The 72,089-nt window shown below is 39.5% G+C and overlaps 2 protein-coding genes across 8 annotated transcripts; one reads left to right on the top strand and one right to left on the bottom strand.

Annotated features, from left to right (window-relative positions):
- The first annotated feature begins 1,433 nt into the window (after window positions 1-1,433).
- LOC149298930 (putative E3 ubiquitin-protein ligase HERC4) lies at window positions 1,434-43,290 on the top strand. Of its 7 annotated transcripts, none has more exons than XM_089486700.1 (25): window positions 1,434-1,659; window positions 13,532-13,691; window positions 16,919-16,995; window positions 18,152-18,373; window positions 19,122-19,213; window positions 19,473-19,603; window positions 19,965-20,116; window positions 24,855-24,863; window positions 28,778-28,854; window positions 29,533-29,657; window positions 30,476-30,535; window positions 31,053-31,164; window positions 31,789-31,978; window positions 32,405-32,577; window positions 33,117-33,236; window positions 33,675-33,698; window positions 34,117-34,215; window positions 34,309-34,476; window positions 34,571-34,714; window positions 35,537-35,703; window positions 35,885-35,951; window positions 36,643-36,725; window positions 38,869-39,052; window positions 41,953-42,055; window positions 43,082-43,290. In XM_089486700.1, the coding sequence occupies exons 1-25, from the start codon at window positions 1,434-1,436 to the stop codon at window positions 43,288-43,290; spliced, it is 3,174 nt and encodes a 1,057-aa protein (XP_089342826.1). The 7 variants fall into 7 exon arrangements, with proteins under 7 accessions (XP_089342826.1, XP_089342825.1, XP_089342823.1 ...); XM_089486699.1 differs by lacking the exon at window positions 24,855-24,863 and adding an exon at window positions 21,773-21,783 and having other exon boundaries at window positions 19,965-20,114; XM_089486697.1 differs by lacking the exon at window positions 24,855-24,863 and having other exon boundaries at window positions 19,965-20,125.
- A 5,597-nt stretch (window positions 43,291-48,887) lies between these two features.
- LOC149298931 (dnaJ homolog subfamily C member 12-like) lies at window positions 48,888-56,054 on the bottom strand. The gene is made up of 5 exons (XM_089486782.1): window positions 55,980-56,054; window positions 53,291-53,369; window positions 52,913-53,052; window positions 51,388-51,577; window positions 48,888-48,982 (listed from the first exon to the last, which is right to left on the bottom strand). The coding sequence occupies exons 1-5, from the start codon at window positions 56,052-56,054 to the stop codon at window positions 48,888-48,890; spliced, it is 579 nt and encodes a 192-aa protein (XP_089342908.1).
- Window positions 56,055-72,089: the final 16,035 nt, after the last annotated feature.

Raw genomic sequence — 72,089 nt, forward strand, 5'->3', positions numbered from 1 at the left:
ATAGGACACGTGGTCATGCGTTCAGACTGGAAGAAAGGAGATTTAGTCTAAAGCAGAGGAAAGGGTTTTTTACAGTAAGGACAATAAGGATGTGGAATTCTCTGCCTGCAGAGGTAGTTTTATCTGAGTCTGTACAGACATTTAAACAGCAACTGGATGGATACTTTGAAAAACATAATATTCGGGGATATTATCTTTAATTATGGGGAAACAGCTTAATGATCCAAGGAGATCAATAATTTTGATTTTGGGGTCAAGAAGGAATTTTTTCCCTGGTTAGTGCAAAATTGGAAAGAGCCAAACTGGGGTTTTTTGCCTTCTTTTGGATCAACAGCAGCAAATTAACCGATATAGGAAAGGCTGAACTTGATGGACGCATGTCTTTTTTTCAGCCTATATATAACTATGTAACATGTAAACTATTTTTTCATATTTAATAAAAACTGATTGTGAAAAAATGCATTTTTTATTTTCCTTTATTTGCCAACCTGCCCCCACAGCTTGCAACTCTGCCTCCCAGATATGCCTTATACCCCCTATATGCCACTCTGCCTCCCTGATATGCCTTATTCCCGCCTATTTGCCAATCTGCCCCCCCCCCTGCCGATTTACCAATGCATCTCTAGACTTGTCCCCCATGCTCCAGATTCCCTGGTGTCAAGTAGGGGCAGCCGATGGACGTCCTCGCGATGCGCCTAGACAACCTCCGCTTCTACCCTGGACTTCTGCCAGGGCTTCCGTGACAGCACCGGAAGGTCACATCATGCCAGTGTTCCGTCATAAAAGCCCTGGCGGAAGTGTCGGGTAGCAGCCGCAGAGGTTGTCTACATGCATCGCACAGCCGTTCTTGCCAGAGAGAAGGATCCAGGTCTCATGCAGTGCCGTGGGGGATCCTCCTCTCTGGCAGCCAGTGAACGTCTGCGTGATGCATGTAGGCAACCTCTGCGGCTGCTGGCTGGTACTTCCACCAGAAGGTCATGTCACACTGGCGCTCCGTCATAAAAGCCCCTGCAGAAGTGGGGGTTGTCTGAGCGCATCTTGCACACATCCACCGGCGAGGGGAATCTGGATTTTAGTCTTGTAGTCAGATCTCTAGGTGAGGTCTGATTTATAAGACGACCTCGATTATAAGACTTGTCTTATAATCAAGCAAATCCGGTATTTTCTAAAAATACTTTTAGTATTGAATAAACCAACTCAACTTTTTGTTCCTTTCTTTTTTCCTTGTCTTTGCAAACACTCAAAAGGGCCTCAGTTGCTCTGTCGGAACTAGAATAATTAAAGCATATGGTCTTTCATGTTATTCTTGATCCAGTGTTTTGGAAATTAATCTCTGCTGACTTATCAATATGTTTTTGTTTTGTTTTTTAATTTTAGCAGCACAAGAAATTTGAAAGGCTGTCCTCAACCAGTGAACCTGGACACTGCAAATCATGTTGTGCTGGGGAAATGCCTCCTTTGGACAGCTGGGTTTAGGAGGAATCGATGAAGAAATTGTAGTAGAGCCCAGAAGGTGTGACTTTTTTCTAAATAAAAACGTCCGTGATGTGGGATGTGGAAGCAGACACACCGTTTTTGTTTTGGATGATGGAACAGTTTATACCTGTGGGTGTAATGATCTTGGCCAACTGGGACATGACAGAGGCAGAAAAAAGCCTGGTAAGTCAATTAATTTATATTTTTACTGAGCTCTAGATGAACCAATACTGAAGTTGTTGGATTTTAGGAAAGTGTTTGGATGCTTATCATGGTTTTGCTGATTCCATTCAGTCCATGTTCATATAGGGACCTGTTGACTAAGGGTTAAATTGGTTCAGGAATAGACCTGGGCACAAAATGCCAGAGTGTTGCTCAGTGTTGGGGCTTTTACTGGCATAGTTTGAAGGGTCATCTTGCCTTAACTCAGATGCCAGCCTCAATACCATTTAAACCATCAAGACTCTCTGCAGTATAGAAGCTAGTAAGCTGAGGAACACTCAGTAGATGGTAATTTCCAAAAGTGTTAGAAGAGCTACAATGTGGAGGAGGTGAACAGCTTAGCGTTCTGGCACATGTTGTGGAAGCCTGAGTTATTTCAAATTCCTAATTCCCAAAGCACTACTTCTTTGTGACTTAAATATAAAAAGGAAATAAACATAGTGTATAGGGAGGAAACCCTAGGAATCCTTTGAAACATGGACTTCAGTTAAAAACGAGTACACTGCCCGTTTGGTAACTTGGAAGTCTTTTGGAAAAAACATTTATGGATAGTGAATTGGAATCTTGAATATGATTAGTGCAGTGTTTATCAGTGCAAGTAGATAAATACCGTATTTGCTCGATTATAAGACGAGGTTTTTTTCAGAGCAAATGCTCTGAAAAATACCCCTCGTCTTCTAATCGGGGTCGTCTTCTAATCAGACCTCAAATAGAGTCTGATTAGGAGACTAAGATCCAGATCCCCCGCACCGCTGCAGGGGACCTGGATCCTCCTGTCTCACCCCCCCCCCCCCCCATCATACACACACTTACCGGTGCTTCCTGCTGTATTGCCGGGGCAGCGGGTTGACGTCTACGCGATGCGCGTAGACAACGTCCGCTGCAGCCGGAAGGAGGTGTGGCTAGCAGCGGGGGTTGTCTGCGTCCGTCGCGCAAACTAGTGATGGGAAGTTCGGATCATTAAAGTGAATCGGATCATTTCGATTCGTTCACTGAAATGATCCGATTCATGATCCGGATCTTCGGATCACTCAGTGTGCCTGCACGGAGTTACTGTTTTCCAGTAACTCCATGCAGGCACACTAACGATTGGCCCCGCCCCTTTCATTATGAATCCTCCCCCCTGCCTCCAGTGATGTCAATGAAGGCAGAGAGTCGTTCAAAGATTCGGATCTTACAGGGATCCGAATCTTACAGTGATCCGGATCACTGTAAGATCCGGATCATTGTAAGATCCGGATCTTTGAACGACTCTCTGCCTTCATTGGCATTCTAATCATTCAGAGAATGTCACCATACTGTTATAAATAATACATTAATAATCACTGCCCCCAGGATTTACATTCCCCTTTACCTGCAACTGCACCTTAAGCTAACTTTATTAAATTAATTAAATTAACCCTCACCATTAAATTAACCCTTAACACCCCATCAACCATGACTGCCCCTAAAATTAACCCTTAACACCCCATTAACCATAACTGCCCCCAAATTCACCCTAAACACCCCATTAAGCATAACTGCCCCCAAATTAACCCTAAACACCTCATTAAGCATAAATGCCCCTAAATTAACACTAAAGACCCCAATAAGCATAACTGCCCCCAAATTAACCCTAAACACCTCATTAAGCATAACTGCCCCTAAATTAACACTAAAGACCCCATTAAGCATAACTACCCCCAAATTAACCCTAAACACCTCATTAAGCATAACTGCCCCTAAATTAACACTAAAGACCCCATTAAGCATAACTGCCCCCAAATTAACCCTAAACACCTCATTAAGCATAACTGCCCCTAAATTAACACTAAAGACCCCATTAAGCATAACTGCCCCCAAATTAACCCTAAACACCTAATTAAGCATAACTGCCCCCAAATTAACACTAAAGACCCCATCAACCATACCAATTTATTAGGTAATTTATCTGGAGTACATGCAATTAATTTAGGGGCAGTCATGGTTAATGGAGTATTTAGGGTTAATTTCAGGGGCCGTTATGGTTAATGGGGTCTTTAGGGTTAATTTCAGGGGCCGTTATGGTTAATGGGATCTTTACGGTTAATTTCAGGGGCAGTTATGGTTGATGGGGTATAAGGGTTAATTTTATGCTGATGACTGAGGGTTAATTTAATTAATTTAATAAAGTTAACTGTAGGTGCAGTTATAGGTAAAGGGGGGCAAACTCAGGGGAATCTAAATCCTGGGGCCAGTGTGAACATTATTAATGTATTTATTTAGAAAAGTATGGTATCAGTAATATTCTCTGAATGATTTGAATCTCTGTAAGATTCGGATCCTTGTAAGATCCGGATCCCTGTAAGATTCGAATCATTCGACTCTTCGGATCATTCGACTCTTCGGATCATTCGACTCTTCGGATCATTCGACTCTTTGAACGACTCTCTGACTCTATGAGTCATCGTTCCTGTGTGAATTGATGAGCTGTAACCTGACCCCAGAGTCTGTGTCTGAGTGCTCTGCAGATGACTCACAGCTCTAGGATCAGGTTACAGCTGCATGATTCACAGACTGAACCGCTACAAATGAATCGTTCAGTCTAGTGAACCGATTCATCCGGATCACTAAAAAGAACCGGATCAAATGAACGATTCGTTCATGATCCGGACATCACTAGCGCAAACCTTCCCCGACTGTCAGAGATCAGAGTTCCCCGCACCGGTGCGGGGAACTCTGATCTCTGACAGCCGGGGAAAGTATACGCGACGGACGGATACAAACCCCCGCTGCCAACTCCACCTCCTTCCGGCTGCAGCAGAAGGCGACGTCAACCCGCTGCCCCGGCTGGAAGCACCGGTAAGAGAGGGCTGAGAGGGGAGGGGAGGGGAGAGTGTGTGTGTGTGTGTGTGTGTTAGTTAAATGGGGGTATAGGGTGTGTGTGTGTGTGTGTGTGTGTGTTAAATGGGGGCATAGGGCATTTCTGGAGTGGCGTTAAGGGGGCATTTAATAGAGCACTCTGCCTCCTGAAATGCCTTATACACCTATATGCCACTCTGCCCCATAATATGCATTTTAACCCCCTAAATGCCAGAGTGGCATATAGGGGTATAAGGCATTTCTGGAGGCAGAGTGCTCTATACAATGCCTTTTAACTCCCTTAATGCCACTCTGCCTCCTGAAATGCCTTATACCTCCCTATATGCCACTCTGCCCCATAATATGCATTTTAACCCCCTAAATGCCAGAATGGGATATAGGGGTATAAGGCATTTCTGGAGGCAGAGTGGCATATAGGGGTATAAGGCATTTCTGGAGGCAGAGTGGCACATAGGGGGTCAAAAGGCATACCATGGGGCACAGTGGCATATAGAGGGTGAAAAGGCATATCATGGGCCACAGTGCCATATTGGAGTGGCAAGCCTGGGGGCAGATGTGCGTAACTGGGGGACAGGTTGGAAAATACAAGAAATAAAAACAAAAAAAATATTTTTCTCAATCATAGCTTTTATTAAAAAAAATAGTTTACATGAATTAACATTTACTGGTAAAACTTTTTTCCTTTAGGGTCGTCTTATATTCAGGCTTTTTCTTTTTTTCCTAAGTTAATATTCAGATTTTGGGGGGTCGTCTTATAATCAGGGTCGTCTTATAATCGAGCAAATACGGTACATTTTCTAACTTCTCAAACTAGAAGGCTTATTAAACAGAGTTGGTGATGTCTGTGATCGTCAAATGTTACCTGATATGCTATCTGAGTTACATTTATATTTTGTGATTACACAATGTGGATTAGTCAAAATGTTTCTTTGTAGGGCTGCAACTAACGATTATTTTACTAATCGATTAGTTGGCCGATTATTTTTTCGATTAATCGGATAAAAAAATGCAATTTTTTTTAAATGTAAAATAATGTAATAAAATCTCTTTATCGCAATGGCCTCTCTCTATTCACCTTCTTATTTTACTGACATAATAATAAAAGCTACAAGAACCCAAACACAGTGTTTCTCAAGCTAGGTTTTAATACAAAGTTATTAGTAAATATTAATTCATATGTTAACTATTTTTCATATTTAATAAAAACTATGAGAAAAAAGCCTTGTTTATATTTTCTTTTATTTACCAAACTGCCCCCAATTATGCACATCTGACCCCCAGCTTGCCACTCTGCCCCCATATATGCCTTATACCTCCTTTATGCCAGAGATTCCACTGTGCCCCGATATGCCTTATACTCCTTATATGCCAGTGATATGCAACTGAACCCCCTGATATTCCTTTTACCCCCAGATATGTCTTATGCCCTCCTGATATGCCTAATATCTATATGCCTTATACCCCCTATATGCCACAGTGCCCCCTGATATGCCACTCCGCCCCCCATAAATGCCCGGCACCACCCTGAAATTCATTATACTCCCTGATTCACCACTCTGCCTCACCAGATATGCCACTCTGAAATTCATTATACCCCCCATACACCACTCTACCTCCCCCTATACACCACTCTAACTCCCCCAGATATGCCATTCTGCCTCCCTGAAATTCATTACACCCCCATACACCACTCTGCTACCCTGAAATTCATTATACCCCCCATACACCACTATAACTCACCCGTACACCACTCTGCCTACTCAATTTATATGTGCTAGAATTTCTCACAGTCACATCAGAATCAAGTTTTGTTTTTGTTTTGTATTTTTTAATTCTGATGTGACTGTGAGAAATTCTAGCCAAAAACAAAGTGAACACTGGCTTGTTACTGGTTGCTCTAAAAAAAAAAAAAAAAGATCCAAACCAGGCCGCCATACCAAACCACTCTGATCACTGGTGAAATGCCAGGTATAAAGTAGCTAACCTAGCATGTATATTTTACTTTTACATCTTCTGACCTGACAGTAATAACAATATTAGTTTTGGGAAATAATATCTCTCAAATTACCACGTAAACCTTTCTTATTCTTATGTAAAAAGGTCCTCATTTTAACTGTTCTAATAGGCTTGGCCTGCGTGTGGATGTTTGAGTAGTTGAGTCACACCACCTCTGTAAACACATATAGTTCATAGAAAGATCTCCCGTAAATTCATACTGCACCTGCTCTTCATCTTTACTCTTAATTACAGTATTTTATTTCATATTTAATAAACACACTATCTCCAGGTTTTATTTGATCATTTATTAAAAAAGTTAAAATATTATCAACTGATACTTATAATTCAGGAATACATTATCACACTAAATACATTTTAAACAGTGTATGTATATGTATATGTGTAATATATATGCAACAATCCCAGCACACACAATTTGTACTTGTCTTTATTGTTAACATATACCGTATTTGCTTGATTATAAGACAAGGTTTTTTCCAGAGCAAATACTCTGAAAAATACCCCTCGTCTTATAATCAGGGTCGTCTTATAATCAGACCTCAAATAGGTCTGATTATGAGACTAAGATCCAGATCCCCCGCAGCGATGCAGGGGACCTGGATCCTCCTGTGTTATGCCCCCCCCAACTTACCGGTGCTTCTGAGTCCCCGGTGCTTAGTCCGGGCTGCGTGTAGAGCTCTACGCTTCCCGGACTAAGCACTGGGGACTCAGAAGCACCAGTAAGTTGGAGGGGGGGGGCATAACACAGGAGGATGCAGGGGACCTGCATGGAGCTCTACATGCTGCCCGGACTAAGCACCGGGGGCTCAGATGCAGGGGACCTGGATCCTCCTGTATTATGCGCCCCCCCCCCCCCAACTCAGAAGCACCGGTAAGTTTGGAGGAGGGAGTGTAAGGCATTTCTGGAGGCAGAGTGCCCTGTGAAATGCCTTTTAACCCCTTTAATGCCACTCTGCCTCCTGAAATGCCTTTTACCTCCCTATATGCCGCTCTGCCCCATAATATGCCTTTTAACCCCCTAAATGCCAGAGTGGCATATACGGGTATAAGGCATTTATGGAGGCAGAGTGGCACATAGGGGGTCAAAAGGCATATCATGGGGCACAGTGGCATTTAGAGGGTTAAAAGGTATATCATGGGGCACAGTGGCATATATATAGGGTATAAGGCATTTCTGGGGCAGAGTGGCAAGCCTGGGGGCAGATGTGCATAACTGGGGGGGCAGGTTGAAAAAAAAAAAAAAGGAAATAAAAACAAAATATTTTTCTCAATCATAGCTTTTATTAACAAACAATTGTTCACATAGTTTACATGAATTAACATTTACTGGTAAAACTTTTTTCCTATAGGGTCGTCTTATATTCAGGCTTTTTCTTTTTTTTTCATAAGTTAATATTCAGATTTTGGGGGGTCGTCTTATAATCGAGCAAATACGGTAATATTAATCCCATACGTATGGTCCTACTAGTACTGCTACAAATGATCGTGTTAGGGCTAAAATTAATTCGGTAATGGTCAAAAGAACTTCGTTAAGCAGTTTGAGGCCAAGTTGTTCTTCTGAGTGCTGAAAATTTTCCCTTGCCGTTATGTTGAATATTTCTAAGGGCTTAGTACAATGCATGCTGAAGAGAATTTCTGAAACCAAATAATTTGCATCCAAAGCAGGGCCCGGCAGAGCCAAAGTTACCACAACATCAGTATAGCCTCTACATCCATAATTTAAGCCCAACTGAACCATAATTGTGCTAACCTAGTCAGCAAATGGCAATGGACGGATCTTCTAGGAGAATAGCAGTCTCTTCCTTGTCAACAAAAGAAATATAAATGTTTAGCAAAAACATTTACAGAAAATCCACAGTGGAAGACACAAAACACCTTTATTGTAATAACCACCAAGCAAACAAAGCCAAATTGTGATCCATGTGCGTATACCAAAAGATAAGCAGGGGTCAGGAACCAAGACAGGTACTCAGATGAAACAGTGTCAGGAATACGGAGATCAGCGATGTCAGGAACCAGGAGGGACGTCGGGGAAAGCCAGGTAATCAGGAACACAATAGACTACACTTGCAGCCAAAAAACAACATAATGACAAAAAGTCAACCCATGCTGCTTAAAAAACCTGAAGGGGTTGGCCGTGGGCTGGATAATGGGCTGGTCCAAAGGAGAGTGGCTGTGGTTAATCTGACAGTCTGTTAACGAGCCTTCTGCTGAGTAACTCTGCTAGCAGTCAGACCATAACAAAGAAATGTCCTTGTTTACTGAAAAAGCAAAATTTTCCTTTTTTGAGTTGGTGACTTGCACAAAATTAACTGTACTTTTTACCAAAGAGAAGTAGCACTCAGTTCTGCAGAGGCATGGCATCCCTTCTGACTCAAAGTTGTGGGAAAGAGGATTCATGTTCCAGCCAGACAAAAATCTTAAACACACATCAAAGATGTGCAAGGTGTAGCTGAAGTCCAAGGAATACTAATTTGCATGTCTTTCCCGCTGCAATTACTGGACCTTAGCCCAGTAGCGTACCTAGGGGGGGGCGGTCCGCACCGGGTACCGCTCATCAGGGGGGTGCCAACTTGCCGGCACCCCTCCAGAGACGGACAGTAATGTCCGCCGCTGGAGGAGCAGGCTCGCAAGGGAGCGGTATCGGAGGTCTTTAGCAGACCTCCGGCTCCCTTGAGTGATTTTAAGCCGGGTTCAGATCCCGGCGCACAACACTGAAGCCGCGCCTACTGCCGTCCGTGCCCTCTGACCCGGAAGAAGACAGAAGAACTGAAGAAGGGGAGAGAAGAGGAGGAAAAGAAGCTGTAAGGAGAAAAGAGGAAAGGTAGGAAAGCATTCAGTGAGTGAGCGTTGATTGGTATATGTGTGGATTGGTATATGTGTGGATTGGTATATGTGTGGATTGGTATGTGTGTGGATTGGTGTATGTGTGGATTGGTGTATGTGTGGATTGGTGTATGTGTGGATTGGTGTATGTGTGGATTGGTATGTGTCTGGGTTGGTATGTGTGTGGATTGGTATATGTGGATTGGTATGTGTGTGTGGATTGGTGTGTGTGTGTGTGGATTCGTGTGTGTGTGTGGATTGGTATATGTGCGGATTGGTAAGTGTGTGAGAGTGATGGGTGTTATGCTGTACCATTTCCAATGTATTTTTCATTATATAATTATGCTCTAGTACATCATAACTCTATACACTTCCATACAGTGGCAGAGCTGGGAGACAGAGGCCTTGCACCGCCACCGCAGGACTCCTGAAAGGTAAGTGAACTTCAAAGTGGGAGAGGGTAGATAGTTAGGAGGGGGTAGATAGGGAGAAGGGAGTGAGAAGGGGTAGGTAGGGCAATCATACTCCTATCATGCCAAGTCTGCGAGTACATCCTTGAATCTGGGTATGCCTGGGCATGATAGAAATGTGATTGCTGTTAACAATCATATTAATATTGTTATTTAATTGTTTTGTCCTATTTTGGTGTGTTACTTACTTGAAATAAAAGTGTTAGATTTTTTTTTATGGTGTGGGGGGGGTCATATTCGGTTTCGGCCAGGTAAATGCTGCATTTTCGGTTTCAGTCCAGAATTCGTTTCGGTGCATCCCTACTACTAATGAAGTGGTAGGCCTACACCACATCAATGTTTGGCTTAGTATATAGTGATAGGAGTTATGCTGCACTATTGTCAATGTCTGGCTCAATGTATAGTGATAGGGATTACGCTGTACCACCGTCAATGTGTGCCTCAGTATATAGTGATAGGTGTTATGCTGTACAACCGTCAATGTCTGCCTCAGTATATAGTGATAGGTGTTATGCTGTACCACCGTCAATTTCTGCCTCAGTATATAGTGATAGGTGTTATGCTGTACAACCGTCAATGTCTGCCTCAGTATATAATGATAACAGTAAGTGTTATGCTGTACCACCTTCAGTGTCTGCGCCGGTATATAACGGTAGAAGCTATGCAGTTTTAAAGTGTGGGGGAGGGGTGCCACATACAGGAGTGTGAGAATAATCTGGATTCTGCACAAACGCGTAGAATCAGTGTCATTCAGTGTTAAAGCAGTTATTAAGGCAAATGGTGGTCATACCAAATATTGAATATTTTTGGTTTCATATGTACAAACATTTTACTTTTATTTGTGAAAAGTGCTATATATTTTTTTTTTACCCTACTGTTCGTGTATGTGTGTAAAATATATATGTGTAAATGTATTATATTCTGTGAAAAGTATACAAGCATTTTCCAAACTTTTGTGAGCTCATTTCCAATGGTCTGTGAAGGAACAGATCTGTTCAGCCTGAGTTACTTTTTTGTTTCCTTCTTACTGTTGCTTAAAGGGATGTCCAACAAGGAAACAAGCTTTATTGCCATAAAGATTCCACTTAGTTTAGTGTGCAGAGAAAGTCAACAAAAATATCACACCTTATAACAGTGGCACCCTTCAGGTCTACAAATGAGAAAACCATGTTCTTGTCAATGCTAACCTAAGTTACTGAACGCATAATGGCATTGTTTGGGGTATTGTTGGGTAAGGATAAATTACTTGTATGTCAAGTGATTGGAGTAGAGCGGTATGATAAAACAGAATTATATATTTATTATATACAGTACTATGCAAAGGTTTTAGGCAGGTGTGAAAAATGATGTGAAATAAGGATGCTTTCAAAAATATGTTTATAGTTTATTTTTTTATCATTTAACAAAATACAAAGTGAGTGAACAGAAGAAAAATATAAAACAAATTAATATTTTGTGTGACCACACTCTGCATCAATTCTTCTAGGTACACTTCTTCTAAGTCATGGAAACAACCTAAAAGAATTGGTTTGTAAGTCAGTGTGACTGAGCCAGTGATTAATGATTTAGATGAAAGTTGGGGATTTTGAGCACATGGGATAGCGATGCCTAGGTGTAGAAGAAATGTTATGGTGCATAAAAAGTTTGGTGCACTGTAAAAAAAAAACAAAAAACAGAATGCATTAAATAAAGTCAGGCACTGAAACTAATCCAAGATTTTTTTTCAAGACTTTAACCCCTTAAGGACCAGGCTGTGTTTTACCTATTGTACCATTGGGACCGAGGCTGTTTTAATACTTTTGCGGTGTTCGTGTTTAGATGTAATTTTCTCTTCACTCATTTAGTGAACCCACACAAATTATATGTTGTTTTTTTCAGGACAAGAAGGGCTTTCTTCAGATACCATTGTTTTAATCATATTATCTAATTTCCCATAAAAAAAATAATAAAATATGATGAGAAATGTAAAAAAAACCCACATTTTCTGACTTTTACCCCAAAAATCTTTTACTCATCCAAAAAAGCTAATGAAAAAACCTACTAAATATATTCTACTATTTGTCCTGAGTTTAGAAATACCCAATGTTTTTATGTTTTTTTGCTTTTTTCTGCACGTTATGGAGCATTAAGTACAGGTAGCGTTTTGCTATTTCAAAACCATTTTTTCCAAATCTGGTAATTCTTCCCCCCATGTGCCATTTCGGGTATCTTTGAAGCCGGCCAATGCAATTTACCCCATCAAATCATATATTTTTGAAAACTAGACACCCCAAGGTATTTCAAATGCTAGTATTTTAACCCTTTCCATGCATAAGATTCTACCACCAGCCTTTGCCACACTTTGTGTTAGTATTTTTTTGGTATTTTTTTTTTACACAAATTGTACTTTGGGTATACATTTATAGCTCCAGGTATACGTCACTATCAAACAACACCCTAATATGTGTTCAATAACATCTCTCGAGTACAGTGATACCACCCATGCATGGGTTTGACTGCTGTTTGGGGTTAAAAGGCCACATTTGGGAAGTGCGCTTTTTTTCCCCTATTTTGGTCAGTCTGTGCCTATGCCCTATCTTTGAGCCTGGCCACTACAATTTACCTCATAAAACCATATATTTTTGAAAACTAGACACCCCAAGGTACTTAAAATGGTAGTATTTAACCCTTTCCATGCATCAGATTCTACCACCAGCCTTTGCCACACTTTGTGGTAGTATTTTTTTTTTTTTTTTTTTCACACAAATTGTACTTTGGGTATAAATTTATAGCTCCAGGTATACGTCACTATCAAACACCCTAATTTTAGCACTTGCTCATAATAATAAACTTTATTTTTTTATTTTATTTATTTTACTCTTTTTGGACTTTTTTTTTACATTTTGCTGGAACTGGATAGTTCCTCTAAAGCATAATAATTTTTAAATGTTACCATGTTTTTTTTAAGCTTTTTCTTTTTTTCTTTTTTTTTTTTTTTTTTTTTTTTTCTTTTTTTTTTAAATATTTTACTAATCACATAGTGATTAGAAAGCTGGCCTCCATTGACTTGTATGGTTGAATGCAGTACCTGTATTCAACCAGCAAGTGGAGCCAGAGTTCTCTAGAAGGTCAGGAGACTGTCTAGCGAACTTTTTCAACTTTATTATTTTTTTCCCGGACCGCCGCCATCTTGCGGATGGTGAAGACTGCGTGCAGCTGCGGCTGTGACCGCTCTCCGGAGCGGTCACAGTCCATCAAAAGGTAAGTGTTTGGTGTCGCTGGATGCCTCCTGATCGAGGCATTCCAGCGACACCATTGAAGTTTAGGAGGTGATCGTTGATCGCCTCCTAAACGCTTTTAAAACGGGCGTCCGCCGCCATACAATGTATGGCGGCTGTTGACGCCCCGGGGAGGGGCCAGACATGGCCCATCATGCCGATCTCGGTGTTGCTGAATGCCTCGACATCGAGGCATTACAGCAACACCGTTTAAGCTTAGAAAGTGATCATTGATCACTTTCTAAGCTTGTTTAAGTCTGATGACGTGTCAGGCACGTCATAGGTCGTTAAGTGACCGTTTTGCATGACGTGCCTGACCCGGCAATGGACGTTAAGGGGTTAAACACTACTGGTATTTTAAGCACTGTTTTCATGTTGATGTGTACATTGTATAATTGTTGGGTTCAAATTACTTCACAGAACAGGTTGGAGCTCTGGACGCACAGAACATTGTTGCAGTTTCATGTGGAGAAGCTCACACCTTGGCGCTAAATGACAAAGGCCAAGTGTTTTCGTGGGGTCTTGCTGTTGATGGACAAATCGGCATTTCTACGGTAGACGAATATGTCAGAGTTCCAAGGTAAGTTAGATCTAATCTGTATTTCTTACATAAATATTACTTGCCGTTCCACAGACCATCATAATACATTGCCATGAAAAAGTATTTGCTCCTTCCTAAATGTCTTTTCGTTTTGCATATTTGTCACATTTGAATATTTTAGATCATCTAACAAATTTTTATATTAAACAAAGATAACCAGGGTAAACACAAAATGCAGTTTTTAACCCCTTAATGACAAAGCCCGTACATGTACGGGCTCAAAATGCATTGCTTTCAATGGGTTTAGGGACCGCCCATTGTCCTTAACGGGTTAAATGATTTCATAAATAGAAGGAAAAAAGCTGCCCAACCCTTTCTAGCTCTTGGTCGAAAAGTGATTGCCCCTCACAAAATCGACCAATTAACCAAATTAAAGTTATTATTGGGTTCAATTCCATCTTATTTCCTAATGATGTCACACTTTAACTAAGATTCAAAAGTTTAAGATCAGCATACAGTCCTGTGGTAAAATATTTGCCCCTTCCTGATTTCTTCTTTATTTTTGCGTTTTGTCATACAGAAATGTTTCAGTTCATCCAACTAATTTTAGTATTGGACAGCAATAATGTGTGAGTAAACACAAGATGTATTTTTAAATGATTTCATGTATATAACTAAAAAAGCTATACACCCTACCTGGCCCTATGTGAAGAAGTAATTGCCCCTTAGTTAGTAAATCAACCAATTAACCACATTTTATTCATCATTGAATCCAATTTCACTAGACACACCCAGGCATGATTATTACCAGTCCTGTTGGATCTAAATGTCAATCAAGCAGAACTTGTCTTGCAAAGTGAAGCAGGCTAAAGCTGTCAAAAGTGAAAAGATATAACCCCGTGTCAAAAAATAAATGTGAGAAAGCAAAAATAAAATACTTTCCTTTCCTTTGACCGAGTTTACAGCTGCAGCCCTAAAAACACTCTCCACGGAATGTTGCAAAATGATACAAATAAGACTTCTGTCTAGGGGTGCTTGTAACCATCGATCAAAAGGCAGCAATTCAAAGAAATTCAAGAACAGATGAGAAACAAAGTAATTGACACCTATCAGTCTGGAAAGGGTTACAAAGCCATTTGTACGGCATCTACAAAGGGAGAAAACTTGGAACGGTGGTGAGCCTCCCACGAGTGGCCAGCCAAAGTTTCTCCAAGAGAGCATCAACGGCTGATTCAGGAGGTCACAAAAGAAGTCAAACTAACAAGTGCTACAGGCCTCACTTGCCCTTGATGACAATTGACGGTCTGGGCAGGTCACGTAAGAACAAACGGTTAATGATAATTGACGTACCAGGACCGTCATGACTTCAAACGGGTGCAGAAAGCGATCTACGAGGCTGTAATGCCTCGATGTCGCCCCCTCCCCGGGGAGTCAACATCCGCCATACATGTATGGCGACGGACACCCGTTTTAAAAGAGTTTAGAAGGCGATCAATAGAAACTTCAATGGTGTCGCTGAAATGCCTCGATAGGGAGGTATTCAGCAACACCGAACACCCACCCCGGGTCACAACCGCCACTGCGAGATTTTGCAGACTTTCACCAGGTACTGCATTCAACCATGCAAGTCAATGGAGCCCAGCTTTCTAATCACAATGTGATTAGTAAAATAAATGTAAAGAAAAAAAATAGTTTAAAATGGTAACATGTAAAAATAATTTCCCACTGATGTCACCATCAGGGGAACCTTGCAGTTCCAAAAAAAAGTCCACAATTTTTTTTTAAATAATGTGTGTGTATATGTGTATATATATATATATATATATATATATATATATATATATATATATATATATATATATATATTTTTTTTTATGAGCACCATGGGATGTTTACTTTAAAAAAAAAATGAATGAATTGACCAGGTTCAACAATGTCCCAATTAACACATGGGGAAGGATGACCACATGTCTAATTTCCAGTTTGAAAAATGCACACATCCCAAATGTGGCCTTTTAGCCCCAAACAACCCGACAAACCCATGCATGGGGTATCACTGTACTCAGGAGATGTTGCTGAACACATATTGGGGTGTTGTGTGACAGTGGCATATACCAGGACCTGTAAATTTATTACCTAAAGTACAAAGTGTATGGGAAAAATACACACACAAAAATACTACTGCAAACTTTGTCAAAGGCTGGTGGTAATATTAGTGCATGGAAAGAGTTAAAATACCAGCATTTTCAATACCCTGGGGTGTATAGTTTTCAAAAATATATGGTTTGATGGGGTAAATAGCACTGGCCAGCTTCAAAGATACCCGAAATGGCACATGGGGGATAGATTACCAGATTTGGAAAAAATAGTTTTGAAATAACAAAATGCTACTTTGTACTAATTGCCCCATATTGTGCAGAAAAAAAAAAGCAAAAAAACATTAGGTAGAATCAATTTAGAAGTTTTTTCATTAAACTGTGTTCACCAACTCACTTGTTACTGGGTTTGGTTGTTCCTCGCCCAGTTTAATTCCTCTTACACAGCTGTTTCTGTTTAAGTTCTGTTTTAGATCATTAGCACTCGTATAGTAAAGTTGTTTACAATACATACACCTAACTGTATGCTTACAAATCTCTGACTTTGGGAAAGTGTACCAAGAAGAGTTGATGCTAGTTGGAAGGCAAAGTGTGGTGATCCCAAATATTGATTTGATTTGTATTTTTCTTCTGTTCACTCATTTTGCCTTTTGTTAAATAAACTATTAACATGCCTACTTTTGAAAGAATTCTCACTTTACAACTTTTGCACCGTACTGTGTATATTGTGTTAACATAAACTACGGTGTGTATCTTCAAATAAATTTTTTTAATATGCATTCTTTAAAAACAAAAAATAAAGCACTTTCCTGCAGTGGAAGCTGCAGCCCCGTGTCTGTCCTCCCCTCTATGGTCCAGAAGATTCTTGCTTGCTTGAAGTAGTCAATCAGTAGCAGTAGACTCCTGGAGCATTCATGGAGCCAGATGCATTTACAAGGGGAACATCATGAACAAATTAAAGGACCACGCAGCTAATATTAAAGAATATGATGGATTTCCTTCCCTCATTTCTGGAGAATGTATGAACAATCTTTTATGTCAGAAGTTCAGACATCACACTTAGCAGTGCAGCAGAACATTTTAATTCTGCAATGTGGCTTCTGTTTGTCGCGAGGAAAATTACTGCTTGGTTTGGTTCTTATTAAAATACATTCTATGTATTATTTCTAGAAATATAAAGAGTCTCTCTGAAGTACATATTATTCAAGTGGCCTGTGGATACCATCATTCGCTCGCTCTTTCCAGAGGTAACTTCATCTACTTCCATGTGTGTGTCGGGCTTTTGTACTTTAGCCAAATTATGGTGTGCTAATAGAATTTAAAAAATCTGGAATTTAAAGATCAATGTAATTTTAAGGTTATATGCATGTGTATATGTGTCCTTATAAAAGTAATCACAGCTAGAATGTAGGGAAAATGGTTTGGTGTCTGTGGAGAGCAGATCCTACTCAAGGGTCAGAACTGCTTGGATATAGTCGGGCAAATGTCTCTACTACTGGTCTCCATAATGGAGCACCAAATCTAAAATGTTCACTTTTTTTTTTAACTATCAGATCTTAAATAATAAAAAAAAATATTTTTAGATACTTTTCTTTTCTTTATTAAAGTGGTTTTAGGGTAGCAACATAAAGAGTAATGTGAGAGATTGCATTTGTCCTGAGAAAAGACTTAGACCTTGACCAGTCCTTGGTCTTGTGTTACATTGAGGATTTTGTTATGCATATCCCATGCACTGTATTAGCCTGTGCCATTTCTGATAAGAGGCTGTTCTGTTTATCTACCACCCTCTCTTATATTACACATTAAACCTATGACCCTCTAGTTTTAGATTGGCATCACCTTTGACATATACTTTGCTGATGTGCCCTATTCAGTGCAGTTGGTTTTCTGAGTTGTCTCAGATATGTGTGTGTGATTTTTCTCAAACAGTGCATTGTGAGAAGGTAAAATAATATAACTATGCATTATGAAAGTACAACTCACCCCTTTTTAAAGAAGAAAATGCTCATGATGTACATGTAATGAGATGAACTTTCACTGTGAATCCACACCTGATTCCTGTCTCTAGACAGCCAGCTTTCAGTTACTTATCTCTCATAAGAGGTAGATGTGATGTTGCAGTATTTAGTAAGTTGACAAATTTTAGCAGCTGCTATGACGTCATGAAACCTAAATAAAATACTTTAATACTTTGTGTGGATAGGTCCACTTAAATGTAGAGAACATCTTGCCTTGGGGGCAATCTTATTATTTTCAGAACTCTAGTATACATTTGAATTCAAGAACACTGAAGACCACCTTTTTATTCCTGTGATCTAGTTCCTTGTATATATATATGTGACAATATGTCTACCCAGAGAAAATTATGTTTAGCTCCTTATTCACATTGTTTTTACTTTCCAGAAAGTAATATTTATGCATGGGGGCAAAACCGACATGGACAACTTGGTTTGGGCTATGAGAGGAAGAGAGAATCCTCACCAAGGCACATCAAATCATTGTCAGGAATCCCTTTCTCACAGATTGCTGCAGGAGGAGCCCACAGTTTTGCTTTATCGCTTTCAGGGGCCGTTTTTGGCTGGGGACGTAACAAATTTGGACAGCTTGGCCTAAATGATGAAGTTGGTAAGAAGTTAAAAATCTTTCTTATCAGCATTAAAGGAGCAGTTTACAGTCCCTGACAGCCCCACTATTGAAGGATTTCTATTTAATTACTGTACGTTAATATGCATTCTTCAAAAAATACAGAATAAAAGTACTGACCTGAGGATTCTTGCTGAAGATTCTTGCCACTGATTGGCTGCCTTGAAATCTGTAAGAGCACATTCTGTGTAAGCCCAGAAGGGTCAAATCTTTATTTTTTTTGTGCCAAGCACGATCTATCAGTATCAGTATGTCCTGTCCTCTTCCATAAATACTCAAAAGCCAGACTATAATACAAGCATAACTCCTTTTAGTTGCGGTGTACAATTTTAGACCTCCGTTCTAATGACTTACACTGTACTCTAATAAAAGCTTTTTAGGATACTCCACAGCGCATTGCTCAGTGGTTTAGTGATGTGCACTATTTTCAAAATAATTAAGACATCATATAGCACTGGCTTGGTAATGACCGGGAAGCAACAACTTTGACTCTTCAACTATTTCTGTACTAAATGTCTATTTCTGCCTTCATCACTCTTATCCCTCTGCTAGTTTTGCATCATTTTTTTTTATTGGAATAGCTTGTTCTGACCTACTGTGTTGGGTAATGTCTAGTGTGTTCATGGCGGCTGCTGTAGTGGAAGATTTAAAAAAAATAAAATAAAAATCTTGTTCTACAAGCCCCTCTCTATTTACCACTTCACTTATAAATGATTTTTTATTTCTGCAGACAGGCATGTTCCTGCCCTTTTGAAGTCTCTCCGGTCTCAGAAAATTGTACATATTTGCTGTGGAGAAGATCACACTGCTGCATTAACAAAGGTAACGTCTTACAATGTTCTGCAAGCTGTAGATGTCAAGATTTGATGTTAGTATTCTATTGATGTGCCTGGATAGCAGAGATGGAAACACCTTTCTACCTGAAGACAGACTCAATTCAGATATATATGTGAGTTCTTATTATGTAAGGAAGAGTTGCCCTCTTGAAGTTTCCCTACTCTGATGCCCGAAAAATAACTAAAGAAAAAGAATATATAGACCCAATTCAACATGTTTACTCGCACATGTTATATTTGTGTAGGAGGGTGGTGTGTTCACATTTGGAGCTGGAGGATATGGACAGCTTGGGCACAATTCCACAAACCATGAAATCAACCCAAGAAAAGTATTTGAGCTCATGGGAAGTATTGTCACGCAGATTGCATGTGGGAGGTACGTACGTTGTGGAATATGAAAGTACCGGAAGTGGTATACATGTCAAGATTTTAAAGATGTAAAATGATAATTTCCCCATATGTCGGGTTTACCTTTTGTCTTTCCAAACAAATATTGTTAATGCTTTGGACAAATCTAGATTTTTTTTAAGGAGCTGGTAACTGATATACCCAAAGAGTTCAGTTTAAGATAATGCAAAAGCATTGAGATCAGCAGTAACATTTTAGGAACTAGGACTACTAGTTTCCTCCCCTTCTCATCTAATAAGTGAGAGAGGTACTACTACTAATGATGAAGTTTAGGAGTTCGTTTTAGTTTTACTCTGCTAGCATTAATTTCATATTTACTTTTTTCCTAGGCAGCACACATTGGCTTTTGTCCCTTCATCTGGACGAATTTATTCTTTTGGTCTTGGCGGTAATGGGCAATTAGGAACGGGGTCAACATGCAATAGAAAAAGCCCATTTACTGTTAAAGGAAACTGGATGTCCCACAGTGACAACTGCCAGTGTGCTGACAGTAAGCTTTTCTTCTAAACACCTATAACTGTGCACTGGAATATTGGTTGGCAAAAGGGCAAAAAAAATTAGAAATGCCAGCCTGAATACTGAGGCTGTAACCATGGTCACTTGATGTATGTATTTGTAGCCACTTGTGACTACCAGAATTATTTCTGACCAACTTCTTCGCCACTACCAATTTGCAGAAGACAGAGGAGAAGTGGGATAACATGTAGATGGAAAATTATTATTTTTGTTACACAATTCTGTGTTGAAACCTCTAAGAAAACATCTAATGAAATCTAATTTAAGTGTGTCCCTTTAAAGCTGAGAATGACTACATACCGTATTTGTTTTGCATTTGTTTGTAGATGCATTGTATTTGTTTTTAGCTAATATGATTTAGCTCCTACTTTTGTTTTAGATTCCAGTTAAGATTAATTCTATATGTTAATGATACGTGTGTTTAGCAGTAGTTTATTTTATTTATATTAATAGAAGTTCATGTTAACACTATTCAATGGCTGGATTCTTCCTGCTTCATACTCAAATAGACATGACATTGTATAGTGCTGTGAAAAAGTATCCTTCCTGATTTCTTCTATGTTTGCCTAAATGTTACATTCAAACGTTTGAGATCATCCAACTAATTTTAATATAAGACAAAGTGAGTAACCACGAAATCCAGTTTTAAAATTATTACGGGTTTAATCAAAACCTATATTATCCATGTTGAAAAGTAATTACCCCCTCAAAACCCAATAACTGGTTGTGCCACCCCTGGCAGCAGCAGCTGCAATCAAAGGTTTCATTGTCCTACTGAATAAGTCATGAACGGAGGGCCAGACGTTCTCCTTCAGGATTTTCTATTAGAGAGGGGAATTTTCGGTTCCAGTTATGACAAGTCGCCCAGATCCTGAAGCACCAAAGCAGCTGCAAACCATCACACTTTAACCACCACGGTGCTTGACTGTTGGTATGTTCTTATTATAGAATGCTGTGTTAGCTTTACACCAGATGTATTGGTTCCATTGTTGACTCACCAGTCCACAGAACATTATACCAAAAGTCTTGGGGATCATCAAGATGTTTTTTGGCAAATGTGAAACAAGCTTTTGTGTTCTTTCTGATCAGCAGTGGTTTTGCCTTTCCCACAGATGCAATTTTTTTCAGTCTTATTGTGAAATTGTGAACACTGACCTTTAACCCCTTGATGACAATTGCCGGTCCGGGCACGTCACGGAAATTCATGTCGATAACGACAAATGACGTGCCAGGACCGGCACGTCATTAAACGGGTGCAGAAAGCGATCTATTTTCGCTTTCTGCACCGAAACGGCGTTGCTGTAATGCCTCGACCTCGAGGCATTCAGCAACGCCATTATCGGCACAAAGGGGCCATCTCTGGCCCCTCCCCGGGGCGTCAACATCCGCCATACTTTGTATGGCGGCGGACGCCCGTTTTAAAAGCATCCAGCAACACCAAACACTTACCTTTGGATGGGCTGTGACCGCTCCGGAGAGCGGTCACAGCCGCAGCTGCTGGTGATCTTCGCCATCTGCAAGATGGCGGCGGTCCGGGAAAATTCAATAAAGAAACAATAAAGTCTAAAAAGTTCGCTAGACGGTCTCCAGACCCTCTAGAGAACTCTGGCTCCACTTGCAGGTTGAATATAGGTACTGCATTCAACCATGCAAGTCAATGGAGCTCAGCTTTCTAATCACAGTGTGATTAGAAAAAATACATTAAAAATAAAATAAAATTAATAATAATTAGAAAAAAAATAGTAAAAAACCAGTAAAATGTAAAAATAATTTCCCACTGATTTCACTATCAGGGGAACCTTCAAGTTGAAAAAAAATGTAAAAAAAATTTAAAAAAAGGCAAAAAAATATATATATATATATAAAAAATATATTTTTGTGAGCAAGTCCTAAAATTAGCATATTAGCTTAAAACAATTCTCGCATGGAAAGAGTTAAAATACTGGCATATTAAATGCCCATGGGGTGTCTACTTTTAAAAAATGTATGATTTGATGGGGTAAATTGAATTGGCCGGGTTCAACAAGGTCCCAATTAACACGGGGGGAAGGATGGCCACACATCTAATTTCCAATTAGAAAAATGCACACGTACCAAATGTGGCCTTTTAGTTCCCCCCAAAAATGACAAACCCATGCATGTGGGGTATCACTGTACTCAGGAGATGTTGCTGAACACATATTGGGGTGTCGTGTGACAGCGGCATATACCAGGAGCTGTAAATTCATACATAAAGTAGGTGTGTGTGGGAAAAATACACACACAAAAATACTACTGCAAACTTTGAAAAAATGCTGGTGGTAAAATGTGTGCATGCAAAGAGTTAAAATACCAGCATTTAAAATACCCTGGGGTGTCTAGTTTTCAAAAATATATGGTTTTGTTGGGCATACTGAAATGGCCCGGCTCAAAGATGTACCAAATAGGGCACGGGCAGTGGATCCCCAAATGCCAAAGTTCAACATTGAAAAATGTGCATGCCCCAAATGTGGCTCTTTTGCCCCCGAACAGCCAGGCAAAATCATTCATGTGAGGTATCGCTGTACTCAGGAGATGTTGCTAAACACATATTGGGGTGTTTTTTGATAGTGACATATACGAGAACTTTTTAATTCATACCTGAAGTAAAATGTGTGTGACAAAACAAATGGAAAAAAATGACTATCACAAAGTTTGACAAAGACTGGTGGTAGATATGGTGCATGGAAAGAGTTAAAATACTAGCATTTGAAATACCCTGGGGTGTCTAGTTTTAAAAAATATATAGCTTTATTGGGCATACTGAAATGGCCCGGCTCAAAGATGTACCAAATAGGGCATGGGCAGTGGATCCCCCAATACGCCAAAGTGCAACATTGAAAAATGTGCATGCCCCAAATGTGGCCCTTTTGCCCCCAAACAGCCAGGCAAAATCATTCATGTGAGGTATCGCTGTACTCAGGAGATGTTGCTAAACACATATTGGGGTGTTTTTTGATAGTGACATATACCAGAACCTGTTTATTTATACCTAAAGTAAAATGTGTGTGTAAAAACAAATGCAAAAAAATTACTACCATAAAGTTTGACAAAGGCTGATGGTAGAATAAGTGCTTGGAAAGGGTTAAAATACCAGCATTTGGAATACCCTGGGCTGTCTAGTTTTCAAAAATATATGACTTGATGGGGTAAATTGCATTGGCCGGCTTCAAAGATACCCGAAATGGCACATGGGGGGAAGAATTACCAGATTTGGAAAAAATGGCTTTGAAATAGCAAAACGGTACCTGTACTTATTGCTCCATAACGTGCAGAAAAAAGCAAAAAAACATAAAAACATTGGGTATTTCTAAACTCAGGACAAATAGTAGAATCTATTTAGCAGGTTTTTTTATTACCTTTTATAGATGAGTAAAAGATTTTTCAACTAAAAGTTAGAAACAGTCATTTTTTTCTAAATTTTTCACTATATTTTATACTTTTTTTAATAGTAAATAATATGATACAATCAAAACAATGTCATCTAAAGAAAGCCCTTCTTGTCCTGAAAAAAACAATATCTAATGTGTGTGGGTTCAGTAAACGGGAAAGAAGAAAATTACAGCTAAACACGAGCAGCGCAGAAATGTTAAAACGGCCATTGTCACGAAGGGTACAAAAAGTAAAATCAGCCTTTGTCACGAAGGGGTTAATTGAGGCAGGTAAGACTTGCAGTTGTTGACATGTCAGTCTTGGTTCTTGTGACCTCCTGGATGAGTGGTCGATGTGCTCTTGGAGGAATGTTGGTAGGCCGGCCACTCCTTTTAATGTTCACCACTGTTCCACGTTTTCTTCATTTGTAGATAATGACTCCCACCAAGGTTCGCTGGAGTCCCAGAGCTTTAGAAATGGCTTTGTAACCCTTTCCAGACTGATAGAGGTCAATGACTTTGTTTCTCATCTGTTCTTGAATTTCTTTAGATCACTGCTTTTTGAGAGCTTTGACCTTCATCACTTTGCAAGACAGGTTCCAACAGGACTGCTAGTAATCATGTCTGGGTGTGTCTAGTGAAATTGAAGCCAATTATGAATAAAATTTGGTTGCTTAAGTAACTAAGCGGTGCAATTACCTTTCCACATAGGGCCAGTTAGAGTTGGATAGCTTTTTTTTTACTTCTCTACATGAAATCATTTAAAAACAATTTGTCCTTCCCACTCCCCATTTTTTCTCCTTCTCCTTTTCTACTCCCTCTTTTTCTCCCTCTTTTTATTTTATTTATTTATTTATTTATTTTTCCCCTCCCTCCCTCTCACCTCCCTGTGCCATGTCGTCCACTACTCTGCCAAAGGCCCTCACATTTCTCTCTATTAATGCCCGGGGCCTTAGTATTCCAGAGAAACGTTCACATCTGCTAAACGATTTGCGGCGGGAAAAGGTTGATATAGCCTTTGTCCAGGAAACCCATTTCTATGCGGGCCGCTCTCCTAGGCTCTCTGACCGTTTCTATCCTACTGGTTTCTTCAGCTCTAACCCTGCTGCGAAATCGAAAGGAGTTGCTATCCTTCTCTCTAAATCTCTCCCCTTTCAGGAGCTAGGTGTTTGCGCTGATCCGGACGGGCGTTATTTGTTTCTCAAGGGGACTGTTGCAAATCAGTTGTACACTTTTGTTAACCTCTATCTCCCTAACAGGGGACAACATACCACTTTGAAACAGATCCTTGTGAATCTCCAGGATTTTACTGAGGGGATTTTGGTTCTGGGGGGTGACTTCAACGTTGTCCTGCACCCCTCTGTCGATACCTCCTCTGGCCATTCCAGCGTTCCTCGCCGTGTCCTACGTTCACTTCTATCTCTTCTATCCACGTACCGCCTTGTAGACAGTTGGAGGGCTCTCCACCCCTCTGGGACTATACCTTCTACTCTACCCCTCATAACTCTTATTCGCGTATTGACTACTTCTTCCTCCCCTACCACCACGCTGCCCTTCTGCGCCGGGCTAATATCGGTCTGACGACATGGTCCGACCATGCCCCTGTGATAATCTCCCTGTCCTCACCTTTGACTCGCCCCACGGAGTGCTCATGGCGTCTGAACGACGCTATCCTCCCTGATGAGGGGGCAACCGCTGAGACCTCTCAAGCCTTATCTCTTTATTTTAGTGAGAATGCGTCCCCCCAATGTCCCAGAACTTACGGTCTGGGAAGCCCATAAAAGTGTGATCAGGGGTCACTACATACGGCTCTGCTCTCAGTGAAAGAAGTTGGCGGGGAGATTAGCTCCCTATGCGCCCGCATCGCAGAGTTAGAACAGGCACATAAGACCTCCCTGTCTGGGGATATTTTACAGCAACTTACGCTTCTCCGTGGGCGACTGGCCTCGATCCTCAACGATAAGCACCACTGCTCTTATTTACGCAACAAAGCACTGTTCCGCAAACACGGTGATAAGCCTGGCAAGTACCTGGCTCAAGCCCTCCGAAGCTCTCGCCACCTCACCCATATCCCTAGGGTTCGATCAGCCGACAGCCGCCTATACCTTCTCCACTCTGATATTTCGCGGAGTTTCCTTGACTATTTTACGGGCCTTTACAACCTCCCACCATTGGGTGATGCCTCCTCTTCACCCACCGGACGTTCGGGACTGACGGAGTATTTGGACCGTACGATCCGTGCGGGCATTTTCGTCTGACGCCGCTGCAGCACTTGATGCTCCAATCTCACTACCTGAATTCGTTCAGGTGGTCAGGTCCTCCCAAACCGGGAGGTGCCCAGGGCCAGATGGTCTGCCTTTGAGATATTATTCCCGCTTCAGAGACGTCCTTGGTCCATTTTTTGTTTCCGCTTTCGACTCTATTCTGGAGGGAGGTCAGATCCACAAGCACACTTTGTCGGCTTCCATTTCTCTCATACCCAAGGAGGGTAAAGACCCGGACCAATTCGGCAGCTATCGCCCCATTTTGCTCCTCAACTCTGATCTGAAGCTTTTTGCTAAGATTCTTGCCACTCGACTGAAGCCGTTGCTTCCCACCCTGGTACATCCGGACCAGACCGGTTTTGTGCCGGGTTGGGAGGCCCGGGATAGCACTATTCGTGCTCTTGACTTGCTCCACTTTGCAAAACGCACCTACGCCCACCATCTTTCTTTCCACAGACGCGGAGAAGGCTTTTGACAGGGTTGACTGGTCCTTCCTCCTATCTACCCTCCACCACATGGGTTTTGGCCCTCTGCACGTCTCCGTGTTAACGGTTTCCTGTCTGCCGCCTTCAATATCCGCAGCAGGACTTGAAAAAGGCTGCCCCTTATCGCCTGTGCTCTTTGTGCTCTCTTTGGAGCCCCTCCTGCAGGCAATTAGGCTGAACCCTGATATATTGGGCCTGCAGGTGGGTCGCACCTCTCATAAAGTCCTGGGTTACGCAGACGATCTCCTTTTTGCGGTTACTTATCCCCGGGTCTCTCTACCCTCTATACTGCATGAGCTTCAGCTGTACGGTGGGTTCTCCCACTTTAAGATCAATATGACCAAATCGGAGATTCTCAATGTCACCCTGCCTCCGCAGGACTGTTGTGCCTTGAGCACTGCTTTCCCTTTCAAATGGTGCAACTCGAAACTGAGATACCTGGGTGTCTGGCTGTCCGCTGATCATACTCAACTTTATGCATATAACTTTCTTCCACTGCTGTCGTCCTTGCAATCTGATCTGCGGAGATGGTCTGGGCTCACGCTATCTTTGCTAGGTCGTGTTAATGCCCTTAAAATGACTGCTATTCCCCGGGTTCCTGTATTTATTTCAGACTCTTCCCATCCACATACCTCTCACATTCTTCGCGGCTGTCCGCTCTGCTTTTCTTCGGTTTGTGGGGGGGTGTCGTTCCCCCCCACATTCGCCACAGCAGCTTAATCCTCCCTAAGCCTCGCGCTCCCCTGCCCTCATACTTATTATAGGGCCTGCCACCTCCTTTGGGTTCTTGAGTGGGTTCATAGCCCGTCTCAGAAACAGTGGATTGGCGTGGAGAACGCTCTTTTGGGCTTCCCTACCCGGTCCCTGCCTTGGCTGACTATCTCTACGGCCAACAGTCGGGCTTCTTCCCATCCGTTTATCAGGGCGACATTACGAGTCTGGCACTCCTTGCTGAGAGGAACCACGCTATCTACCATCCCGTCGCCACTCACTCCGGTGCGGGATTATCCGGATTTCCTGCCCGGGTTGGGGGTTGATCTATTCCCTGATGTGCCTGCAGCAAGAGGTCTTGAAATTCATGCCTACCTGGCCCGTGGCGGTCTTGCGCCTTTGGGGGACCTGGTGTCCCCAGGGCCCCCGACCTTGTTGGCCCGCTTCCGCTATGGACAGCTGCGTCACTTTTTCCGATCTTTGAGTCGTCCCCATCATGTCCTCAGGAACCTTACCACGTTCGAGCGTTTATGCACAGCTTCCTCGCTTCCTGCTCATGGCATCTCCCTCCTCTACGGCCTCCTCCTGTCGGCCTTGCACCCCGCCCCCCCTCCTTCATGGGCAAATGGGAGTCTTCTCTGCACATGGTCTTCTCGGAGGCGCAATGGGAGAAGATGTGTGTTCTTGGTCACCGCTGTTCGATCAGCAATAAGGATCAAGAAATGTCCTACAAACTACTCGCCCACTGGTACCGATCCCCGACAGCTACTGCTCGCTTCAACTCTGCTGTCTCGGATGCGTGCTGGAGATGCGGCTCTTCACCCTGTTCCATTCTCCACCTTTGGTGGGACTGCCCACGGATACACCCTTTCTGGTCCACCGTTCACTCGTTTTTACTGCGCCTCTCCGATAACCCTATCCCCTTTACTCCGGAGTTTTTGCTCCTCCATCACTTGCCTTACCCGATTCAATGGTACAAAGCCTCTGTGATCCGTCACTTGGTAACTGCAGCTAAGGCCCTAATCCCCTTACACTGGGGGGATCCTGCCCCCCCCCCACGGTTCGAGAATGGTTTCAACGCGTTGAGCGGACAAGGACCCTTCCACTCCCTTCCTTTTGGGGTCGCACGCACCTATCTCTCTGCCCCACTTCTGTAATTATGTGTCATCGTAAGATCCACTGTTGTGCCCTGCCGTGCCTGTCACGGATTTGTGGCGTTGTCCATGCGTCACGTTCCCTGTATGTCTCTACTGGAATGCTTTTATATTTTGCCGCCACACACTAACCGCTGGAATCCTTCCAGTGCCTTCTTAGCGTTTCCTGTTCCTCATGTGGGTTGCGACCACGTATTCATACTGGTTTGACATATAACGACTGTACCTCCGCTGTTTTGTTGCTCTCACGTGCTACTGTGCAGCTGTTTGCCTATTGCTGTTACCTCGTGAATACTGTATTGGTGACTGTGTTCCCCATGTATTACTTGTCCTTCCCCACTTTTTTTTCGCACCCCTAAAAAATTCTGAAACTTCCAATAAATATTGATTTACCCTAAAAAACAATTTGTTCACTCCATTTTTTTCTGTTCTAATATTAAAATATGTTGGATGACCTGAAACGTCATTTCACTCCATTTCGAATGTCCAAATGACTTGAAAGCCAAAGACCTTGTAGAAATAAACAAAAAGTTTAAATATAAAGTTGATATATTCTGCTGCACACCCTTTCTAATGTAAGTTATTGTGGTTAGTTAATAAGATATCATTTTGTATATTTTTAGATTCAGAAGCGTATTTCTGCGTGAAGAAAATATTCTCTGGCGGGGACCAAAGTTTTGCGCATTACCTTCACGTACAGGTAGTGTAAAAGAATATATTCTTAACCTTTCTTGAATAATCTTTCATTTAACATACAGAAAAACAGTACATAATGGGGCAATTGGCTTTTCACTTCTGTAACACGCTAGAAATAAAGCTCCAGATATGAATATAATCTACCGTCAGTCTTGTGAGAAGTGTTAAGTTGTTCCAGGAGTCAAAGAATCAGATCTTCAGTCTCAATGTCTTTAATGTATGTAGCCGTTTAGAAACGTGAGATCGCAGCTTATTTAAAGTTTATGATATAAAGAGCTTAAACCCCACACCTTTTATCTGTGGATCGCCTAGAAACCTGCTTTACAAATCTCTTGAGGAACAAGCATTCCTTGTAATATGTACTTTGATAGGTTTTCTGCAACTTACACTTTTCTAGAACTATTTCTGCTGGTTTCAATTTGCTTTTGAACTAAATGTTGAAAATGTTTGAGACGAAGATTATGTGCGGAGGTAAACACAATTCACACCTGTTGCTATTAAAATTCCTTTTTTTTTTTTTTTTTGGAAGGTAGTATGTTTTCTTTGGATGGGTTTCAATCTTAGTGATGGGTTTCAAGTGATTTCAATCACTTTGCATTTTTTTTATTTGATTGTTTTCCTCTATAATTCATCTACAAATTATGACAGGTGTTACTTTAGCAAGATATACTTCTCCTTCCAGAACGGTCTCCCTCCAGATGACTTCAGGAAGTGTAATTGTTCCAGACAAATATGGACAGTAAACAATGAGCTTGTTCAAAGATGGATGCAGTTCTCATCTGGCAGACTTCCTTTAGAGATAATTAAGTAAGATTGCCAAAACTTGATAACAGTCCCACATACTTAAAAATGTGTTTGTTCTCTCTCCTTTCTTCCTACTTATATTTTCAATGTGTTGCATTATATTTTTTGAGGAAATATTTATCAAGCAACCCATTTTGCTCTGTGTTATACAAAAATAACATCTTTGTAAACTGAAAGTTTATTTCTGAATTATGCATGTGTAATGTACGTGGGATTTTAAGGTGGTACTGCTAAATATTTAAAAAAAAATTCCTAGCTATATACATCAACCGGTGTGAAGAAAGAGATGCTCCTGGGAACTATGACTTGTACCTTATTATTCCAATTTTTGTCTTGTCTAAGGCTATGCAAAATACCTTCTCGAAAGGCCATAGTCCCCATAGTGCATAGGTTAAGAAATGTGAGTAGCAAATGACACATGGGATGTAAAGCTTCCATATGCAAATTACAGCCATTCATTAAAGCCCTAATTCTAGTGAAAATGAAACTCCACCATCACAAAGCAGCCCATAGCCATGCAGAAAGTCTACAGCATTGTGCTCCATACTTTGAGTGGCACTGCTGTGGAATAATACATATTTACTCAAAAATAGATTCAAATTTTGAATTAGAGCTACCAGGATTATATGAAGCTATTTAATGCCCTTTCAAGTGTTTTTAAAAACCAATTGTGCTTGTGTGCATAAATGTGTATAGTGCAGAGTATAATTGTAGATTAGAATTTATTCAGTGGGTTGTGATGATTGTAAATGTCAAAGTACATGGATACAATGAATGCTTGGGTAAGCTGAAAAAGGATTTATTCTTTTCTTGAATTTTAGTGAGATTGACACAGTTTTTTCATCAGCTGCTTGTTTAAATGGAAGTTTCCTTTCTACCAGGTAAGAGTTTTTTTGCCAAGCATCAAATCTGCGTATTCTCCTTTTTTTCTTACGAGTTGTTCATACCCCTTGCACTGTGTAAAGCTCTGATTATATCACTGATGTGGATTATGTTAATCATAGTAATACATTAATGTTTCACATCGCAGAGCGCAGATGTATTGTCCACAGCATTTCCTACTACGCAACTTCCTAAACATCTGAAACCAGCCCTTTGTACATGTTGTTACCTGATTTAAGAGACACTTAGGGCATCATATGCACTTTAATGCGTATGATACACTGTATGATCAGAAATATGTGGACACCTGACCATCACACCTATGGGAGCTCATTAGACATCCCATTCCAAGACCATTCATAAAAGTTTACACTTAGTACTCTGTGTGAAATAGTGATAGAAAATACTGAATTTAAGTGACAAATATGATTATTTTCTATGTTTTCTTTGCAGTTTTATGTTTTGGATTCAAAGTGACGTATATTTAAGATTTTTGTGTTTTTATTATCTCTGCAGCAACAATGATCACTTCAGAACCAGTACCAAGTTCTCAGGGATAGACATGAATGCTGCTAGACTCCTTTTTCACAAACTAATCAACCCAGCACAGCCACTAATGGCACAGCAGGTCTGTTTTCATAGAGATACCCGCACTGGGGCCACAAAATACACTTTATATACACTTTAGACTCTGTAGGTGCCATGTAAATGTCATCTTTTATATTTACAAGACTTTCTTCATGCTACCAAAAACTATAGCTCATAGCTGACAATTCCTTCCCAAAAATATTTCTTTAATCATATAAAAATCATAACTTTTAAGGCAATACTTATTTGTCATGCGATACAGAAGTTGCCACTGTTATCATGGAAACCAAAAAAAAGCTTCCTGAAAGTTTTTTTCCTTTTTTTGAGTAATCATTCAGAATGAAAAAAAGTAAATGGCGAGTTTATCGGCTTCACGTGGACAGTTAAATGGTCACTTCAGCCATCATTTTCACTTTAATGCATTTAATTGCTGTTACCTTGTCATTGATGTTTTGCAAGCAGATGCATAAAGGGATTCATTAGAATTCTATGCTTTGCAGGAGATTACTTCCATTAAATGCATCCCCTGCTCAGTAAAGGTTACAAACTAATTTAATATACATTCATCATTTTTTATTTTTTTATGTCAGTTTAAAAACAGATTTCAAATAACTATTATTTCAATGAAGTATTTTTTCATTTTAAAAAATGTTTTACTGTTCAGGTGGCTGCCAGTCTGGAGAAAAACCTCATACCAAACCTAACAAGCTCACCTCCTGATATTGAGTGCTTAAGGCTTTATCTCACTCTTCCAGAGTGTCCGCTTATGACTGATGGAAACAACTTTTTATCGTTGTCAATTCCTTTTGGGACAGCAATAATTAATTTAGAAAAGGCACCCTTAAAGGTTCTAGGTAAGTTTCTGCTTCTGTGTGTTCAACGCAACCACACCCTAAAGGAATACTTGGTTGCCAAAAAAAGCAGCATGAACATGATGAATTTATGAAGAAGACACCCTGGAGCCGCAGCAGAGGCTCCATCATGAGGGTTTTTTTCTGCTTACTGTGTTATGGCCAGAGATGGGTTATTTTTGACTAAAATACTTGTGGTGGAACTACGTCTTGCTTTGTATTGAGCATTGAACATGGCTCAAAAATTGTACTATAAAATAATGCTTACACAAGGCTTAGATGGTGTCAGAAATACCTTCTTCAGTCAAGAGACCAATGGTAGACTATCCCTTAAGTCCATACCATAGAGCATATCTTACTAAACCAATAAGAACAGCTGATAATTTGAACTAGTTCCCTGGTCTGCTAATGTGCTTTTTTATTTTACAGAAAATTGGTGGTCATTACTCGAACATCCATTGTTCATGAAAATAGTTCAGCTATTTAAAGATATTGTTTTACATCTTTTGAAACTTACAAAAATTGGAATTCCTGTTTCGGAAAGAAGAATTTTCAACACGTTTTTGAACACAGCCCTAAAGGTTTTGGAGATTCTACACAGGGTATGACTTTATTTTATCATTAAGTTGGTCTTTGTCCTGATTATATGTTAAATGAATCAGTTAATGCCCTAATTGCTCAAAAAAAAAAAAAAGTACAGAAGTCAGGGAAACCAATTTATATTCAGCCAAACATAGCATTGTTTTGTAGCAGGTGTAACTATTCACCATCGTTCTACAATACTGTAGACACCCTAGTGGCTATATGTTGAACTGCAAGTAGACACAGAAAAAAAGCCTTAGTAAATAGACCAAAATGCTTAGATCAGAGTAGATCAGGGGCAATTACTTCTCTGCCAGCCCCTTCTATGAGTGAAGCAATGCGGATAGTGGAGTACCTCAGATTATACTATGCCCATCCTTTCCTTTAGAAAAGTATTCATATTATCAGAAATGTAGCATCAGTAAAGTATAAAGAAAAAACTAAAAGCAGGCGGTTTTTAGGAAGATCTAAGAAATATTTGCATTCTTACACCAAATGGTTCACATATTACTGCTTTATAGATTAATTACTTTATTGCTATCTATAATATTTTCCACAGGTAAATGAGAAGTCTGGGCAAATTATTCCCTATGACAAGTTCTACATTCAGGAAGTACAAGATTTTATAGATATCCGAAATGACTATATTAATTGGATCCAGCAGCAGGCGTTTGGAATGGTATGTTTTGTACATTTATTTTGGTGTTTATATATTCATGAAGAGGGCTGATCTGGAAATAACAGGGATAGGGGTGGACCACAGGATGGGATCAGTACCCTCCTACAAAGGGGGTTTTATTTATCTTAACCAACTTTACCCCAAATGGGCAGAGGGTGAGGGCCCAAAGGTGCCCCCAAGGGGTATTACTTACATTTCAGATAAGATTTTTTAAATAAGCCCCGTCTCCCTTTGAAGTTAAATAACTGCCCGTATTTTAATAGTGAAGATTATAGGGTTTAACTAGGTGTAAGTGTGCAATGTAACAAACTGCTGCTTATTCTAAGACATTAGATTTCCAAGGCTGAAAATGGTACATCATGCATGTAAAGAAAAATGCAGAGAACTGTGTTTGGGAATAAAAGTAATATTTTTGCTTTCTCCCTACCACATTCTCAGGATGTGAACCATGGATTAGCTGAGGTAAGACTCAGTTCATGTTTTAATACATTTTACGCACATTTTACATTTGCTTTTTGTCATACTTTCATATTTACAGTTCATTTATACAGTTCTAATGTTGGTATTTTGTTTTCTTTTCATGTCTACATTCTGCCTAATTACACCAATGTTATTGTATATAATATCCTTCTTACTTTTCTGCTGTCCAGTTAACCAAACCTCCTACATATGAAACTTATTTTACTTATGTTACGTCTGTTTCTCTGAATGCCTTTCTCATTTTTCATTGCTTTCTTAATGTCTTTATTTCAGAATCTTACATGAATATTTTTATCGCCTAATTTATTGTCCCTCTCTAGGGGTTTCATGTAGTTTTCCACATACTGACAGAAATTCTCCTTTCTCATTTGTAATATTTTTTTTTCCTTCTAACGTCCAGGGTCCTGATGTTCCCGTTACAATTTGTACATATCCCTTTGTTTTTGATGCCCAAGCAAAAACTACACTGTTGCAGACGGATGCTGTTCTTCAAATGCAGGTAGCTTTAAATATACAAATGCTGCATGGCTTAATATATTTAGCGTTGGTTAAGGGATAGGAAATACAAATGTCTATGTCTTCATTCCTTCAGATGGCAATGGACCAGGCCCACAGACAGAACTTTTCGTCCTTGTTTCTTCCGGTGGTTGAATCCGTAGATCCTTGTCTAATTTTGATTGTGCGCAGAGACAATATTGTAGGGGATGCTATGGAGGTCCTAAGGAAAACCAAAAATATTGATTACAAAAAGCCACTCAAGGTACAGTAGTAGGGTCTTTATTTTGTGACTTGTATTACAAATTATGAATTGCTTCTTGTAAAAGGCATGCTAAATCTGTTTACAATCATTGTAGGTAATATTTGTAGGAGAAGAAGCGGTCGATGCAGGCGGAGTCCGTAAGGAGTTTTTCTTGCTCATCATGAGAGAGCTGTTGGATCCAAAGTACGGCATGTTCCGGTATTACGAAGACTCAAGACTTATCTGGTTTTCTGATCAGGTACTTGCAAAAAGGTTTTCACCATTATTAATACAAATGTAATATATATATACATTTTTAAAAATGTATGCAGCTGGTCAGAAGCATGGCCATTGTATTATTCCTGTGTAATTTCCTGAATTTAAGCAAACCAACAATATATGGAATGGAAATGAGTGGGATTACCGTAATTTCTACATTGATCTATCGTCCCTTTACATGAGGGGTTTTGTGAAAGAAGCATTTATACACGCTGCTCTGTTGATACACTTCAAAAGATAATATTCCTTTTATGCTAATATATGCGGCCTGTTGTGCTGCAGTGTGTAATGTTCCAGGCTGCTATAATGCATCTGGATTAGTCTGCATGGGTAAATTGGGGATTGTATTCGCAATTATGAGCATACAGGTGGGCTATGGGTTTCACACTGCAATTAGAGTATGTAGTTCAGACGTTTGAGTTGAATGTCCCTTCCTTTATTTCTAGTTTTTTTCACTTAAAAATTTTACCTACATTATGCTTGTTTTTTTTACAATCATCAGATTTCTTTCAAAAAAACTCTTCTCTGATTGCCTCCCCATGTGTTGATCTGCAGCCACTTATTCTTGGTTATTTTCATTTTATAACAAGTTTTAACTACCAGAATATTGTGTTTTCTGTGTAGTAATTTCAAGTAGCATATCTGTCTTGCAAAAATATATTTGGTTATATTTTACTTTATCATTTATTCATTTGAGCAGGATATTTGTCATCTCTTATTTGATATTTTCAGGGTTTTTGCCTTTTTGTTCTGTTATTTTGTTACATGCTTCCCGTTTGTATTTTCCCTTTTTATTTTTCAGACTTTTGAAGACAGCGATTTGTTCCATCTAATTGGTGTCGTCTGTGGGTTAGCAATCTATAACTTTACCATCGTTGACCTGCACTTCCCTTTAGCCTTATACAAGAAGCTTTTGAAAAAGAAGCCTACTCTGGATGATTTAAAAGAATTAATGCCTGATGTTGGAAGGCAAGTACAAAATATGATGTTCTAGGTATTGCTATAGCCACTGGTGTAATTCAGTCTAATATTTTTTTTATCTAAGTGTTAAATGCATTGTGTACGCCCAGCACTATGTTGATGATGTGTGTTAATAAAAGCTATTAACTGTTCTGTTTAAGATTGTTGCTTTTTATTTATATTTTTACAGGAGCATGCAGCAGTTGTTGGACTATTCCGAAGATGACATTGAAGAGACATTCTGTCTGAATTTTACAGTATGCGTCTTCTGTAAATGACATTGATGCCCTATTTAGCTTGTACTAAGAAGGACTTGACCCTTTTGCCTGTCACAGTGCTGAAGGATCCTGTTGCTTTCTCCACCTTAACGAGTTTGATGTTCCCCCAGTTACATTTCTATTGAACCGCTTAGTTGACGTAGTTAGAGGGACTTTTGCTACAATTTACAGAAGACATAGGGAGTAGTAAGGACATGAACGCTCATTCCTATGGTATCCTTACTGAATAAATGAATGCCATAATAGCTATGATTGATCTGCTCGGGGACTCCATCTTTTATACAGGTTTATTTTCTAAGATATAAATTGTTGGGGGGGGGGGGCATACTAACTAGAATTATGAAGGGCAAATCCTGGTAGATTTCTCCTGTGATTTTTAAACCTACGTTATACATTACTTACAGTATAATTTGTAACAAAGATGTTTCCATGATGTTTTGTTCACTACTACCTACCTGTGTCAGTAATAACTGATTGAAAGTCATTTTAAAGTTAACTTAAACGTAATAACCGTAGCATGTAGGGGCAGTTATTTATTTATTTTTACAAGCAATACATTTGCTCAATATTATATTTCGGTGGCGACTTTCTAATGGATTTTGTGCACAGCTAGTTACTTATATTTCATGCAATTTTCAGACATACATTATTGTGTTATTTCTTCTATTAGATAACTGTGGAAAACTTTGGAGCAACAGAAGTAAAGGAATTGATTCCGAATGGTGCAGAGACTCCAGTCAACAAGAAAAACAAGTATGTTTCCAGTATAGATCCTTTCTAAATGCCAGATGCATTTCCAACATAATAATTAACATCTGATCTGAGTTTAATCATTATCCTTACATCCAATTAGGTTTGTTAGAGTTAGCTGAACCGAACCGATGACTTCAGAAGGCATCTGGAAATAAGTTTGTTAGCTGCATTTCTTCGTTTGTATATGTAAAACACGCATATATACTAACCCTTTTATCGAGTATCATGTTGCAGAGCGCATTGGCAGTACGCATAGAGAGTTAACAGTGGTTGATTCTTTTTTTTAGCACACATTCATTTTTTTTTACTTTACTATACCTGAATAATGCTATTATAAGTCAATTTTTTGTACAGATACATTTCTTTGTGACAGAAAAATTTTTATCGCATCTGTAATTCAGAGGAAACCATCAGATTGAAAGATCATTGGTTCCAGTAGCGTAGGTTCCCTTCGGCGGCCCTTTTAGATACAGACTTAACTGTGATGTCACTTACAAAATGAAGGCTCTTGTCATATGCAAAGAGATCACAGCTGTCAAAAATGTCAGCAATGCAAACCGCTCCTGACTATTAGATAAAAATAGATGCAGACGGTAAAGCACACTCTTGACGTCCGTGATACGAAGGGTTGATGAAAGATCTATAAATACCAATGGGAGCAAATAATCTTTGTTTGTTAATTAATGTGTCTGATATTTAGCTATTGTTTTTCACATATAATACGGTTTAAGCTACATTTACTTAGTACAGTTTGACACCTCATTACAACTCTCAAATGAGTTGAAAAACATTTGTATTCTAAGAAGAAAGGTTTTTTTTGATTGCTGTACTCATCTTCATGTCAGTCAAAGCATCTTACTTTAGTCTTAAGTGCAAACAGTTGAGGATGGCTTTATTACAGATAGACAATACCTTTAAAAATGGTCTGCTGCTTCCAGCGAGAATAGTACAAGAGAATCCCTGTGTCCCATGTTTAGTCCTAACCTGCAGGCACTTCTCTTTTAATTTTATTTATATTTTTAATTTAAAAAACTTGACGTGTTAGTGTATATTAGTGATCTGAAAAATCGTTACAAAATCAAGGGAAAAGGGAATATCTGGGATTTCAGAGTAGTGCAGTGGAATTCTTAAAACTTCAAATATTTTTGTGAAGGGGGAAATATCACTCGTGTTGCTAAATTTTTTAAACCTTTTGTTATAGGGAAATTTTTTTTTCTTGAAAATGAAGATTTAATGCACAGTTTTCATGCTAAATTTCCAATTCTCTCTATGCATAAAAACAAAACAGTAATTTGTTGTTGGTTTGTTGTCAATGAGAATGAAAACTGTATTACATCACTACCAACCGGTATTGGTCTTGTTTCTGGATGTTGGAATGATAATTCAATGACTCGCTGGTCCATGTACTGCTACAAAATAAAGGTTGTGAGGCCACCACTATAGTATCAATGGTCTAGCAGTAGCTTTGCAAAGATGTTCTGTTATATTGACAGAGGTATCGAGTAGATATATCCGCACGGCGCTGGGCACTTAACTGTTAAATGAGTTGAACTTTAATTAAACTGGGAACACTCTGAAATGAAAGCTCTTGTCAAAGGCACTGTGCATATGTGCGGCACTTGGCACCATTACGCGTCAGTAAACCCTGAAGGGATCTACTTGTGACATGTTCTCGATAAAGCGTGTATGTATTTCAGACCTAGGCTTTATTTAAGATCCATTAATCTCCCATAAGTGAAAGATGTGAACATTAATCTTGAATACCACATCCTACTCAGTCAGTGAAATAGTTTAGCAATCTTAGAATAGCATGTACAGTTTGATTAACCAAAGAAAAGATTGATCAATTAGTTATGCTATTCTGTTCAATTAATACAACAATTGTGCTTTTTTTGTATGGGTACGTAGTAGGCAAGTCTTCAAAATGTATTTTAAAAGATTCTGGTTTCTTTTTTAAATAAAATGTTATTAAAATTGAATTTGGTATTTTAAGAGAGCGAAATAACTATACTAAAGTACGGATGTAACAAAGATTGTATTGTACGTTCTAACTTGTGATTAATGTGTTTCACGGAACACTGAATACAAAGAAACATCTGTTTTTCCATGTTAATTATAATTATGTTTTTCTTTAAATTTACAGACAAGACTTTGTAAATGACTATGTGGACTACATATTTAATCACTCAGTGGCTTCCTTATTTAGTGCATTTAGTGCCGGCTTTCATAAAGTATGTGGAGGTAAAGTTCTTGAGCTCTTTCAACCAAATGAGCTGCAAGCCATGGTGATTGGCAATACCAACTATGACTGGAAAGAACTGGAAAAGGTATGTTGGTATATACTTTCCCATTTTTAAGGAAATTGAGATTCATTTGTGTATACAGTTGAATGTCTGACCGAACAATCACCTTAACTGAACGCTATCAGACTTCAGAGTGTCAAGCGAAAGCTGTCTGAGATTGCACATAAATTATAGTTATTGGCTCAGTAAAGAGAGAGATTTTTTTTACATTACCATGCAAAGGGATTCATTTCTTTTAATCAAGTATATGAATATTATGCCTGATTTGATCCCAAAAGAGTCTTTATATTAAGTAATGCAAAATGTTTCATCAGTAAAGAATATTAAGAGTGCAGTAGAAGAAATTTGTGAAGGTCGACTGTTGAGCAAAGTTTTAAAGGTAGAGCATTCATTATGGAAACTAGTTGGAATATCTCTGCTGATTCCCTTCACATTTACCTCTCGCTCCAGAAATGATTATTTTTATCTGTAGCTACATAGGTGATATTATATATATAGATATAAGCTGCTGCTTTTGATAGCCACAGAAATGCAGTACTCCACACGGGGTCATTATGTTCATAAACTAGTCTCTAGCATAATACTTAGTGCCTCAGGAAATCAGTTTTAGATCCACAATTGTGGACTACGTGTAGACAGCCACAAGACGGATCAAGACTTTAACGACATTGCATTCTAAATACGTAGACATTAATATGTAGTTGGTCCCACCTCTGCAGCTATAACAGCTTCCACTATTCTGGGAAGGATTTCCACAGGATTTTTGAGTGTGTCTGTGGGAATTTCTGCCCAATCATCCAGTAGAGCATTTGTGAGGTCAGACACTGATGTTGGATGAGAAGGCCTGGCTCACAATCTCCATTCCGGTTCATCCCAATGGTGTTGGATGGGGTTGTGGTCAGGGCTCTGTGCCGGCCACTCAAGTTCTTCCCCACTATACTCATCTAACCATACCTTGCTTTGTACACTGGGGCACAGTCATGCTGGAATAGAAAAGGGTCTTCCCCAAACTGTTCCCGCAAAGTTGGAACCATAGCATTGTCCAAAATGCCTTGGTATGCTGAAGGGGACACTTGACATTTTCCCCTACTTTTAGAATGCCCACTAAATACATAATTATTTCAAATTTCTTTTTATGCATTGAGTTGGGATATGTATTACCCAATTTCAAATAACTAGAAAGAGTTTTGAATATAGATTTTGCAGTATAATCAGTATAAGAAAAACAGCACAGATCTTAATATCATATAAATTGGAGTATTCGGTCGTCATGAATCCACCAGACTACCAGATATGGGTCCCCGCCCGTCGAAAACGGAATGCAAAGAACTGACCGCAACATGAAGATTGTGATTGACTGCATCAAGTTCAGTGCTGGCTTCGGATTTTTCCTAATCACATAAAATTTCAAGGAAAACAAACAAATATAATATGCACCCAGCATTCACTTAAAACGGTGAACAATTGTATAATGCGTAGTCATTTAAACTACCGTATTGGCTCGATTATAGGCCGCACCCTAAAAAAAGAAAAATTTATTTTTAAAGAAAAAATACACAGTGGAATGGTAAAACAGTATTTTATCTAATGAACAGGAATACATGTATTTTAAAATTTTTGGTATCTATTATGCAGTTAGTCAGCATATGTTATATTAACAGAAATTTGTAAAGCCAATAGCCATTTTAAGGTCCCCCCCCTTAATTCACAATGCACCTTACTTATAGATATTCCCCTCTGCTCCCAAGATATGCCACTCTGTGTCCAGATATGCTTTACGCCCCTAGAAATGCCCCCGACTTACCAACTTCCGGCGCCGGCACATCCACCGATGCTTCTATGACGGAGAAGCACCGGCAGAAGTGCCAGCAGCGGGGGTTGTCTATGCACATCACCTCAGACGTCCACGGCTGCCGGAGAGGAGGATCCAGGTCCCCTGCAGCGCTGCGGGGGATCTGGATCTTAACCCTACTGCGTCAGGCGATACGAATTGCGCATCGCTGTGCTAAACCCCGATTATAGGCTGCACCCCCACTTTATAGTGGGGGGAAAAAAGTGCGGCCTATATTTGGGCAAAAACTGTTTATTGTAGAAAACAATTGAAAGCTTGGGTCTCTAGATCTTTTAGCAAATTAAGCCCTAGGCCAACCCATTGGAAGTTATTTAACATTTCTTAAAAAAGGAGAGCCTAAAAGCAAAAGCTGGAAGCAGACTATGTAACGTGATTATTTAATGGCAGACAGGGTATTTTAGAGACTTGCAGTGTGTCATAGGACCTAAAGTTTTTAACAGAATTGGTCATTTAGATAATTATCTTGCAACAATATATTTTTTTGAAAGGGATGTATGTAAGAAATCAGTGTGATTCTGGCTACTAAGAGGTTGGGTATAAACTTAGCTATATTTTCTTAGCACTTGCGACAAATGAAAATGTTATGGAATATAACTCCTGAAACATTTAAAATGTTAACAAAACACGGATAATCATGCTCTGCTGGTTTTAGTGTAAAGCACTGTTGGGAGTGTAATTCTACATTTAAATTGTACCGTAGGCTCGCAGAAATCTACATAACGCTACTAATTGTTGTGATTTACAAGAAACCATTTACATGTAACAACCTCCGTTTCATGCAGACTCTGGGATGCAGTTTTGTTTCTTTAAATATCATTAAAGTAAAATGAAATGTATGCCTAATGTGAATTTAGTTTTTGTAACCTTTAAGTTAAACAGACTGCAGTGCATCTGTTTTGTCTGCGGCACATTAACTAACCGAAATTATAATCATGCTGCTTTTAATGACATCTAGATTTTTAAAGAAATGATTCATAATAGTTGATGTATTAATGGGCCATTTGTGATTATGTGCTTTCTGCTCTTTGAATGACTTTGTGTGTGTAAGATTTTTCCATTTTCTTCTGCTTAGAATACAGAGTACAAAGGCGAATACTGGGCAGATCATCATACCATTAAAATGTTCTGGGAGGTGTTTCATGAGTTGCCTCTTGAAAAGAAAAAACAATTCCTTTGTAAGTATTTTCATTAATAGTAGGTATTCTAAATATATTGCAATTACAAGTCTAACAGTTATTGCTGGTAAAAATGTATTTAAAATTATGATTGCAAAAGCATATATATTATACAGCTAAATATATATATATATATGTTAAATGTACTATTCATGAGTTATTAGAAGCTGGCATAATGTAGTGATAACGTTTGGTGTACAGATAAGATCTTTGACAGCCGGGGAACGTCTGCACGATGGATGCAGACAACCCCCGCTGCTAACCGCACCGCCTACCGGCTGCAGCGGAAGTTGTGTACGCGAATCGCGTAGAACTCTACACGCTGCCTGGTGCTTAGTCCGGGCAGCGTGTAGAACTCTACGCGAATCGAGTAGAGCTCTACACACTGCCTGGACACGTGTAGAGCTCTACGCGAATACGCTGCCCGTAAAGTACCGGAAAGTTGGGGGGGGGGGACAGGAGGATCCAGGTCCCCTGCATGGGGGATCTGGATATTAGTCTCATAGTCAGACCTAGTTGAGATCCGATTATAAGACGACCCCGATTATAAGACGAGGGGTATTTTTCAGAGCATATGCTCTGAAAAAACCTTGTCTTATAATCGAGCAAATACGGTATATTTATGTGGGTACGCTAAAGGAGAAAGGAGAATTACAGCTAAACAGAGACACCGCTGAAGGGTTAAAACAAATGAGACAAATAAGTGAAGATAGAAGAGATTGGGAAGGGGCAGATACTTTTTTTCACAGCACTGTAACTATATTATATAAAGACTAAACACGCCTGAGATTGGTGACTGATTTACAAAAAAATTAAAGCACTTTATACTGCAGACTATCAAATTATTGTATTTTGAATATTTTATCATTTTTAATGCACATAAATGTTTCTCAGGTTTGCTTTATATTGAATTGTATGGTAGAACCTGGTACTCTTTTTTAAGAGAGGTATATAATGTGTTTATTATTTTAATTACTGGTGTACCTATTTGTGCTAATTACTAATTGTTGCCATTTTTTCTCTCAGTATTTCTTACCGGCAGTGACCGAATTCCCATTCTTGGAATGAAAAGTTTGAAGCTTGTAATCCAGCCAACAGGGGGAGGGAACAGTTTCCTGCCTGTCGCTCACACTTGCTTCAATCTGCTGGATCTTCCCAAATATACTGATAAAGAAACTCTAAAATCCAAGCTCATTCAAGCTATAGATCACTATGAAGGTTTCAGCCTTGTATAAGCATTGGAGGAATTGCTGTGATCAGCTGTACAAATCTTTTTATTATTAATAATCAAGCAAGCCCAACACATGCTTTTCTATGTAATATCCACATGGTTACCATATAGATATTTGAAATTAAATTAAAACAGTGTACAGGATGTGTCATGTAGATACAGCAGGCATTTGTTGTACATAACCCTGAATGTGACTATCTCCATCTTAAAATATATTGGGGATATGAAAATATGATTTTTTTCATCTGTTGATGAATTTCTGATCACATGTTTCCTCCGCAGAGCTACAATAAAGTGTTTTTACATTAGAATTTCAGCCTTTTTAATTATGTCAACAGGTAAAACCTTAAAGCAAGCAAAGAGTAGGACCCACTACACTAACACATTGTGCAGGCATGGAAAAATATCCCACAGACTTACTAGTCAGGACAAATAAAATGTACTTCCTGAAACCTCAGCGATAAACCTTTCAAACAAAACATTAAACTCTTTTTCAGCTTGAGTCACTGTCACAATGATGTGTGCACATACTTTGTTTATTAGTAGAGTAATTGCTTGATTATTAAACTTTTTTTTTTTTTTTTAAAGATGTTCACCCTTAGATGCTCTCGCTCATGCTCCCATACCCATTCACTGTCTCACGCTCTCTCTGAATGACTCCTTACCGACCATTTCTGTGTCCCTGTCTACTTTTCTGCAGCTCCGCTTCTTTTGCCGCCTCTTGTTCTTCTGCCTTCTTTCTTCTCTTTTTTCTTTGTCCGCTTCTCCCTGGTATTGGCTCCATTATCTGTGTGCTTACAAAAAAGAGGTGGAGCCTCTTTTACAGGGTCTCTGCCCTTTTACTGAAGTACTCAGAGGCCAGAATATTGCAGACGGATTCACAAAGAAAAAAAAAAGGCGTTTCTGTACCTCCCTTTCTCCACAAATGCAATATTCTGGCCTCTTGGAGTACTTCTGCAAAAGGGCAGAGCCAAGAAACGCACCATTGGGACAGTCTCTCCCCTGTTCCAACAATTGCAAAAGTACCTGGATAACGGGGATGATACGGGGTAGAAGCAGAAGAACAAGAAGAGGCAAGTAGAGAGAATGAAAGGGTATCAGAGAAAGTGTGGAAACAACACAATGCAAACGGCATTTTGAAGCTCTGGCTTATTTTTGTTTCTTTGGGGGTCCCTCTTGCTTTTCTGCCAAAACAGTAACAATTTAGTTACAAAGTATCGGTTTCAAAGGCACTAATTATTTTGATATCTGACACACTGCCAAAACTCCAAGTTGCTATAGTAATGCAATAACAAATTACAAGGTAAATCTTAGGGTCCGTTTACAGTTTACAGACCTGAAAATGTTTATTTCTTTAAAAGAGGACCCTTCCCATTTTTAGACTTTTTTTCAGTGGAGCCCAACAGGGGGTCGCATGTGAGATAGTAATGAGCTAAGGAGATCTCTGCTGTAGATGTGATAGGGGAACGAGTAGAGGAAGACAAGAAGAAAGTGTGAGCAAGTTTGTATATATATGTGTATTGTGTTAGTTTAAGGGTATGGTGTTATCTTGTATGTTTGTGTGTGTGTATGGTGTTAGCATGTGAGTTAATTTATGATGCTTAGAGTGAGCATATAGTTTAGTGGCCCCTGGAAGAGGGCGATACTGTGTGTATGCATGCCCCGATAGATGTATGGGAAGAGTATTGGCTAAGTTTTATTAAAAATGTATTTCCTATCTAGTTTACCTTAGGTTACCTTAAACATAAAAAAGCTTGAAATAGAAAGTGTACCTTTAATCACCACCACCAGAGATATTTTTGCATTCTGCCCTTGGATCTTAATTTGATCTGAGAGAGCTGCCTTCAAAATATTTTGGGCACACATTTAGCCCCTTTATTACTAGGGCTATTTTGTTACACAAAATGTTTTGGTGGGCATGTTTGTTATTCTTTAACCATAATTTGTCTCTTTCTAATTTAATGCACCCACATATACACTATATGGAGAAAAGTATTGGAAAACTGACTTATGCCAACAGGGACTTCTATGAGATTGCATTCCAAATACATAGACATTAACATGTTGTTGCCCCCCTCCCCCTGCAGCTATAACAGCTTCCACTCTTCTGGGAAGGCTTTCCACAAGATTTTGGAGGGTTTTCTGTTGGAATTAGCCCATTCATCCAGTAGAGCATTTGTGAGGTCAGGCACTGATGTTGGATGAGAATGCCTGGCTCGCAATATCCTTTCCAGTTCATCCCAATGGTGTTCGATGGGATTGAGGTCAGGGCTCTGTGCGGCCAGTCAAGTTCTCCCACACCAAACTCATCTAACCATGTCTTTATGGACCTTGCTTTGTGCACTGGGGCACAGTCTTGCTGGAATAAAAGAAAATACAAAGTTGGAAACACAGCATTGACCAAAATATCTTGGTATGCTGAAGGGGACATACTAACTTTGTAACTAAACGTAAACTTCATGTATACGAAGCCCAACAATCTACTCATTAAAATACTTTGTATAATTGATTTTTTCACTACTGGAATAATGACAAAAACAATGTGTTCATGGTTAGCATTTAATTTCAAGCTTTACTAGACACCATTGAAATATAGTTAATAAATTAAAACCATGTTCTTAAAATGTAATATGTTTATCTTTTACAATCAGTTGTGTCCCCTCTGGTTGTAGTCAGTATTTTTCCAGCACACAATAGAAAGCAGTGCTGTTGATGTACAAATGAAATTGGGAAGATAACATCTTAGTAAGGTAAGATTAGTAAACAAAAAAAAAAAAAAGCTTTTTATTGATATTTTCATTTTGCTTCCCAGGCGTAAATGAATCAAGCTTCAAAAGTCTGTTGCCCTCAGGAAATTAAATGCTCTAATCAAAAGACAAATCAAAAAGAATATAATTTATCCAATAACCAGCCTATTGAAAAGCCAACAACAGAAATATTAGCAATATATATAGCATTAACATATATTTTCATGCAGCTGATAAAATAGATGTTTTGGCATTGTTGTATTATTTAATTGTAGTTTACATGTCGCACACATTTGGTGGAATATTAGTACTACTTGAGCTTTTGTGCAACATAGAAATCTAATAAAATAGATTTGTGGGGTTTTTCCCTAGGCACTACATAAAAATGTAAAAATATAAAAATCATTTAATAAATGTAAATGAGATTTCAACATAACTAAGCATATGGATTATATTAATTTAGACTCTATTCAATAAAAAAAATAAATCATATAGGGTTCCTGGAAAATCGAGGGCACTATGACAATGACTGAGCCATACACAACTAATATGCCCCATAATATTCTTAAGGGGAAATATGTTAAGTTACTACTTTACATCTTCCATGATTAGATTTTAGATGTGAACAATCATGGCCATATCCACTGAACAAGTAGAGCTGACTTTTGGCACCGTTGTCGATTACTGTTTGCAAGCTTAGTTTCAATTTGACCACTAAAAAAACTATTTTATTAAGTACTTACCCAATAAAACATTTTTGGATTGAAATACCCTAGAAGGCAAAGGTAAAATCCAAGGCAAATAATTATATATTGTATCCAGGGATAAGCATAGGATTAATGGTACCTGGTGCCCCTTGTAACCAAAACACAAACACTATGTAAGTTCACTCTAACACTCACTCACTCTAAAGCCATACACTTACACACACACACACTATTTGCCTCCTCTCCCTCGCACCACTACCCCTGACACTCTAACACCATACCCTGTCTACGAACACACATACTTATGCTAACACCAGATAATGTAACACACCGCCAATCTAACAACCAAATAGTTTTTGCGTGTATAAGTATCTCCCTTTCCCGCCCTTAAATAGTCACAAGGAACAATTATTTGAACAATAATATTTTACTGTGTAATGTGATACATTTACAAAATACAGAAAATGCATTAAGCAACAATTTCAGATATATATAGAAAACTGATTAATCACTTTCTGCCATTAACTACATTGCATGGAACCAGCATGGTCAAGAAGACACTGCGTATGTATTCTGTTAAACAGCTGATAAACATTAAGGTGACCCTCACTTTTAAGGCATAAAGAGTTAGATCTCAGACTATTAAATACATCCCATATGCTTCAAACAGGGTAAAGTGTTAATTCTGACAGGATATTTCAATTTAGTTTTAGTCAGTCTTTCGACTAAAATGCCACTTTAGTTTTAGTTGTATTTTAGTCATCTGAATTGTTTTAGGGTAGTTTTAGTCGACCAAATCTCCAGCAGATTTTAATCAACTAAAAAAACAATTCAATTTACTTCATCAAACCATATTTTTTTGAAAAATATACACCCCTGGGAATTTTCAAACTTTCCATGCACACATTTTACCACAAGCCTTTGTTTCAGTTTGCCGTAGTATTTTCGTGTGTGTTTTTTCCCCCACACGCATTTTACTTCAGGTGTGAATTTACCGCTTCTGGTATATGTCCCTGTCAAACACCCAATATGTGTTCAGTAACATCTCCTGAGTACAGCGATACCCCCATGCATGCATTTATTGGGTTATTTGGGAGGTAAAAGGCAACTTTTGTGAGGTGTGCATTTTTTGGCATTTGGAAATCTGGTAAGTCTGTGCCCATGTCCCATATTAGGATAGCGTCATAGTTTAGATATTTTACTAATAATAATAATACCTTAAACAATATTATATTTAAAAACAAGCAGGATACAAAGAATGGAAAAAAAAATTCTGAGTCATGGGTCTATAAAAAACACAATTTTTTTGTTGGATTTCAGTCACTAATACAACAAGAAACAGATGTCAGGCAGTTTTACGTATTTTTCCTGTTATTGTCTCTCTCTTTTATGTTGTACATGGAATGCTCTGTAGTGATACAGTGTGGGCGGTATGAGAAAACTGAACAATCTGCTGGAAAATGTATAAACAATTGATAGTTCTCACAATGTAAGCACACAAAGGACATGTTCATCTAAAGAGGGTTAGTGACTAGTTTTGAGGATGTGCTACCTACGCGATTGAACCCAAGCTGTCTGTGAGCACTTTGTTTATTGAGTTGTATGCATTGCTGCCATATTTAGTCACGGGTTGGCTCTAGAGCTGATCATCTAGGAACCCAAAATAAGTTCCCCTGCTTAATGTGGACAATATCAAAAGAGGACTCCTTGTATTTAGCATGGCTCCAAGGGACAATCAACATTCCCGGGTTTGTTTTCCTGAATATATAACTACCTATTAAATTTCTATTAAGGCTTTTGGCAAAAAGTAAAATCATGTCTTTTCTGACTCCATTCCTGATAATATAATTAATACAACATATTAATCTTTTTTTGACTCAGTTTCATATACATGATATTGCAAAGGCAGGTGTATTAAACTTTGAAGAGCATAGGATATACTGTCAGAGCATTGCAGTCAAGAAATGGATAACAAATAAACATGCACACAAAGTAGATAGCAGATTGAACCAATGATAAATACATTGTCTTATATTTGTATAATTTCACATAAAAAGCAGTTATAGTTAATAATACTATTCACAATACCAGACCTGATGATACAGAAAAAGCAGACGAGAGATCTTTAATACACAGGGTATGGATTCTCATATTTCATAATTTCGGAATTTTCGAAGAAGGTCTGAAGGGGCTTCAGCTGACCAACGGAAACGCAGGAGGCAGGAAGTCAAATCGGACGTTCCTATGGTTAATAAAGAAAAAAAATCAGGCTGTGGTGAATCTAACAGTAAACAGTATAATTACATTTGATTTTTGGATAGCCAAAAGGTTCTGTGGCACTATTACAATGGGGAGAGCGAAAATTACAAGCAACATTATATGTAACTATAAAAAACTGTATACAAAATACAGCATAATATCAACACACATATAGAGTATACTGCTATAGGAGGAGAAAGCAGGCTGATTTTACAAGCTTCAGCGATTACATTTGAAAATAAGCCAAGGTAAAATTTTAAACGGAAACGACGATGATTGGCAAATAGGCGCATGATATAGGTAATTTCATCAACCAAATGTATTAAAAGTAGTAACTATGACAGTTCCCTCAATACAATCTTAATATAAACACAGGAAAGGCAAGTCTCTCCTCTTCTTCAAGCACGTGTGAACGTGTAACGGTAACATTTACTTGTATTTCCTGACTAATCTATGACAGCATCACAAATCGGTAGCTTTTCCATGTCAGCATTGAATTAGGTGGGATGCAGATTTACAGCATCCGCTCCCTCTCGGTTTCACTCCCTAGCTTTGGGCAGCCTCGTGCAGAGGCCGTGGTGGCTTTAGTGGGTAAAATGGCAGTGCAGAAAAGTCAGGGTTAGAGACAAGAAGAGCCTATAAATTAATCTCTGGGTATGGTCTCTCTTCAATTAACATTCTGAATTATACAGGGAGAAGGTTCTTTTAATACCTTAATAGCATTTGAGTAGAGAAAACTTTCCCGAAAATAACCTTCTAGTGAATTGGATAGAGTTTGTTGGAACTAGGTGCTAGTGTGGTTCATTTTGTCAGAAGAATCATGTGATCTTTGGATAACTCTGTATCATTTTGGACAGTAGGGTAAATCTCCAAGGCCAGTGTCGAAGCAGGTTCATTTGTAAACTGGCAATATCTCTCTTAGCTATCTCTTCAACTATATCAAGTCTTAGGATTGACATTCCAAGTTTTTGGTTGGCTGAAAGAATTTAAGTGAACAATATCAGTGCTTAAGTTAAAATAGATCAAGCCCCAGGGCCTGTTGGCATACTTCCCCATATACTTTGGAAACTTAGCCAAGAAATAGCCAGACCAGTGCTTTTGATCTTCAAGGGTTTCCCTTGTCTGGTATGGTGCCAGAAGACTGACTATAAAGCAGAAGTCGTACCAATATTCAAAAAGTATCAAAAGCTGAGCCAGGTAACGACTGGCCTGTGAGCCCGACAATCTGTAGAATTAAAATTATTTGAAAGCTTGATAAAGGTATATTATTCAGGAATAGATGTCCAATAATATCATTGTCACGGAAGCCTCCGTGACTGGGGGAGCGCCTGAAGGCTGTATTTCCCATTATAGACGGTGGACCCCTGGATCGTATTACATACTTCCAGCAGGCAACAGTGGACACTAATTACAGTGCAATATCTGATTCACTTGTTTGAATAGATATAACATATAGAACATATTGTTGAAATTGGAGCACTAGGTGACCAAGTGGCAGGTGAGTTTAAACATTGATCAATGCAAAGCGGTGTTTTTGGAAGTGGAGATACTATAGGCCATTCGGTCACCCTGTCTTTTGAGGCAAAATCCCATCTTCTTAGGATGGGAAAAAACAGGATCTGCAGCACTTAGACAAGACTTTTGATTGATGTTCTAAAGATTTGTCCCATTCCGAGTTCCTTTGTCCCTCATTGGAATCTCCCTCTACTCCTTAAAGCCATGGCTTCATATCCATATAATTTGGCAGAAGCACTGGAAACGTTACACTAACGACCTTAATTTTGGTTGTTGTGAGCTCTGCCAGAAGAGCGTCTAGAAATCCAAGCCTCCTCCTATGCGGACTTCCTAGTTATGACGGGTGGGGAAGGGTCATATTTATAGGTTACACTTTCATTCCAACTGAATAGCTACTCGTTAGTGATGCGGCTTTGGGATATAGCCAGGAAAAGAACATTACTGTTCATCTAAAAAAAAAGTCTTTAATAATTTATGAACACTAAATACAATGTTGGATAAATGTTTTTTATTTTCTTAAAGTGGGCCTATCATTTCCAAACATGGGGATGGACCAATGATACAATTAGCACCAAATGCAAAAGCTTAGATTGCAGGATAATATTTTACCAATGCATTTGTTAGCGCACATACAAATTATATATATATTATTATATTATATATAATGTTGTATAGAAAATAACTAAAAATAGAAGAAAATACAAACACAAACCATAAATTTTTATACATCTGTATATCTATATAGCTTTCTAGTCCAGATGTGGAACATTAATCAAGTGATCACAATGGATGGACATTATAAGTTTCTCAGTACATAAACAAATACAAGTTTTACACTAAAAAAGATACAATATAATAAAAAACATTTATTACCTTCAGGGCTTTTAGGGGACAGCAAATTAATGTCTTCAGAAGTTTTCCCCAATATGTCATGTTCATTTTCATGGGGACTTTCAATTATTTTTTCTCCAGGGTTAGAGAAAGTTGTATCAGGTACATTTGGGGAATCAGCCGGGGCTTCCAGCATTGGTTCTTTTTGACCCCTAACTGCCCAATGCATAGACTGAAACCAAAAGTTAAAAAAAGAATATAGAATTTGTCATGATCACGCATGAGGGCTTCCAAACATTTATGTCTGTATCAAAGCTCTGCACTCATGCTTCAACGTAGAGAGTAAATTCACAATACATTGTGCCAGAAAACAAGTTGTAGCTTAGATGAAAGTTTATAAAATTGTTGGCTTCACTCTTGACTGATCAGGTATATAATTATCAGCTTTTGTTCAGATCCATGTGGATTTTAAATAGGGGACAAAGGGCATTATGGTGAATGGAATCAGATATTGTTGGGTACTTGTTAGGTTCGTTTTAAAATGGTCTAGTTTTAACTCATTTAGACTGGTCCATAACATGTGTCAGAGTACCATAAGGAGCTCCAAAACACAATCAAATACCCTTCAACATTTCAGTGGCACACATTTCCACTGTACTCACATGAGCTCTAAAACGGTAGGTGAGAAGGTACTGCCCCTAATGATTTATTCTAAATTGTAAGTATTACATATGGTCAACCTTGCCATGTATATTGTGCAAAAAAGGTGGATTTGGCCACTTATAGCCCCATGGTGATGACAAGATATATTACCAACTTACAATAATTAGGCGTTTTCCAGGGCAATTACACCTTCCAAACTCACCACTTTGTCTAGTTGAATAAATAAACCCCATTAATCATGTTGGAGGAGTTCTCCAGTGATGTTTGGTGTATCCTAAATAGTTACATTTTTCAACATTATAATTGATAATTTTCAGTATATCCCAAATGCTTCTGCTAACATCTGCGCAACATCTGGAGCATTGCCATTGAAGAATCCTTGGCAGAATATAGCAGAAATGAATTCTGTTCCATTTGGAGTTAATAAAGTAGTGTGGCCTCCCAAAGGAATGTTTTTGGAGATGAATGTTTCACTGACACACCTCCACAAAACAAATAAGTTAGTATTTAAACAGAAGCCAGAAGAGATTAAAAAAAAAAAAAACAAAGGACAAAGGGTATTAGAGTACAAACACTGGAATGAACATTTTGGGAAATGTTTACTATAGTAAGACACGCGAGGTTGAGATCTTTTCCCATCAAAACAAATTCTTGTGAAATTATATGGTTACAAACAAAAAATTAAAAGCTCATTCCAATTCCCAGTTCAAAAAAATATTTGTTACTTAATGTACGATGTGACCAAGATGCTAACACGCGACAGTGTTTTTATTTTGCTTTTGAAACATGCTGAATAAATATTCTAAGTGCGATACGTGGCACTCTATGAGCCCGTTATGTCCCAATTACGCAGTTCTTGTTTTTGTGATGTTCAACAGACGACAATAGTAACCAAAAAGCATACCATTTTAAGAGAATCCTGCAATGCTTCCCATTGTGTATACGGAATCATGATTTTGCTACGTCTCCAGTAATCATACTGTGCACGACTAGCTTCATTTGTCAGAGTTTCTTTAGCTTGCTGCAGCCTCTGAAATTCTTCCACTACAGGTAAAAATAAGCAAAAATAGACTATTAAACTATTTCCTTTTCAGTTTTCCTTATGTGTTTTTTTATTGAGAAGACAGATGGACTTCCCTTTCATGGAAATACATCTATTGAGGTAGAACCTGGGGAAACTCTGCCCCAGAATGAGCTCCAACTCAATAGTTCCTATTGCGTTCATGATTCCTAACATTTAATCACACTACATGAAAACATCCAAATTTCCATTTCAATATACCTGCTCTTTGGTTTCCTGGTTGCTTGTCGGGATGGCATTCCATGGCTCTAATCTTATATTCTGCAAGAATTTGCTCAACCTGGATAAAAGAAAGGTACACACCAATTTTGCTAGGATGATTAAAAAGGCAATCAAAAGGTAAAAATGTTCTCCTCCACCGAAGATATACTGTTCTGTATAGCTGTGTGTTTTTTCTTATTGTTACACCATACATTTACTGACCTCGAGATCAACTCCACATTATCATCCGATATTTGGGTATACTTCTTGCTCACACACCACACAATGCTGCAAAGACCTTTTTTGTTTCAGGCAATGCACACACTGTATCTGATGCCTTACACAGCTAAATAAACCTTAAGGATCAGAAGAGAAAGCTAAGGAAACACAATACAGCTGAAATCCCCAACATTCTTGTAACGATTACAATGCACACACGTTCTGGCCCCTGACTGGTTGCATCAAGCAGCCAATCAGTAATGAGAATCCTTGAACTGAAGAAGAGGGGAGCTGCAGGTTCTCACCAAGATTATTTTTTGAAAAATTCATATAAAAGTACTCAAAGTTCTACCTTCGTCTTTAGTGGGGCTTTCACGGTCAGTAAACTGTCACTTTATGGATGCAAGGAACCACTTGATCCCGAGGAGCAGAAGAGTTACTATCTCAGAGTTCCACAAGCTGTTCCTTAGCTTGTTTGAAGATTATTCTATTGTTAACAGTTATGACAAGGAGGACTAACCCGAGCCCTCCCTTGTCATCTTCAGTCCTTGGACTGTTGTTGTAACCCTTTTGTTCCAGTCCCTTATCCCCAAGTGCATTCCTACCAGGATTCCGCAGTCTCTGCACCCCTGGAACTATTTATCATTTTATTGTTTCAGTCATGGTCCTTGTTGCTTCTCCATACTATGTCTTGTGTCAATGTATGCTTGTTTATGTTGTACTGCACAGGAGTTTTTGAAGTTTTTAGGTGTACTATTTTTATTACTAACTGTCCACGTTATGATTGTATATATTTGGTTATGCTGTTGATGATTGTGTTCTGCGCTCTTTCGCAATATGCCTTGTATATGATATGTATGTTCTGTCTTGGCATAGACCTAACATGACTGTAAGTATTATGCTCGGGCCACTGCTTTTCCAACCCCACATTGTTCTCTAAGTCTGTGTGTGTTTGTTATATTGTTTTTATTTTGCTTATTAAGTTATATACGTTTATAATGCATTCATATAAAAACAAAAAGTTATTAAGAAAGACTATGCATTAATACATGACGTATTGATAATAATCTTGTTGATTAAGCCAAATATGTTTTAAGTACACACAACACTCTGCTCCCTTTTACTATTAATCAATAATAGACCTTCAGACTGAGTGAAGATGAACATCAAGGTCCCTAACTTAAAAGAGGACACTTTTCTTTAGAAACAGGCTGAAGGTGCCAAGTAGAGCTCTGCACGGGACTGTTTTCTTAATCCAGCTCCCGCTGAATTTCTGACCACTGCCGCCCCCGCAACACATGGGTGCTCCGCCCACGCAACACATGGGTGCTCCGCCCACGCAACACATGGGTGCTCCGCCCACGCAACACATGGGTGCTCCACCCACGCAACACATGGGTGCCCTGCCCCGCCTGCAGACATTCTGTCAGATTTTAGAGATAGTGAAGAATGTACAGAAATGTTAGGGCTATGCTAAACATTGCGTTCCATTAAACGGACCATAAGATAAACGAGACTGAATACAAAAGTGAGGCAAGGACTGCCTTGCGGGAGTGCACAAGGACACACAGGTATATTGTGTGACCGCCACCAACACACAGAATACCGCCTGGACCCCAATCCCAATGTATTCCTCTAGTGTCAAGGACTCCACGAGAAATAGAAGACTTTACACTCAACTAAACCGTATATGTTTGTGTTGTACCATATTCTGTTTGCACAAATGCGTCAGCTGGAATTTTGTATTAACACATGTGATCACGTTTCCCAGAGGCAAAAAGCGAAGTCACTTAGAACGGTATAGCCTTTACATATGTGGCTGTATTTCCAAACACTTAATATCTGAATTCATCCTTATGCTGGAGTACATACTCCAGCCCGTGGGTTTACCAGACATCCCTAACTGCATTAAAAATCCAGTTTTAAATTAGAAGGGTACCAAATCCAGATTTCAAAATCCCGATTCTGACAAATACTTACCTTAATCCACAGCAAAGGCTACATTTGAATTATGAATTGTGTATTAAAGTGCTATGATATATTTAGGAAAAATATTGAAATGTTTATTTTAGCTTGTATTTATTTGCAACAGAAAAAGACTGTGAAAATACAATGAACTAGTCAACATACAAATATAATATTTATACAGTACATAACACATAAGAGTATTTGAAACATTCACTGTTATTCTCATTCAGATCAAGCAGAAATGGAATCAATTACGTAGGCTTCTGTACTTGTACCAATACTGTTAACTAATATATAAATATATATATTCACATACACACATAGGATATTGTAATTGTGTAAACGTTGTATAAAATGTATTAAATATTGTATTAAATGTAAACAGGCAAAGAAAAACAAAACATCAAAAAAAAGTGTTATTTAGCATGACTTAAATAGAATAGTTAGCCAGGGATGCTGAATGAATTGGTCAGCATTGTAGAAAGAATAAGACAGCACCCACCGTGGACAGCTCATCACAGCCCAGCACAGTGTAATAATCCTCTGACTCCAAGCTGCTGCTCAGAATAGAATCCATCGCTCAGCAGAATGACTCCTTAAGTCAGGTTTATCCGCACACAGCAGCGAGGTGGCAATAGCTCGGGTGGGCTTCTAACCTGTCTGTTTATATGGGAAGGTCCCCACTTGTTGCTTTTGATTGGCACCCGAATGTAGGAAGTAGCGGATTATTTCGCAATGCAGGATGGAACTTGTAGTTCACAAGCAGCAACATGTTTGTGGATTTAAGGCAAATCAATAGTTTACAATGTCGGGGGGGGGGTTATTGCTTCCCCCCCTTATATGTTATTAGAATATCTGAGCAAATTAGGTCATAATGAGAAATAAATATCAGACATTTTTAATAGTACAGTGTCCTATGGTCTGGTCACAGAAGGGATACATGTGTGGCAATGTTTTTTCCTAAATCTGTGCTTTCAAGAACCAGGTGGGGTTCAGCGGGGTTGTGCAACTACTACTACGGTAGTAGCACACAGGCTGAGGCTCCAGAAGGTGAGTGAGTAGCATGTGTGCTTGTCTGTGTATATTAGTATTTGTGTTGATTGGGTATGTTAGTGCCACTGAGCATATGTTTTAGTGTGGGGGTATTATAGGGTCAGGGGCTGAAGTGATAATATAGGGACTGGGAACAATGCAGGGGCTGAGAGAGAATAATACAGGGGCAGAAGTATAACACAAGGACTGGGGTGTACATTACAAGGGCTGAGGTATGATACATGGGTTGAGGTGGGCAATACAGATGCTATTCAGGAAGCAGAGAATTGATAAGACTTTCGAGAGATTTGTAGGAGAATTTCAAAATTAAGGCCAAAATAACCGAGTTGAGTTATTCAGCTGTTATTCAAACTCAGCTGTTTTAGCCTCAATTTTCCTTTTTTTGCAGGGTGACTCTTGTGACCACTTGTTCTTGTCTCCTCGTGTCAGTCCAGGTCAAAAAGGCACTTTCTAAACAATTTTGAACCAACGTGGGGAGACAGGAACACGGTGGGGTCACGCTACGTGACCCTGTGGTGAAACTGAGGCTGTTTGCTGTTTGTATGTATGTAAGCATGAATGTCTTTGTATAAGTGTATGTGAGCATTGATGTCTACTTATAAGTGTACTACCTTTAAGTATACGTGTGCATGAATGTCTACCTTTAAGTGTACGTGTGCATGAATGTCTATGTATAAGTGTGTGAGCATGAATGTGTATATAAGACATAAATGTCTATGAAAAAGTGTATGTGAGCTTGAATGTATATGTATAAGTGTGTGTGACAATAGAACAAAATACCGGGGCGCAAAGACATGTGGGAAAAAGTAAAAATAATAATATAGTGTAATAAAATCTCAAATATTTTGAAGATAAAAAATGAAGTAATTGCACTCACAAACGTGCTAAAGGTGAGGCGCTCATCAAAGTGATGGTGTCTGTATATCCTTAGAAATACTGTGCTAAGGAACAGAAACCAAAAATAGTGCAAATAAACGTATGATATATTTATTATAAAATAAAGGTAAAAAACTCACAAGCGTATATGCATAACCAAATTGTCATGCATAAAAGCAATCGAAGGATGTCGTTTTCAATAAAATCCGGAAGGTCGATGATATGTATAAAATATTTCTTAAAAGTCTCTCAACGCGTTTCGCCGACTATGGCTTCCTCAGGAGAATTTTTCAAAGTCAATGTGTTTCGTCCGTGGATTCCCGGCTTTTTAAAAGTCCCGCTTTGCCGTCTTCTTCTATTTGCGTCATCACGTATCTTCTTTTTTCTCTTTTTTTCTTTTTCTCTTTACTTTATTGAACTGTTTCTTGTCTTTTTAGGTGTCTTTAACCCAAAGGATTCACCACAACAGACGGGGAAAAACGGCACTGAACTCCTCATTTCGTCTCGTCGTAGTCGGTAAGTATATAAAGTAAATTAAACGAAATGTTTTTTAGATAAACGAAAAAAACATAATATATAAAATATGTTAATTGCTTGGTTGTTTTTGTTCGCAGGAGTATCCTCCAACCAGCAGGGAGCCCATAGAAGAATTAGGCAGAAGAGGAGATAAAGGTAATAGACTTAAGTGAATAATTAGACACCGATATATATGTGAAAAAAAAAAAAAATTCTCCTGAGGAAGCCGACGCCATAGTCGGCGAAACGCGTTGAGAGACTTTTAAGAAATATTTTATACATATCATCGACCTTCCGGATTTTATTGAAAACGACATCCTTCGATTGCTTTTATGCATGACAATTTGGTTATGCATATACGCTTGTGAGTTTTTTACCTTTATTTTAAAATAAATATATCATATGTTTATTTGCACTATTTTTGGTTTCTGTTCCTTAGCACAGTATTTCTAAGGATATACAGACTCCATCACTTTGATGAGCGCCTCACCTTTAGCACGTTTGTGAGTGCAATTACTTCATTTTTTATCTTCAAAATATTTGAGATTTTATTACACTATATTATTATTTTTATTTTTTCCCACATGTCTTTGCGCCCCGGTATTTTGTTCTATTGTTCCTGTTAACACTTATGAGGAGTGTTTTTCTCGGGTAGCAGCAGGACCTGTAGGGTATTTATAAATATACTATTATTATTTTCTTATTATCATTCACCGTTTTTTGTGGAGGTGTTTCTTTCTTGTTTTCTAAGTGTGTGTGAGCATGAATGTGTATGCGAAAGCATTTGTATGTACAAGCATGCATGTGTAAGTGTTTGAGCATAGCTGTGTATGTATTTGTGTGAGTATGTATGTGTAGGTGGTGTGAGATGGAGTGTTGTGTTTGTGAGCATGAAAGTTTATATATACAGTATCTCACAAAAGTGAGTACACCCCTCACATTTTTGTAAATATTTTAATATCTTTTCATGTGACAACACTGAAGAAATGACACTCTGCTACAATGTAAAGTAGTGAGTGTACAGCCTGTATAACACACAGCCATTAATGTCTAAACCTTGGCAACAAAAATGAGTACACGCCTACCTTGAAATGTCTAAATTGGGCCCAAGTGTCAATATTTTGTGTGGCCACCATTATTTTCCAGCACTGCCTTAACCCTCTTGGGCATGGAGTTCACCAGAGCTTCGCAGGTTGCCACTGGAGTCCTCTTCCACTCCTCCTTGACGACTTGACAGAGTGCAAGGCATTTCACTCGCTAAAAGAGTTTTGCCACTTGGGCAATCAATGAATAATTGAAAACACAACTTGTAGTGTAAAAGGAAGGCAGTGACTGTTGGTAATAACAGTGATATATAATATACTCAACAGGCATCTGGGTCCCAATTAAATGTACAATATGTATGTAGGAGATATTTAGTGACATATATTATGATACTGATATGGAGCCTTGGCCGCTGTAAATTAAAAACTTTTATTAGGAGCAAAGATATACATTTAATGAGCTTAATAGACAGTAAAAAAGTAATGTACCCATATATTTTGTTAAAAGAAAAAGAAGTAAATACATGTTTGTTGTCTCAATTTAAGCAGTGTGCGTGTGTTGAGCTACATCTAGTGGTCAGTGTAAATAATATATTTGAAATGACAATTTATATCATGGATGAGTAAAGTAATATTATTTTAATTGTGCATGTTAATAAATTATATTTTCACATTGTTTGAGTCTCCTTTATTAAGGTTTCCTTTATTAATATTAATAATATTATATAATGGGGTGCAGTGTCCTGTTAGAGGCTCCATTTTTGCTTTTAAACTATTTTTCCTGTATCTAAGACTCCATTTTTACTTTTAAACTATTTTTCCTGTAGCCAAGGCAGCAAAGTGGTCCAGTTATAAAGCCACACAAAACATCAAGAGGGAATGCATAAAAACCAAAAAAAGAAACAACAGCTGAGACGGGCCCTGCTCAAACGAGCTTCCAATCTAGAGGGAGTTAGGGTGTATTACACAATATGTAAAATTGTGCCCCTGTTAGGGCTATCCCTATACCACTCACACCAGTATAAGTATTGCAGGAGATGGACTAGGAAAGGTGAGCTAAAGGAATATGGGAGGGCGTTAATGTGCAATGTTGTATGCATCCTCAAAGAAGTGGGTCTTGAGGGATTTTTGAAGGACCAAAGGCAGGGGGAAAGACATTTAGGCTGGGGCGAGGCATTCCAGGGGATAGGGGCAGCATGAGAAATCTTGTCAGCATGCATAAGAACTAGAAATCAGAGGAGAAGATAGAAGGAGATCAGTGGATGAGCAGAGAGACCGGTTAGGAGTGTATTATTTAGAGACGAGTGATGAGGAAGCGTTGTGAAGTGCTTTGAAAGTAAGAATCAGGATTTTGAAATTAGTCTTGAAATGCATATGCAGCCAGTGAAGAGACTGACAGATGGGGAGAGGTGTTAGTATGGTCTGGCAGCAACATTCATAGTGGATTGTAGAGGGGTGAGACAGGTAAGAGTGAGAACAGCTAAGACAGAGTTACACTTATTGAGGCAGGAGATAATGAGGTCATGGACAAGAGCCTTAGTGGCACCTTGTGTTAGGAAGGGACGGATGCGGGCAATGTTTTTATGGAAACGGCAGTTTTTATAGACAGACTGAATGTGGGGGCGAACGAGAGGTCAGAGTCAAGGGTAACACCAAGACATTGAGCATGAGGAGATGATTGCACCATTAACATTAAGGGAATCTTAGCATTGGAGGGAGGGAAGATTAGAAGTTCGCTTTTGGAAAGATTGAGTTTTAGGAAATGTGTAGACATCCAGGTAGAGACAGCGGCGAGAGAGTTAGTTACACAATCTAAGACAGAGGGAAAGTGATTAGGAGAGGATAGGTAGATCTGGGTTTCATCAGCATACAGGTGGTATTGAAAGCCAAATGATGAGATTAGTTTGCAAGTAAGGTAGTGTAAACAGAAGGGGTCCTAGAACTGAGCCTTGGGGTACCCAACTGAGAGGGGATGGTGGAAGTGTTACTGGAGACAGAGACGCTGACGGTATTATCAGAGAGGTAGAAAGGGAAACAGGAGAGAGCAGTGTCACAGAGACCAAGATCATGAAGAGTTTGAAGGAGAACAGTGTCAAAAGCTACAGAAAGGCCCAGTAGGTTTAGCATGGAGTAGCAGACCCTTGGATTTGGCAGTGAGTAGGTCATTGGCAACCTTTGTAATGTTAAGTAATATTAAGTAAATACTTTTTGTGAAACAGCAAATAAAACACAGGCTAGTGGCCAAATGAGCAGCCCAGGAGGCAGTTATCCCTGCTTCTTTGCCTCTGTCACATTGACACCCAAACACACACCAGGACAGGCTCTGTCGCACCGACACATAGACAACAGGACAGGGTCTGCCGCACTGAAGCATAAAAAAATATATTTTCTACACTGCTTTGTCATTAACTGCCCCTTTTGTATTTTTTGCCCCATTGTCTATTGATGCCCCAGCCCGGCCCCCTTTAGTATTGATTAATGTGTCCCCCCACAAGCTTGTGTATTGCCCCCCTGTGTGCATTTGTGTCCCCACACCCTCGTATATTGATTTATGTGATGCCCCAGCCAATCCCCTCCCTTGTCTATTGATGCCCCCACTGCCATGTGTATTACCCCCAGCCACCCCCCTATTGATTTTGTAATGCCACAACCCAGCCACCCCCCTTTTGTTTTATTTAATTTTTGTCCCAAGGGAATCCCCCCCCCCCGTTGAATAAGGGTCCGCTTTCCTATAACCCTAACTATTTTTTGGTAATACTTACATTTTTGTGGGGTTTTTTCCCTGCTGTCCTCCAACGTGACGATCCTCTCCCGGTCAGGAGGAACTCTTCTGTGAGCCTGCCCCCTTGAACGTCAAGTCTTCCAGGGGCAAGATGAAGAGCTGAGGCACTGCTGCCACTGGGCGGCACAGTGTGTGCACGCTGGACGCTTTAACTTTGTTAGGTGGCCAGTCCGGGCCATGCTCACGCGGGACGCACCTCGAAGTCCCGCGGGCCGCATTTGTCCCGCAGGCCGGACTTGGACGGCCCTGCCCTATTATAATAGCACTATTGTAAAGATACATACCTTGGATACCATTGTATTTGGGTTGCTGTTCTTACTGCTCCGCTATATAGGGTCCTGGCTTCATTGGCTGCTGACCCCCAGCTTTATCTAACCTCTGATTTGCTTCTGAACCTTTTAACTGTAATCCTGACATCATTAGCCACTGATGTTTCTCTATGCCTGACCTCCACTGCTGACCCACTTAATGCCCTCCCCACTTGACTTTGATATCTTTACCATTCTTCAGCTGCACCAGGTAGGATCCCACCATACCTAATATTACAAATGAGCCATTATGAAATGGTTTGACTAAGTAGTTCATCATTTAGACCAACAGCCTTCAGGATCTTCAAGCAGGTCATCTGCAGAAAGACAATTAGGAACTACAGGGACTGCAGGTTCATACTCCAACTATGACTACAGAGATTGCAGTTACTCTCTTGGAGCCTCAAGTTCCATTCCATGGAAAAAACCCTCCTTTTTTGTTCCAAGTACTCTGTAGACACCCAGCAACATGGCAGATGACATCGATTTTACCACTGGAGATGCTGGGGCTTCCACCACTTTCCCCATGCAGTGCTCTGCCCTGCATAAGAATAGGCTTGTAGTTCTGAAGGGACACCCATGCAAGATTGCTGAAATGTGTACTTCCAAGATTGGCAAGCACAGGCATGCCAAGGTTCACCTTGTAGGAACTGATATTTTCAGTGGTAAGAAGTATGAAGATATTTGTCCTTCTACCCAAAGCAGTCTCTCATTTTCTGTGGCTGGTATGATATTCATTGTATATTTATTTTATTTTTGTTATTTTTCTTGCATAGTTTTGGACACACTATATTTATTATACATATGGAATCAAGCATCCAAATAAAATGTCATTGAGTGCCGGTGTTCCTTTATTTGAATGACTACAGAGATTGCAGTTACTCTCTTGGAGCCTCAAGTTCCGTTCCATGAAAAAAAAAAACAGGTGTCATTTTTCTTAATGAGGACAGACTTTTTGCAGCAACATTGTAAAGATATGCCCATTTTTCATATTCATACTGAAGAACCACAGGTTTCGCCGCATAATCTCCTCCAATCTAACAGCCCAATTTTCAATCCTTGGTCATCGGGCCATGGACACCCTTTATGATAATTGTAAAAAGGAAGGCATGATTGACAACCAACTGTATGCCAATGAAGTGAAATGGTGTTCTGATGCAGAGATCCAATGGGCAAAGCCTCTCTATACAAGACCTTAAAATGGTCTCAAACATTAATGGAGATTCTTCTCTGCAGAGCACATGGCAAATCATGTTAGGACATTTGGTCACCTTCCACTCCCTCCCCCAGTGCAATGTCCTTTCCCTTTTCTATCACCTTGGTCTCTGAGGGTCACTGGAGAAGATAGCTTACCAGGGGAGTGTCCAGCAGAAGGAGGACTTATTGTGTTTATAAAGTCCTGCCAACTCTCTCTCTCTCTCTCTCTCTCTGAGTCTGCGTGGAGATGATCACAAGGGAGTGGTAATTGTATCACATGTTTACAGGCTTATCCTGCTGTTTCTTTGTTATTTCCATTCAATCAATGAATAGTTAGTTTGGTAACAGCATATACTAACTTATAGTAATTTGTATATGTATTGTTAGTTTGTTTAGCCTCTCTTAATAAATATTGTTAATTGCAGAAAACAAGGAGTGTGGACTCTGACTTTACACTCAATAGTTAGTGGTTATTGATAGCATAACAGTGTATATAAATATATATTCATACATTAAATGTTATTCAGTAATCACAGTAAGATACAGACACGTTTTTATATTTATAACATTTGGCGAGCCAGGTAATTATTTTTTACTACTTTTTGCTCACTTGCAAGGGGGGACAATCCAGTTTTCTCCAGATACAAGTGAGCTAAAAGGGACAAAATAACCGAACCGATTTTGTTTTATTTGCTGGAAGCGTTTTCTGCAATACGTCTCGGGCCAAGACGTGAGAGATCCTAAGAGGCAACCAGAGTGAGACGCAATTAGTAAGCCGGACATCATTTCTGGAGGATCGAGTTTAATCCAGACCGAGGATTCAAAGTGGGGTGCACACCATTTGATTGCCTGCAGTCTGAAGACACAAGTCGTGTGAGTAAATTATAATTTGTTTTTTGATATATAAGAATGGAAATTGTAGCACAGTATGCAGAAGCTAGCACTTTTGACCCATTAATGATGGAAAATGAAAATGAATTTAAACAAATGCATAGTTTGTGGTTGCAATGTGAGAAAGAGAATTGCAGAGTAGACAATAAGAAGTGGTGCCTGAATAAAGATAGACTGAAAATCCAGAACTGTATGAAGTTGCTGAAGTTATTGAGGAATCAGTTGAACCGTATACTTGTGGGGCACACTCCTGTGGCCTCCATAATAAACAACACAAGTAAATATAGTGATTGTCCAACCTGTGGATTAAATGGAGATTATGTAAACACATTAGAGGACAATTACGAAGCGAGAGGAGAGTTGATATCATCCCTTAGAACATGTTTAGCCACGCAAACCCCAGTTGCTGTATGCAGCCAGGGGGAAACATGTGCAGAAGAAGAAGAGGCACAAAGTATTGTAGAGAATGAGAACCCAGGAACAAACATAGGAAACCGTATACTGGATGAGCTAGATAATGGTGGTATTCCTGTATTAACCCCTCTTGTAACAAAGCCAGCAATACCACATTTTATGGACCCTTTATCTGTTTCACCTAGTGTTAAAAGCAGGACATCTGCCACCCTGCAAACTGCTAAAATTCTACAGCAGCAGGATAGAGATAAGGTGATGAAACAGCTGATAAAGTTAAAGCCCCTCTTTCCCCCATATGACTGCAAAACAGATGTCCTTTCAAACATGTCTAATTTTGAATCAGCAGTTAAACAATATATGCTCTCTCCTAAAGAAGCATGTATGATTCTTAAAATGTGGGCCCCAAGCAGCATTGCATGTAGATTGAATCCACCCATAAATGGCCCTATTAATCGAGACCACGATTGGTTTAAAGATGATAAATGGGGTACAGAGGGAGACAGACTTAGAGCTGTCTCCAAATTTGTAACAGGAGACAGAGATTTAGATAGTCATTCACTTGCTGAGATGAAGGTGAATTTACAAGATGATCCGTGGGTTTTTGCTTCCAAATTTGAGCAAGTCTATCGGCTAACCCACCGCATTCCACCAGATCAAACCCCTCCTGATCTACTGCAATACCTAGTAAAAAAATTCACTTACTTAGACCCCGGAGTGCAGATGATGGCAGAAGAAAAATATACTTTGGAAGGGGTATTGACCATCATAGGGAAGGCCAGGCAGAATTTAATGAGGAAAGGAGTCATAGGACAGCGTAAGGTTGCGATTGTAACTACCAATGAAGGGAAGCAATCTCTACCTGAGATTCCCTTCAGAGGTATTTGTTATTATTGCAATAAACATGGTCACAGACAGAAAGAATGTAGGAAGGCCAAGAGAGACCAAAGGGTGACTGAGGGATGGCATGTTAGTCCATCCCCCTCTGGGTCTGCCAAAGAAAAAAGTGATCAAAGAGTATCTGTAAAGATGAACAGAAATAACATTCCTGAAAAGGCGCATCATTCTAACCCTCTGCCTAGGACCAATCTGTATGGTCCGGCGCGGGAGGCTCTGAGAATGATGGCAGTACAGGGAGCGGTTACTAATGAGCACAAACTGAAACTGGGGGACGAGGCTCCTCTGATTTCATTTTCAGATTGACTAGCACTGGACGATATGGTTCCTATTTGTAAAACATTTAGGGACCATTCTGGACGTCCATACGTGCATGGTATTATGGCAGGACATCACACTAAGATTCTGATTGATACAGGAGCTTCAGTGACATTAACCGATCTACCATTAAGTTCTCCTTCTGGGGCGAAAAAGACATTTCTTGTAGGACTTGGTGGTTCCCAGTCTCAGGCATTTCTTATTCCACAAGTGACCTTGACTTTAAGTGCTCAGTGGAGTAAGGAAATACCAATCTGGCAAAGCAAGAACACTGAAGGTACTATACTGGGTGCAGATGTAATGAGAACAGAAGGAATGCTTGTCGACCTTTGCAATAATGTTTTGTGGAGAGATACAAGAGGGAGAAAGCCTGTTATCTTAGATGATACTGCTTTAAGTCCCGTGGCATCTATTGCCTCTGTTCCTTCAGAAAGAGTGTGGCCCATTACTGAAGACAACTATGATCTGCAGAAATTGGTTATGGATTTCCCTGAAGTTTGGGCTCAGCATAAAAATGATTGTGGCATTCTAAAAGGCAGCAGTATTAATATTGTGGGACCTGATGCTCCTCCACAGAGACAATACAGGTTTCCAACAGAAGCCATTGAACCTGTAGCAGAAATTATTGATCAATTGGAAAAGCAGGGTATCATTAGGAAATGCTCTTCCTCCAACAACTCCCCCTTGTGGCCGGTGCGTAAAGCTAATGGCACATGGAGATTAACTGCAGATTTCCGTATGATAAACAAATTTACCCCACCAGTAACAAATTTGGTTGCTTCTATACCTGAAGTTACATCTAAGTTAAGTGCTACCTGTGAGTGGTATTCAGTACTTGATATCAGCAATGGTTTCTGGAGTATTAAGCTAGCCTCGGAATGTCAATACAAATTTGCTTTCACCTTTAGGAATACTCAGTATACATTTACAACGCTTCCTCAAGGTTTTCATAGCTCTCCAACATATTTCCACCAAGCCCTAGCTAAGGTATTAGAAGTATTTTCTTCTCCATCTAGTATAATACAATATGTAGATGATATCTTACTTCAAACACAGACAGTAGAAGAACATATGGCTTTGTTGAGGGAACTGTTTGGCTTGATTGCAAATGCTGGCCTCAAACTTAACACTTCAAAGGTACAGTTGCTCAGACAACAAGTGACATTTTTGGGAGTGACAATTACAGGAGGCACCAGATGTCCAACTAAAGAAAGAGTAATAGCAATGTTACAAGTCCCCAGACCTTGTAATAAGCAATCTTTAAGGAAGTTTTTGGGACTTGCAAATTTTTCAAGGGAATTCATTGAAGGATTTGCTGAAAAAGCAAAGCCTCTCTATGATCTCCTGAAAGGGGACGATTCAGTACAAATCCCTTGGGGTACAGAACAGGAAGAAGCATTTAGGGTTCTGAAGCAATATCTGGCATCAGCTCCAGCCCTAAGTACAGTGGATGGAGAGGCTCCCTTTGCCCTCCAGACATGTACCTCAGACACCTCTATATCATCTGTGTTACTGCAGGAGAAAGCTGGAAAGTGGAGGCCTGTTGGCTATTTTTCCAGACTTCTGTCTCCAGTAGAAAAGGGGTATGATGCATGTGTAAAGGCTCTGTTGGGTGTACATTGGTCAGTGGAAGCTACTGAACACATAGTTGGGTTCAAGCAGTTGTTCCTGCAGACCCCTCACACACCTTTAAAGTTGCTATTTGAAAAATCTCTTAGTGGGGTATCAACACAGCGGCTTACAAGGTGGTTGACAGACCTGCAACATCGTAATATCACTGTACAGCATAATGCAAAATACATTTTGCCACAACTCATGCACATTCAAGGAGAGCCCCATGATTGCACAGATATGCATATTCAGAAAGACACACCACCTAAATTGTTTAGAGACAAATCATCTTCCCAAGATCTACAAATTTACGTAGATGGTTCACGTTTTTGGCATGAGGGAAAATTTCATACTGGGTTTGCAATTTGGGTTCCTTCAGAACAAATATCCCTCAAATTTATGTTGCCACGTTCATTTTCAGCCCAGAGAGCAGAATTAGAAGCCATTTCTATGGCTTGCCATAAATTCGACACACGCCCTATTTGTATCTATAGTGATAGTGCTTATGTCACCAGATCCCTCACAGAGTATCTTCCTATATGGAATTTAAGGGGAATGGTGGACTCAGCAGGGAAGCCTTTGTCACACACTCAAGCACTTCGGAAATTGGTTGATTGGGGACTAAAACACCCTCTACAGGCAGCGGTCATAAAAGTAAAAGCTCATACCAATGCCAGTGATGAGCATTCCCAGGGTAATGCACATGTGGATTTGTTAGCAAAAGAGGCGGCCTTAGATGGAGAATCATGGCATTTGCATGAAAATGACACTGAGACACAGGAAGCATGGGATGAACACTTCACATGCAAAGAATTAGTGACTCAGGTAGCCAAGGTTACTGTACAAGGTTCGGAAGTGCCAGATTTAAAAGAAGAACAAAATAAGGATCCTAACCTTTCTCTTTTGTTACAGAACCAGCAAACACTTCCTACTGGCTACTCTATAAAGGAAGGGTTGTTATGTTACAGTGATCCTAATGACCCACAAGCGAGACTTCTTTTTGTTGTCCCATGCCATTTGCAGAGACCCATTACACAACAAACACATGCTTTTATGGGTCACATTGGACAAAGTGCATTAGAGTATCACCTTAAACAGAAATTTTATTGGCCTGAAATAACAACTTCAGCTTTACACTGTATTCAGGAATGCCTTGTTTGTGCCCAAATAAATCCACGACCCAAGGGACAACGGCCCATACTTCAGAGAGTGCCAGTTGCAGATGGTCCCTGGAAATCAATACAGATTGATTTCATAGGCCCGCTTCCACTGTCCAAGGGGGGCCTCCGGTATGGATTAGTAATTGTGGACACATTCTCCAAGTGGGTTGATGTAATTCCCCTTAGACGGGACTCAGCATTGGCTACAGCCAAAGCATTATGGGAACACGTCTTTCCTTGTTGGGGTTTTCCCGAAATAATTGAATCGGACAGGGGTACCCATTTTACAGGGCAGGTTATGCAAAACCTGTGTTCTTTATTAGGAATACAGCAGAGATTTCATATACCATATCATCCCCAGTCATCCGGTATAGTGGAAAGAATGAATCGTACTCTGAAGTCCAGGTTATCTAAAATGCTGGTACAATATGGCAAATCATGGGTTAACCATCTCCCAGCAGTACTCATGGCTATCAGAGCTACACCCTCTAATGCCACTAGGTGCTCTCCATATGAATTAATGACAGGGAGAAAAATGGCACTAGGCCATCCAGGTGAACCACAACTTTCAACTCCACTGAGAGAATCTGTATCTAGAGACCAGTATCTCTCCCAAATTCAGGAGCAATTAAACTCATTGCTTCACTTTGCTGCCTCCAATATGGCCCCAACAGATTGCAAAATTTTATGTACACCTCAAACTCTGTTTAAGAAGGGGGGATTAGTAATGATTAAAAATTTTCAGAAAAATTCTCCCTGGGATGCAAATTGGGAAGGGCCCTATGTAATTCGAGACACACTGGGCACAACAGTTCTACATGTACAGAGGTCTAACCCCAAAAAGGCCAGAAGGCAGCCTGGATATAAGTGGGTACATGTAGATCAGTGTAAATTATATAAAGGGACTTGTGCTCCAGATACAGAGTTAACTGCTAAGGACTGATGCTTCTGCTTGATCTTTTTAGGTGCCCGAAGTATAACAGCCTGAAATAATATTCTAAGAAGAATGAAGCTCAACATCTTTCTGGTCATGTTGCATTTCCTTAAACAATTGGAACTGAATGCAACTCTTGAACTTAACACAAACTCATTTGACCAACATCCTGAAGGCAATTATACTGGAAACAGCTCTTGGACTGATATAGGCATCACTCCGCCCTCTCGGGACCGCAGAGGGAATTATGCCAATGGAATGGAAGGATGGACTAAAATATGGAGTGGTGACAATGTACATGATCCGTGTTTATATCTAACATTCAGTGGGGGTGGGGGTGTTGTTGAAATTTATGGGGAAATAAGAAATAATTATATTTTGGGATTTTGGGTAGATAACCAGGGCAACCAAGATGATTGGGAATGTAAATGGTCAGATTGGGGAAAATTTACTGTAGTTCTAAGTGGTAGGGATGTTGAAATTCAATCAAATTTTAATAACCCAATTTTCTCCCTAGATAGGAAACTGAAAGAATATTCAGTGACCAAAGTAATAACCAGGACACATATTAAACAAGGTATACGGTGGGAGGTGTCAGCAAATAACTTTGGTGAAGAAGTAAAAGTATATTTGAGTATAGATGAAAGGAGAGACCTAGATCCTACGGCACCTCCTTTGACCTATACTGCCTTTGCTCCATCACCAACAGCTATTGATAACAGACCTATCTGTGAAGGAAAGAGGGCAGTTCCTAGTGGTCCTTTCCAAATTAGTGAGCTGAGACCAATTCCTATACTTAGAAATGCCTCCTTCCAGTTAATTACTTGGGAAGTAAAACTGACTGATTGGTTAGTGTCTACACATTTTCAGAATTGTTCCAGAATTACCTATACTATGGAAAGAGCTTTAATAAGGTGGGCAGAAAGGGGTAGAAGTAGATATAGAAGAGGGATTGTGGACACAGTTCTGGGAGGTGTAGGAACTGGGTTGGGTGTAGTCAATGCAGTAGACATAGCCAGTATGACAACAACATTACAGTCTCAGGGTATGCTGAACACAAAGGATATCCAAACACAAAGAACTATCAATTCCTTAATAGAAGGACTGACCCACAGAGTAATAACAAAACATGGTTTGGCCATACAACACACTGAGGGGACACTGATGGCAGTTATTAACAGACTAAGGAAAGTGTCCTGGGATTTTGTGTGCATTTCCATGCAAGCTGAATTATCAACTGACTTTAAGATTATGGCTCAGGCAATGGAGAATAACCACACACCTTTGGGTAGTGAAAGCCATCCTGAGGTGGGTGACTTTGCCTTGGAACATAAGGAGCTATGGGTTAATAATTGGTTGGGATGCAAGGGTAAGGTGTGCAAAGCCACATCACTTATACCTACTGGGGGCACATATCAAAACATGTATAATGTGCTGTCTATAGGTTCACCTGTCACAGAGTCCCATGTGTTACATCATAATTTGGATTTCCCTAATTTGGCATGGAATGGTTCCTCTTTAGAACAGATAGACATCCTGGGTTGTATTAGATTCACAAACAAAATCTTGTGCCTACCTAATCAAGCCAGAACCATATTTGATTCATGTTGGCATAACCATTCATATTGTAAAGGTTTTATAGAGAAGGTAAATCCTCAAGATATGGTGTATCCTTTGGGTCGGGGGAAGGTATGTTTTGTTTCTTTGAAACCAAATGATGAAGTACAAATTTGGTTTATGCAATGCCATTGGGTGGAGCAGATCACACAGGGAATTTATTGTGTTACTGGATATCCTGTTAGAATAAGGACGCAGCAATTTAATTTTACAGTACCACAGACATTAACAGTTAACAAAACTGTGGGTCCTCCGCGTATGGAAACAAATTTCATAGAGGAGACACCGTGGAAGCAATGGATAAAACAATTAAAGAATGATCATGTATTGTTACAGCATCTACAGAACTTCGGGGAACGTATCCACATAAATTTTCATCATCAGCAACAAGAACTTCAACATATTGAACATTTGTTAACCGACACTTCTAGTGTAACTTGGTGGCAAAAGTTAGCTAATGCATTCTCTAAACAATCAACATGGGGTACTGCTCTGGGGAACCTATTCATACATCCATTTATTATTGTATTGTGTGTTTCTGTAGTATGTATTGTTATTCAAGTTTGTATGTGTTGTTACCTGAAGTCATTGATTGCCAGAGTATATCACCTCCATTATGGAATGCAAATGGAAAGAACTCTGTGAATAGCGGGCTGGGCATGCATACATAGTAGATACACTGCGAGGTACACCCTCCCTCTTGTCTCCAGTGGGTTTTATAGAGTCCAGGGGTCTCATCCACTTCATTGTCAAAAGGAGGGATGTAAAAAGGAAGGCATGATTGACAACCAACTGTATGCCAATGAAGTGAAATGGTGTTCTGATGCAGAGATCCAATGGGCAAAGCCTCTCTATACAAGACCTTAAAATGGTCTCAAACATTAATGGAGATTCTTCTCTGCAGAGCACATGGCAAATCATGTTAGGACATTTGGTCACCTTCCACTCCCTCCCCCAGTGCAATGTCCTTTCCCTTTTCTATCACCTTGGTCTCTGAG

The sequence above is a fragment of the Sceloporus occidentalis genome, unplaced genomic scaffold (assembly GCF_023333645.1).
Source record: "Sceloporus occidentalis isolate IW3139 unplaced genomic scaffold, rSceOcc1.0.p SCAF_30, whole genome shotgun sequence".
Lineage (NCBI taxonomy): Eukaryota > Metazoa > Chordata > Lepidosauria > Squamata > Phrynosomatidae > Sceloporus > Sceloporus occidentalis.

Bases quoted from the DNA above. Each gene is read 5' to 3' on its own strand.
- LOC149298931 (XM_089486782.1), bottom strand. From the start codon at position 56,054: ATGGATTCTATTCTGAGCAGCAGCTTGGAGTCAGAGGATTATTACACT. The intron at 53,370-55,979 runs GTGGGTGCTGTC...TCTTTTATCCAG, and splicing joins GCTGTGATGAGCTGTCCACG to GTTGAGCAAATTCTTGCAGA. The intron at 48,983-51,387 runs GTAATAAATGTT...TATTAACCATAG, and splicing joins GTCCCCTAAAAGCCCTGAAG to GAACGTCCGATTTGACTTCC.
- LOC149298930 (XM_089486697.1), top strand. From the start codon at position 1,434: ATGTTGTGCTGGGGAAATGCCTCCTTTGGACAGCTGGGTTTAGGAGGA. The intron at 32,578-33,116 runs GTATGACTTTAT...TATTTTCCACAG, and splicing joins TTTTGGAGATTCTACACAGG to GTAAATGAGAAGTCTGGGCA. The intron at 36,726-38,868 runs GTATGTTTCCAG...TTAAATTTACAG, and splicing joins CCAGTCAACAAGAAAAACAA to ACAAGACTTTGTAAATGACT.